The following is a 60,467-nucleotide window of genomic DNA, read 5'->3' as shown; positions in this document are numbered from 1 at the left end:
TGGGTTCCGTTTCTCAGCTGCACGCTGCCTCAAAACCTCCCTTTTTAAAAATGATGGATAATAATATTTCTGTACCTGCCAGGTGGAAGTTGGCTAGTAGGTGGTTTGAAATCCTTGGCTGAAAGCTGTTATGGAAATGGAAATAAGAATTCTTCCAGGATGATCTGAATGCACAAATTTAGAGGCTGCCACCTCACACCTCCAACTTCAGAAAGTTGTGAACTCACAAAAGGCTCTGTAGTAACTCCAATCAAATTTCCCCCAAAATATTCCCATCCAGAACAATGAAACTCTAAGAAAATGGTGAACTTTACCACAGGGAAAACTGTAGCTGAAATGAGTACCAGTAGTAACCACTTAATGGAAAAAACATTCTATTTTTGGATGAATAAAGATGCGGCTTGATGTTTATCATGTCTTTTCTTCTCTCCCTGAGGTCATGCATATCTGATTAAACTACATTTTCCCCAGAAATGTTGGACAGCAGCAGCTGCTGGGCTCAGGACGGTTGTGGAATTTAGAACTTGATGTTGTGATATATTGCAAAACCCTATCAAACCAACAGCTTGTGCTGTTCTTAGGATTCAGCTATTTTCTACCAATATTACTTTTCTGAACAACTAATGAACACCTAATATCCAATTAGCTGCCTGTTCCTTCAGGTACAGCTCAGGAGTCTGATAAAATCACAGGCACAATCCTAAATCTAACGCATCTGAAATCCTTACTCTTGCTGCTTCTGGACAGTGAGAATTCTGACAGGTTTTTTTAATGACTTCCCAAATGAACTTTTCTGTGTCTCCAGCCATATGAGCTTCTGACTTATTTTTTAGGATTAACAGTGAAATTGTTGATGAATGTAAGCCTTCAGAGATTCCCCTGCTTTGCTAAGGGAGGTAAATCTATCTAATCATGGGTTAATTACCAGCTATTTTCACACTACCAGAACATCCTTAAAAAACAAATCAATGTCTAATAAATGATTTGCGTGTGTCCAATAATTAAAACCTTAATGCTCAGCACTTACTAACTTTTACCATGCTGAAACTGTCAGAAGATGCTATTTCATTCTAGTGGTATCAGCAGTGCAATCCTTTTGCATACCCCCGGATTCTTGCGTAATGAAATAAAATTATTGAATATGTGATGATTTAAAGCCTCTCCGTGCTAAGGAGTTATAACAGTTGTTGGCATAATAAATGAATACCGAGTTATTTTGCTTCCTAGTGCTATCAGCTACATTCCTGTTTCTCCAAGCAAGGAACACAAAGAGATTTGGCTATGCTGAATAAAAAAAAGCGAACTGCAGGTTGGATAGAGGTCATTCTGAGGCCAGACAAATTTTAAGTTTTTCTTTCTGTGTAATTTTAGCCTTCTTTTGATATGGTTCTTAATTAACTAGTAAACTTGTCTTTTCATTTCCAATTAAACGTATTGATGGCACATTCTGGCTTGGCTTGTAAGCTGCTATTTTCCCTTTGGTGTAATCAATGCAGAGATGCCACAAAGCTACAGGTGACATTAAAAAGAACTTTTCTTTATCCCACATAATTAATTGCCTCTCTATCTCCATTCCATTATATAAGCAGTGTAACACAATAGCCCAGAAGGCTGCCTTAGAGGGAAGGTGGGCCTAATTTTTCAGGAGTACTGGGCATTCTTAGTTGAAGCAGAGCTTGAAGACAAGTTCTGCACTTTGAAAAACCAAAGCTTATTGCTTTGTGTTTGAGATGGGCTTTTAAGAGGCACACACAAAAACTTGGGAAGTCTTCATCTCTCCTCATCCTACAGCTTTTGTGCTAGCAAAATGTCCCTTCACTGCTTCAAAATAAATGCAAAGCATGTGGCCAGTGACTAGTAGTCCAGGCAGTTTCAAAGCCAAAACACACAGCAAAGGAGAAAGCAGTAGGGCAAGTAGTAATGACAGCTCCGGCCCAAAGAAAGAACCCGAAGATGGTGAACCCAAACCCAGGTTTGCACGCTAAGCATGCAGCAGGTAGATGTAAATTAAACTCACTGCCCTCAGAGCTTTACCACTGCCCCATTTCTGTGTGCTCCGCAAAGCCTCACCACCCAAGAGGAAGGGCTGCCTTGCTGTGTCAGAGCCCCTTGTGAGGGGACGCCTGCTGCAGTCCGTGTAAATCGTTTCTGAGCTTCCATTACTCGGGGGAGATCTGCACTTGCAGGAAGAGGGGCTCTGCAGGTGTGCACGCGTGGTTTTGGGAACACAGGGTCCGCTCTGCTCAATCCAGCATCGAGCCGGGGGTCCTGCATTTGTTTCAGAAGCCGAAACTCATTGTAGAGTTTATGGCAGCTTCACGGGGGTGAGATAGGGCTGGGGTGAGCAGGAAGAGGTGTGAAGCCTAAGGTAGTTCTTCAAGATGAAAGATTTAGCTTTGTTTTCAATTTATTTTACTAGACCTAGCAGATGTGGTCGTAACCTAGAGACTGAAATCCAGAGGAGGTTCTGGATGATGTTGCCGGAGCTGAAGACCAGGTTAGTTAGAATTGAAAAGCTGTTGGAAAAAATTCAAATTCAGACACATCCTTTATGTTTAGGGGATGACTGGGTCATGCTCGCTGCAGGTACAGCCACACACACAGCCCTTGAGAAAATTCATACACATGAGATGGGGCTGAATCAAGTTGTTTAACAGGTTGACTTCATACTGCTTCTCTTGTCAACTCTGAAAGTACTTGCTGATAAATAATAGATAATACTGGAGGATAATGTTGCTCTGCTGTTGTGAATTGCACAGAGCTTTTATCATCTCTTAATGCAGGCTATGTAGTGGGGCTATTGGGTAAAAGCTCTGGGATTTGGCATAACAGAAGGAAAGAAAAGATGACAGAAAAGGCAAATGGAGGTTATAGTTTTTGTTAATTAACTTCCTTCTCGGCCTTTACTTTCACTACTGCCAGCAATCCAATTCCCTGCTTTGTCCATAAAGCCCTGTAGTCACAGGTGACTAAGCCTGGGGGGAGTTTATGTTACACTGAAGATAAACATAAGGCTGCAGGTAAGCCAGCGGTAATGAGTTTGGAACCACTCCCTGAGCAGCTGGGCAAGGGGAGCTCCACCACTGAGACTGGGGGGGTCAAATTATCCACCGGTACTGGAGGCAGCACAGAAAATGGGGCTTGTGGAGAGCGGAGGGACAGCAGCGCAGGAGGCAGAGAGCGCTCGGGAGGGCTTGGGCGCCGATGGGGAGGGTGGATCACAGAGTCACCTCGGTTGGAAAGGGCAGAATCATCTCACAGGATCATCTCGGTCGGGAGAGACCTTGAAGCTCCTCCAGTCCAAGCATTAACCTCGCACTGGCGGTTCTCAACTCCACCCGATCCCTCAGCGCTGGGTCAGCCCGAGGCGGGATGTGTCCAGGAGCTTTCTCTGCCCCTCGCCGGGGCGGGCCTGGGAGCGAGGCACGGCCCCGCCATGGCCACTGCAGGGGCGGGCCCGACCCCGGCGGCCTCCGGGGTGGCGGCGGCGGCGCGACACGGGGGAGCGGGCAGCTCCGTCCCCTCAGCCCCCACACAGCCCCCCGAGGCAAGAGAAAGAGGAGGGGGTTGTGTAGGGATAAAATGGCGAGAGGAGCGAGCGGCGGGGCCGGGGCGGGGACGCGCCGTCCCGCGGGCTCTGCTGCCCCCTGTGGGCCCGCGGGGCCCGGCCCGGCCTCGCCTCATCGATCCGGCCGTACATTACCCCGGCGTGCTCGCTGCCGGGGCCAAACCTCGGGGTTTTAGAACAGGTTCACCAAATTGTCAATTAAGTGCAAATCAATCCTTAGCCATTTATCACGGTGTTAATCCGTCCACGCCGTCCGAGGCGAAAAATCGATCGGTTCCTGTCACCGGGGACCAATCGAGGAGAGCTGGAAGACCAACATCTGCTGTATCAGGGCAACAGCTGAAATTTATAATCTCGGAGAAAAATTGCTGCTTGCCAAGAGGCCCATTAGGAAGTTGGGGAAGTTGAGCGTGTGCAGGGGGAAGGGGCTGTGACAAAGAGCCTGCGCGGGGAGGCATGGCACAGGAGGGCTCCTGTCAGGCCCGCGAGGAGATTTCGGCCTGAGGAGCTGCTGATTTATTGAGGAGAGAGAAATAAGGATTACTGTTAACTCAGGTCAATGTGTTAATACGTGTGGCTTTGAGGTTTCTGGGGGCGTTGTCAGGGCTGCTGCAGGTATCCTGTGGGTGCGGTGCAGTGAGGGGCTCCTCGGGGACCCCCATTCGGCTCCAGGCTGGAGAGAGGGGCAACAAAAGACCTGTGGATCTGCTGCTGCACGCTGGCAGGCATTTCCCTCCCTGGCATGAATCCTCGATGACATCCCCCGTTGTCAAACATACTGAAAGGACATTGTAGAAAGGTTGGTGCTGGGCTCTTCTCACAGGGGATTAGTGACAGAACAAGAGGGAACGGCTTGAAACTGCAACAGGGGAGGGTCAGACTGGGCAAGAGGAAAAAATTTTTCACAGAAACAGTGGTCAGAGAGTGGAATAGGCTGCCCAGGGAGGGGGGGGGGAGTCGCCATCCCTGGGTGTGTTTAAGGGTCGTTTAGATGAGCTGTTGGGGGATGTGGTGTAGGGGAGAACTTTGTAGAGTCGGGCTGAGGGTTGGACTCGATGATCCCAAGGGTCTTTTCCAACCTGAATGATTTTCTGATATTTCTAATGGCCGAGGTGGTATTTGCATAAAGCACGTAGGGAATCTTTCTCAAACCGCAGTGATTTTGGGCAGGGTCATTCAGCAACACAACATTTTATGGACAGTGCTCAAAAGCACAGGATGGGGTGATTGCTCCTCTAGTAGGGCTTTGGCCACCCGCTCTTCCACATGTGAAGATGCAGCATATGGGGAAACTTTCCCAGTCTGCTGTGGACTGTGACACAAAAGAGGGGAACACCCACAGAAGAAGGGCTGGAGGAGGAGGGTAACTATAGTGGCACAGAGCAGCATCGGGTCTGGACTGCTGCTGATCTACCAGGGGTTTATCCAGGCTCTTCTAGACTCTCTTCCTTGTGGAATGATTTCTGTCCGATCAGACCAACTCATCTCTGTCACAAGTTTTGCTGGAAAAGCCTATGTGGTAACTTTCCACTGATGGGTAAGAGACCCGGCCATGCCTGCAGCAGCCAAGTGTGCATTTGCTGTGTGCCACTTGAGTGTACTGCAGAAACTCGTCACCGTTAGATTTAATAGGAACATCTCAGGGGCTCTCTGGAGCCAGCTGCTTTTACAAAGGGCAGTGTTAGGAGCATCATCGTGGTTATTTTTTAAAAAGCCCACAAAACACAGTTTTTGTGAGGGGAAATAAAATGTCTCAATTATTCTCTATGTGGGGCTACCAGGTTTGCTAGAAAGGGTGTCAAAATGCCATCCCTGGGGGCTTGCCAAAGGTGAACATAGGCAGAGCTTCTTCTGGAGGAGTTCATGAAGAGGAGTGACTATCAGGGAGCTCATTTCCTGAGCTTCCTTTAAGGGTCTTGCTGAATGCAAAGCTTGAAATCGTAAGCGCAAGCCAAGAGCTGGGGAATTAAAATGGTGAAGTGATTATTAGCTTAAGGAAGTGAACACAGTTATTTCCTCTGAAGGGAGTGGCTGTGTGCTGGACAATGGGCTGTGACTCCAGAGGTGCGGGGCCCTGGGCTGACTCTGCCACAGGACTTTGGGGTTGCGGTTTCTCATTTGACAACTGAGGTTGAAACAACTTCCTCTGGCCGCTTTTGAGGGCTGGCATCACTCCTCACTAGGGGTGTAGAGCAGCAGCCTAACTGTGCTCTCATACCAGCTGGGGTTCCCTTGGTACAACACTAAAAATAAGAGAGAGAAACTCAGCTCGTAAAGAGAAATCAAACCAGACAAGAATAAGTGTAGTCAAAACCCTTGTGGTTTTTATTCCCTTAGTCTGAATGAAAAATGTACCATTTTTTGCTTATAGTTGCATGAAGGTCAGGAGGTTTGGTTTGAGACACAGATGAACAATTGCAAACCAAAATTTTGTTCTAAAATTTTATGTCCGCAATTTTCACAGCTGTAATCACGCCGTGTTTCAATATGAACCTAACTGAAAACTGCCATTCTGTGTCTTGTTCCTTGCCAGAATCATAGTTATTTAGGTGCAGTTTTCTTGCAGAAAGGAAATCTATGTATTTTTGGTGATGCCAGCAATCTGGCTACAGATAAAAAATCCAGCTGCTGAATATATTATTGAACCGTTTAGAAACTATTATATTTCAACTAAAGAAAAAGGTATTTGCTAGCTTATTCTGCCACTCAGATGCTCTTTATCCATAATGCTGTGTAGTTATTGGGGTTAATGAGAGGAAGAGAGACACGTGTGGATCTTCTCACCTCCAGCATCTTTCACTGGAATGAAAAAAAAGTATTGAAAAGAAATCAACCCCTGATGGGGGGGGTGTGTGTTACATTTTTCTTGTAAAAATCTGGTAAAATGTCACTTGGAATCAGGTTGGTTGGTCTTGGTTCCCAGATTAAGGAATTAAAGATCGACTAAACTCTCCTCAAGTATTTAAGAAATGAACCATCTGTATAAGAATCTAGGACAGATTACACTTAACCTTATTCTGAAGCAAGAGATTAAGATGAGAACAGCTACTGTAATTAAGATGCTGCAGATGCTGTTCACTAAATATTCAGCAAAGGAGATCCTAGCCTCTTGTGCTGCAATAGAGTGAGAAATAACACAGGATCTTTTCTAAAAGAGCCTCAATATTTTGTCTGTGAAAACCTCTCACTCCAATAACTCTTGACTGAACCTGTTACAATTCCTCAGGCAGTGCTGTGCTAGTGATTCACTGCTGGGCTCCCTTCCCGTGGGCAATGTTTGCCACTGAAGTCTTTAAAACAAAGCCAGGTACCTGCCAGAAGGTTGTTCTCCTGCTCAACCACTGCAAAAGCTTCTGGAAAAGGTCATCCTCTTGTAGGAGGTCAGAGGAGATGGGCAGGCTGTGACAGCCCAGCTTTCCATCTTAGTTTGGGATTCCGAGCTACAACAGAGCCTCTCTCACCCTTTTTTAAGGCAAAATTTACAATGAGGGCTATGACTCAGACAGGAGTAAGGAGCCCTTGAAATTAAGATGGGAAGAGGATTGGGTTTTTTTTTTTAGTTTTCAGTTTTTAAAGGTTAATGCAATAAAAGGGTTGTCCTGAAACCTTTCCTCAAAGTAACTAATCAAGTGACAGTATGAAATATCGTATACCCTGTGTAGAATCTGTCGACCTTGTGTTTTGCTGGTCAAAAGGACTCCTTGCTGATGCCTGCAAGAAGGCCAGGCTCCTCCTAACTGCAGTGAGCTCCCTGAAACAATCTCAGGCTGGGTCCATGGATATTGCTGATTCAAAGATTTTTCATGGATGCTCATGAAAGTCATTTTCTATGTGACCTTTGTATCTGGTAGCTAAGGAAAGATTTTTGGCCGCTATGACTCTTGGGCATAAGGTGAAATACCAAAGCATCAATCTAACTGGCCTCGAGAAAACGGCAAGAGGTAATCTGGCTCCTGTTGGGAAGCCCAGGCCTGGAAGTGAGCAGAGTGTTTCCAAGCGCTCATCTGCAAATCGTGTCATAATGCATCTGTCTGATGCTTAATGAAGTGCTTATTATACAGTAAGCTTCCAAATTGTCCTAGTAAGAGAGAGCTATGTCCCTAGCAGTCTTCCAGCAACTTGGGCTCCCAAATGAGGCAGGAAGTAGAAATAAAACCAAGATTTTTTTTTTTTAAAACTTGTTTCCCAGCACTGGTACAGAGATCTAACTATTAGTAGTAAGAATTTTCTTTCACTTCTCGAGTAGGATGTTTTCATTAAAAAAGAGAAAAGACACTGGAGTGTTCCCTGAAGGAACAGAAGTTATTTATCATCATGTGAGTGAAATTCAGAGACGTTCATTGCGTGCCAGTGAAATCAGCCTGGGAGAATGACCGTGGGCTCACGTCCAGGTGAAATTGTCTGGGATGCTCACATTTATCAAGTGAAGTTATCTAGTTAAGCATCACTTTTCCTGCTAGCGGGAGAGCCTTTCCTCATTGATAGACTTGGTCTACTTGAATATTGTCAGGGAGCAAATATTTTCCTAATCCTTTCCCAGGTGAAGAGCAACTATTGCCCTTTAGGCCAAACCTCCTTCCTGGAGGAGAGATGGTCCGTTCCCTCAGCTGCCGTTAGAAGTGCCCGCTGTGATATGTTGTGTTTGTGCAGTGCTTTTCATGCATTGCGAGTTCTAAAAATGCTAGTCACGGGTAAAAACACAGGTGCCTCTCACATGCGGTGGAGTAGCTGCTATAACAGCTCACAGCACCGGGGAATAATTCTCCCCGTTGCCTTTGTGCCAAACGCAGAGCTTTGGCAGTCCAGCCTGTGCTTCGTGGACGTTTGCCCAGCCAGGCCTCAGTCCATGCTGTGTCCTGATGCTTTGTTATTCCAAAAGCCTCACCTGAAAGGAGGGGGGAACATCTTCAGAATATTATCTGTGCTTAATAGAAAGCAACACATTTGAAAGTGCTCCAGAAATGAGTTGTGCATTATTTAAAAAGGGAAGACTATTGCTACCTTCCTTAGATCTCACTCTTCTTGCCTATCAGATTTTATTTTTTTTTATCCCTGGGATGGCAGGGAGTTGCTTAAAATGAAAAATTGATCACAGCGAACAGCTGAAAACTGGTTTGCATAAGTCACAGTTATTATTCAGATATTACAATGCAAGGCAGTGAGACCCATGAATACTCGCATGGAAACATTTAAATATAAAAGCTTAGTATTTCCAACCCCAAACAATCCCTGCAGCCTGCCAACAAACGAGAATCTTACTGGAATACACATAAATCATCTTGTTTCTGACAAATCCTGAAGAAGCAGGGGGAGGGGGAGCAGAATCCCTTGCTAATTCTCCCAAGCTGCTGTTTATTGAAATTAGGCAGCAAGGATAAACTATAGCTGGATCAATAATTATCTGTCTAATATAATCAAGTGCCTCCTATGAGAGTCTGCCGTTAAGCACAACTTCCTGCCAAACCCTTGGACAATGTTTCATGCAATGAACTATCAGGCGACTCAGATGATGGGAATGCAAAGTAAGATGTGTCTTGCTGGATCGCTGTGTTTCTGGAGAAGGGAGCTCCTGCTTTGTGCCGCTGCTCCCGCAGCTATCGCTCGTCGTTTGCGGGCCGGCAGCACGGTGCAAGGTGCAGCACAAACCTATAGAAAGGGACAGGCAAAGTCTGATGAACTCACAGGCTACAAATCACCTTGATCCTGCAACAGGCTTGCAGTTGGAACAAGGAAAGGAGCGGACAATCCATTCACGTAACACAGAAGGTTCATTTTTCAGCATGTTTTTGACATTGCAGCCCTTCTGTCCATTCCTGCTCAAAGTCTGTGATTCTCCTGCCACCAGCTAACTCGCATGCTTGCTCGGAGGGATAGAGTTGGGGGCCTGCATCTGCACCCGAGTGGCTGGGCGCTCTGATGGCGAGCGACTTTATCTGTAGAGATAAGGACAGAAACAGGGAGTGCAGCTGCGAACCCTGGAGCACAGCGCAGTTGACCAGCACTCCCGTCAGAACAAATGAACCGGGAAACAGAAATAAGCAAGAAACACTTCCTATCGTGAGAAAATGAAGGGCAGAATCCCTTTTGCCATATTCTGCCCACAGAGCCCTGTCGCCTGAAACTACTATATTTACTATTCAGATGATGGAGTTGCTAAGCCTGCAGGAAAGCCTGTGATTAGATAGCTGTACAGACAGAGCTAATTGAAACTCTCGGTGATGAGGACGAAAGCAGAAAAGTATTCCATTAGTTTTCCCCTTCTCTAAAATGCTTTTAACATTCATCAAGAAGTTCCTTGCGTTTTTCTGGTTTTTAGGCTTCCTACTTGAAGTTTCACATCTGAGAGTTATTTTGACAGACAACCCAGTTAAACCGTGAATTAGGCATTTACAAGCAACTTTCTTCTGTTTCCACAGTTCAGCTGCAGAATATTAAAGGCTTGTAGGTGTTACTGATAGTCATATATTGCAGCAATAATGTGTCCTACTGCTATGAACGTCACTGCAGAAATCATCAATTCCATGAAAAATAGTTCCACGTGCACGAGTGTGTAAGTTCACCGCAGTGCTTGTGCCTGGACTGTGCCGATGCTGCTGACGGCAATAGACATAGATCACGTCGTGACACTGCTGAATGCTCCTCCACATACATATGAAAATGTCTCTTTGAAATGGAATTCACAATTTTGGACCCTCCCCAACACCCCATAGGTACATATGTTCTTAGAGCCACTTAATGTATGTTCTTCTGATAGGCACAGCCTTATCTTTAATATCTTCATTTAAGATAATCCTGTTCTCAGCTTGGATCAGAGTGTGGTGCAGGGATGGGTGTGAAATCTCCACAAGTTTTGGGATAGAATAGGGATTCTTATTGCTTTTGGAAATTGGGGTTTCTTCTAAATGAAAAATTATTAAGTAATGAACATGAAATCAAAATAAATACACAGGCAAGCACACGCTTGGTCAGTGCTCTGCTTGGTGTCATCAGCACACATAGCTGCTCGCTAGATCCAGCCAGAATGAGGACTATGTAATTAAAAGCTTTTATGACTAATATCACAAGCTACGAACGATCTCTTCTGAGGAAGAAGGACACGTCTGATGCAGACGTCCCTTCTTGAGAGAGCTTGCGATGAGCATTTAGACTTTACTCAAAGCAATAAGCTAATGTATCTCTGTAACACGTCCTGTTTGGTATTTGTGTTTCAGCTGGCAGCACAGATCAGAGCAGGCACAACAGCATTCAGACACAAAGTAATTTCCTCGCCAGCTAGCAAAAGTCCTAATTAATTCTGTACAAAGTGCTTTATTAGACCTGCTTACTAAACCTCTTCCTACCAAGCAGAACATTGACTCGGGGCTCTCTTCACAGCCCGCAACTGTGCCAGTGCCTCCAGGCTTCCCTTTGAGACCAGCAGGCAGCAGTAGCCTTTTCTTTCCTTTCTCAGCAGATACTGAATAAACCAAATATCCTCTTAGTAAAGCTTCAGGGGCTGGTTCTACTCGAAGGTACAATCTTAGAAGGATTTCAGGAACGGTGTTTATTTTAAAGGAGTACAAATGGGTACCCTGGATATTGCTGGCAGGTATAAGTTATGTTAGTTTATAGAAATATCCTATAGAAGCTCTGAGCTATAAGGAACTGAGTAGATTGAGCTCAGGTTTGCTCTAAAGGAAGAATTACTACTAAATAAAACCTTGTATTCAGAAAAAGGCTCCTTAAAATCTGTCAAGAATAGGCGACTTTAATATCTGAGAAGATAAAATCAACTACCAGCTTGTGAAATCTGGCTCCTCAGAAATTGCCTACCAAATGAGCGAGAGAAACATTTTAAATTCTGATGCTCTAGGGCTACTTTCTGATCTAATTTTACACTTAGATGAATAAGTTGAGCTGCTTTGGATTTAGCCAAGTGTAATTTAAATCATCATTTGTGACCCCCTCCCCTTCTGTAAAGGTGTTGGGCAAAAGGTAAGACTGCTGCTGAGACACGGATCTGTGAGGGGCAAGACAGCCCAAATGTGGCCCAGATGAATTCATTTGCTGTGTGTGGATGTCACCTCTGCTTTTGCAAGCTTTTCTTTATCATTGAGCTTTAGTTCGTAGAAGCTCTAGCAATAAAGAGCTAACCAACTTTTGATAGGTATCTACAATTAAAAAGAAATGAAATTGTTCTTTATTCTAGGGGAAGAAAAATAAATTTAGATGTCTCCAATGAAAGAGCAATGTAGCACTACAGGTACCATGGAAGTAGCCTCAAAACTGTTCGTAGTACTTAGACCCGGTGATTTGTGGCTCTGCTGTTCCGTGAGCTCTTACACTCAAAGTGCTTTATACAGCTAGAGGTCAACTCTGCCTGACTTCTAAGAATATAAGTCAGCAGCAGTAATATGTAAACTGAGAAAGATTTGACCTCTGGTCTGTATTTACTGATAGTCAGAGAGCATCTTTGGCTGTACCTCAAAGCAGGAATGTGCAAATAGTAAGACACATTAAATTTAAGCCTGACAGTCTTTTGCTCCTGGACCTCTATACTGGCTTATACTGAAAAACCTCTGCAAACAGAAATCCTGTTATCAATAAAATAACTGAGCTCAGTAGGAATATGTGTAAAGTCAAACACGCACTTGTTATATTTAGAGGGTTGAAGCCCTCCACAAACATTCTGCTCAGTGAAGGCAGTAGTTGAAGGCATGAATAAAAGATCTGCATTTGCCTCAGTGGTCTCTCCAGGCTAGGTTCATTTCTACTTAGATTATTACTCACCAAATGTATAGTCTATGGAAATCTAACTAATTTGTTGTTGTTTTCTGGTAGCTGCATCCTGCTGAGTTATTGATTGTCTGGGCTCCAGGTATGCATGTTATTGTAATAGCCTCCTGAGCTGTTAGCACACCATTGATTCAATATTTCTCTGGAGCAAAAGCCTGCTGCCAAGGAATTTCCAGGCACTGGGAGGCTGTAACTGTTCCTCTATAAATTTTATTCTTAGCACTTTGAACTCAGAGAAAACTCTTCTAGGTTTTGCCAGAACGACATTTCTCATTATTAGCAGCAGAAGCGGGAAGCTGATTAAAAAATGAGAGCAGGAGAACTCCTCTTCTGACGGGAAGATTCTAAATGTGTTTTACTGACCGATCCTGTGTTCCCTCTCTCACCAGCCCCCAAGACAGGGAGAGGGGACACCCTTGAGACTAGCGTGTAGAAGCAGTAAATAAAATCAGTTTTGACCCCAGCTCTGGGCTGGTTCTGTGACCCCAGAGTTGGTCCCACTCAAGCTCTTTGAGATCTGAGGTTATTCATTATTTTTCCAAGCCTCAGTTTCCCGATTTCCTGATCAGAATCCCGATTCGATGATTCCCTGTCCACAAAGGGAAGCTGAGGAGCTCTGCACCGTGACTGCGTAACAGTTGTGAAGCTCATTGAGTTGGAGGGGATTAGAAAAAGTCTGTTTGTTCTTTGTTTTGCCCTGCACTTCTGTAATCCTGGGAAGGAGCCAGCGCTCAGCAGGTGAAGCGCTGACCCCAGCACCCCTCCTTGCTGATGGGATCCTCTCCCTGCGTGGCTGTTGCTCCGCAGAAGCAGTCCTTCCATTTCCCAGGATCACGTGTAGAGGTTTTCTCACTGAGCAAGGAGACTGAGCAATCCTTGTGCACTGTCTTCTTCATTGTTAGTGAGGCACACAGGCAATCGGGAAACACTGAGAAAACGAGCATGTGTGTGTAACATTTACATGCATCAGTTGATGTGCAGGGTTCTGCGGGGTCATGGCTGGGGATTCTCTAGCATCTCACATATACACCCGTGTTCAAGGATGTGCTCAACTTTTCTTTTTTTGGTTGGCAGAGTACTTCTTGCAGGGGATGCAACGTCTCCCGTGGAATAAGTGACAATGGGTGGGGTGAGGGCTTTAAGTAAGGATCAGCTCGTATTTGTCGGCACGGCTAATCCCTTGCCTGTTTCATCACTGATTCTCCCATCTGAGCAACAAAGCCTGCAAGGAACCAACTTTAAAAAAAAAAAAAAACCTGCATGAAACTAAAGGAAATCAAAAGCAAATTATTTTCCAGATTATAGCCCTCCAGAGCTGCTGAGATATTGCCCATTTTTCACAGCAGACAAAAACATTTTCCTGGGGATCAATTTAGCTTCCAGAAGTCGGCTCCTTTCAACCCATAATCCATCATATTTCCCCATTTGCAATCTCTCTGTGTCTGAGTGTTTTAAGTTTCCTATGAATTATTTTATAAAGAGTATAAAGAGGCCTTTCTTCCTGCTGAAATGAGGGAGTTGCCTTTCTGCCCTATCAGGTCAGATACCATTAGACTGTTGTACAAGGGGGCCCTGCCATCCATACCTCCATATTGGCAACTACCTTAGTAGGCTCATCTGTCAAAGAGATCTAGTAATCAATCACTGCAGTGATCAATATGCAGCTTATGCATTCATCATTCCTTTGAAGAGACTATTAGGATGAAGTTGTCAGTGAAACAGGAACAAAGGGAGAAATATACTGAGATGGCTGAGGGGTGTGAATGTGTGTTGGGGCGAGAAAGAGGAGCTTAAAAAGAGGAGATACAGCTCTACTGAAAAAGGGAAAGAATTTTGCACGCTGAGGGAAGGAGAAGTTTGTGACAGATTTATCTGGATGCCCAGGAATGTGGTGCAGAAGGTGACTCATCTTTCAAGAGGCAGAGTGGTGTAAAAAATTTCCGGATCTCTTGATTGGTGTGTCACTATGATTTGTAGGCTGCTCTGCCAAGGTAAAATGGGTACCACGAAAAGCTGGGCACAAGCAAGCCAAGGAGGAAGATGGAGGAAAGTTTGCGAATGAATCCATGAGAAGCACGTTGAGGCAGGGAGAGGACTATTTATTTATTGCTCTGAACTCGTGCCTTTATTCCATTTAATCTGAGCTCAGGAATTATTGCAAACATTGATGATCACTTCTGCCTTGAAAAACACACCAGGGTCCCTCCAGGTCTCAGCAGCGCAAGCACTTGGAGGCATTTTTGATGAGCAGAAGCTCCCTGCCTGGGACACTGACCGCAGGCCCCCAGAAGCATGCATTAAATCTGCCTGGGAGACAGGACTACATTTCCATGTCTGCCTTGCCAGGACTCTGCGCCCACCCGCAGCTCCCAGCTGCAGGGGCAGGGCACGTTTTGCACCCTGGGGACAGGCGTGTGTGGTGGTGCCGGGCTCCACCCCTGCTGGCTGTGCTTCCCTGGGAGGTGGGTGGCCAACTCAGACTGGTTCTGTGCTTTGGAGAGTGGGAAATAAATCCCCGTGCTCCCGAGCACAGCCCCCCTCAGCCAGGTGGAATACTGGCCTCTCTGGGCAGGTACCCCAGCACAGCGTATTTCTCTTCCACATTCTTCCCCGATGTAATGAATATCTAGTCACCCTTCTGACCTTGCTGTTGAGTTAAGCTTCAGCAGTTTGGGTTTTTGCCTTCCTCTCAAAGCGTCTCCCATTGAGGCAGCAGAGCCCAGCAAGTGGTGAGAGAAGGGTGTCTCTGACCTGGTGCCTGGAAGGACAGATGCTGCGTTTGTCGTCAGGCAGCTGCAGTCACTGGGGTTGCTCTGGTGTTGCCCAGACCTTCATAGATGGTGATAAAAGCATTGGATCGGGCAGCAAAGGTGTAGGGCAGGGACCCAGCTCTCACACCAGGTCCCGTGGAGTCAGGGGAAAGGGTTAATTCAGTTGGACCTTGAGACACTGCAGGCTCACTTATGAATACTCCCTTATCCCATGGCAGAGCGGTTATTTAGTCATTGTAATAATTTACATTAATTGGATGTAATGCATAATAAATTTATGAGACTGGGGCTAGGCTCAGCTTTTGCATGAAACTCATCATTGTGATGTGCTGACCAAGCACAACGGGCTCAGATCTGCCAGCCGGGGGAGAAGTGGTGCTGGCCCACATTGCCCGGGGACAGGAGGGAGACACACTCAGCCCTGGGCCTGGTGTGCGAACGTCTCCATGTAACAAGGCCACAGCCTCTGCAGGGCCAGCCCAGGGAAAACAGGCAAGGAACCCAGCCTTTGCATACATTACATGGTGCTAAAAACCCTTCAGCTGTGGTCGCTGGGGGCTCTTACCACCACTACCAGTCATGAGTGTGTCTCTCCAGCAAACAGGAGAGAGCCCATCATAAAACAATAACAAACCAAGCACAACAGATACCTGAGAGATTATTCCCATTGTCTTCCAGCCACCTCCTTCAAGCCCGTGGAATCCCCTTGCTGGTCCCTGAGGCTCTGCTGTCCTGGATGGGTGACCAGTATCAGCCCCATCAGGCAGCAGTGTGGGGCTGCCTGGCCCATCTGGTCTCCTCACAAGGGAGTGAGCACAGCCAGAAAAACCCAAGGCAATGTGCTATATATAACACGGAGGCCCTAGTTTCTTGATCTCTAAACATTCAACACGACCCGTTAATGTCAACTCCATACAGAGAATGTTTGGGTGTGTTTATGAGGATTGTCATGAAGAAATGGTGTGCCACACTGAAACTCTGATTTGGGGGGATCTTATTTCCTTCCCAGCTCTCCACATCCCTTTCTCCTCCGGTTGTGCTGAGCTGCAGGCACAGCTCACACCGTTTGGACAGTGGGATACTGTTGTGTTTGACAGAGGTTGTCTCCTGTCTGGTTGCAAATTGAATGGAAAAAGGAAGAAACCTGGAGGTTTCTCCAGCTGAGTGTCTGAGTTAAGCCAGGGGTCTGTCGGCCGGGTAACTGCAGACGGGTGGTGACTGGGAGGCTCTGATCCGGGGTCAGAGAGGACTCGGAAACAAAGAGAAAAGGGAAGAGAAAAAGGAAGAGCCTGCGGTGTGATCCCTGGTGCTAATTACCTTGACCCCAGTGATTGTGTCTTAAAGTAACACTGATGACCTCTGACCGTGAGGTTCTTCAACTGTGATCCAATAAAAGTTGCAGGAATTAATTTTGCTTTGCATGTGGCCCCAGGGTATTTGTCTCTTAACTAATTTGTAAGAAACCTGGGAGAACATAGGATCCTTCCATTAACCTTCCTATCCTTACTTTACAAGACATAGTTTCCTTCTCAGACCTAATGACCGTTCATAAAAACATCAGTCACCTCTAACCTCGCAGCCTGGCAGCAAGACACGTGCACAGGCACGGGCTGTTCTGCAGTGTGAGGGCCACGTGGACGTGACAGACGCTCCAGCATGCCCAGAGAAATCTCCTCCAGAGGCTCTGAACTGACATTTTATGGGGACAGTTGCTGGCAGATAACCCTCTGCCCTGAAGTCCAGCATGCCCCAAGGGCCAAGTCCTGCTGCACTGGGTGCTGGCTCCACTTTTGGGTGCTTTCTTTCCCTGGTAACCCCACTCTTTTCCTTCCTGGGGTCTCCCTACATTGACTGTTTCCCCCAGGCTTGAGTCACCGGGTCTGGCGGGAGCAGAACTGACTCTGTAGTCAGCTCTTTCGGGAGGTGCTGTAGCTGTCAGCGTTGCTGTACCTGCACACACTCGTCCCAGGCACGTTAAGGAGTTAAGTGATTATTTTGCGTTAAACTTCGTGCTAACTGCAAAATTAACATGCATCCCTCTCTGACCTTGGTGCACTGATCTCACGGGCTTGTTTTTGTACCTTGCATTGCTCCTCTGAAGCAGACCTTGAATGAGGAACACCCTGTTTAGCAGCAACAGTCCAGCTCTTAAAAACCAGTGCAGGCAAAATCCCCATGCAAGGGTTGGTCCGATTAGGATGCCAGCCAGGAAACAACAAGCAAAGCCTCCGGCTCAAGTGGTGCACAGCACCCAGCTTTTAAGGACACTTCTCTTTTGTGCTGAGATAAAGAAATGTCACCCCGGCATTTCTCTAGGCAGGATCCCTGGAAAGAAATGGAGAGGCTGTCTTGGCTTTCTCTGAGGTCTGGAGCAGAATCGCCCTTTGCAAAGGCACCAAAGTCCCCAGGAGGGACAGACACTGTCCTGACTGCAGAGCACCACAGAAAACGAGGAAAGGATCTGGCTCCGTGATGGTCCAACTGGTGACCAAGAGTCTGAAGTCCTTCTCTCCTGACAGTCCCTTCCAGGGTGCAATGTATCTTAGTCATTTGTACTAATAATTTATTACAGAATTAAGTGTATTGCATAGGAAGCATGCCAGTAATGCTTTGCCAGTATATGTACAACACTTTGTTAATTAAAAGTATTAGGCAATATAGACTCCATTGTTGTGAATTAATCAGTTTAATTATGAAGAGGATTTAGTATCATGGTTAAAATAATAGCTTTTGTCATACACCAAGGTGAACGCCTTGCATTTGATACATATTTTTTTCCACTCTAAATAGTAAATCATTGCCTGTGTTCATGTTTTCCTTCCCCAGCACTGTGTGGTCACCGAGCTGCCGCCGAGGCAGAGCACAGGGGCAGCAAAAGGGCACTTTCCCCTGCCTTAAGCCTACCCAAACCCTCCTTGGAGTTGCTTTTTGAAGGATGAAATCCGCTCTGCCTGTTTTCTGAGCACAGGCTGAAGGCTCAAAGGTTTTTGAGTGTGTTGCCCATTGCAGTGAGGTGGCTGTAAGTCTGGGCCCAGGGGAGAAGAGTTTCATGAGCAAAACCCCTGACCTGTGCTGTGCTGTGGAGGGCTGCTCTTTGGCTGGCCCCTTCTCTTTTGTCCACCCTCCTTCTAACCCAATAATCAAACCCATAGACATTTTTTTTATTGGGAATAATGGGATCTTCTTCACTCTAAAAGATCAATTTGCTCTCTTCATTTAGAAAAATATTTATTCTCCTTTTATTTCCCTCTTATGAATCAACCCTAGCCCAAACTCTAGGAGGACAGGCTCTGGAAAGAATAAAATGCTGAAGCTTGGGGATGTAAGTAAAAACTGAATCCCAAACAGATTGCAAGCATCTTTTGGAGCCACAGATTCATATCAAAGAAAAATAACAGGTTGGCACAGGTTCAGGGCAGTGACAAGCTCCCGAGCCGTAATGTTGCATTGCTGGCATGATCAGTCACTGGAGTGACCCTGCTGTCCCCAGCCAGCAGGTATGAGACAGAAAACAACTCTTGGTGCAAGAGAGCAGGACCGGGGACCCCGCTGCACCCCAGACCGTGCCACCGCAGCCAGCAGCGAGCCCTGCTTTACCCAGAGGGATCCGTTCGCTTGAGCGGATGCACACACGGAGTTGCCCAGACACGAGCTGTGCAACAGCTGTCTCGGGACTTGCTGGTTTGGTAGGAGCTGCGTGTGCCCGAGATGCAGGGAGGTGTGGGAACAGGGAGCGATCCTGGGGCTGGTACAAAACCAGAGGCTGCTGCAGGCACGAAGGGCAAATGCCACACGCAGCTCTCGCTCCTCCTGCGCTCTCTTCGGACCTGCTGGTATTCAGGCGGAGGGCTGGGAGCCCGTGCGACAATCTCACGGGGCTGCTGGAGCTATCGAAATCTATTTCCCTTATTTATTTGGGGGATTACTCTTTTCTCTCGGGTAGGAGTGGAGCACAGCGGGGTTGGAGGAGGTTTAATCCCCGAGACAAGAGGAAACCTTCGAAAAGGTTAATTGCTGGGCTTTGCATTTTGTGTAGTGCGGCTGCTCACGTTACAGCAGCGATGCCATCTGCTCGGCACAGCCCGCTGCCCTCTGCATAATTCACCAGCTTCGCATGTCGGAGTTCGGATGAGCGCTCGTGGGCTATTCATGAGGAAGTTACCTTTAGGCAGAGCTCAGGTAACCGGTTACTTGACACCCCAGACTGACTTCTGCTCTTCTGTCCTTTTGCCCTTATTGTTTCTGCCCCCAGGTTGTGGGAGTTAACAGCCAGGGAGGAGGCGGTGGAGAGGAGCTGGCTGGGTGGTCTCTGAAGGCGCAGGGCACTGTCCTGTCCCCAGCCCCTGCTGCTGCCCACCCTGCCCTGCCCGAGCATCGTCTCCTCGCCGCAGCAGCGCTTGAGTTGCTCTTTTGGAGCTGAATAGCAGGTTTGATGCTCTTCCCTACCCAACCCGTCTCCTTGCCCTGTGCACATGGGCATGGACACACGTACACATTTTTCTTCCCCCATCAAAATCTCAACGCGTTTGGAAATTCCTTCTTCCTTCTTTAACAGCTACAAACTCCTGCAGGACTTCACCTGCTGCCAGCAGCGTGCTTTCGGCCTCCAGGCTGCCCAATACACTGAGGGAACTAATGCACTTCAGCAGCACAAAGTGATCAGGATTTTTTCCTACCTCTCCATGCCCAGGCCTTATGTAGGGTAAGTCATTTCCAGGAGGGTTTTGAACTTGATATTGAGTTGGTCTCCTCTGCCAGGGCACCCTTCTCATCTCTGCTGTGTAACCTGAGTTCTCGCCCCTAGTTTAATAGCTACCTCTCCATGAATATTTAACCAAGGATCTTAGCAGATGAGCTCCAGCTAACATGTGGCAAACAGATTTCCAGTACAATAGAGCCTACTAAAATGATGATGCATAAAAGAAACCCTGAAGGAAAGGGAAGGTTCATGTTCTGGAAAGGGAAAACACAGTTTGTACACAGCGAGCTCCAACTGGCTGAGCAAGGGCAGAGAGAGGAGCACTGGGGGCTCTGGCAGAGCTTGCAAGGAGGGTGCTGGTGAGAGGCAGATACAGCTCGGGCAAATAAACTGGAGCTGGTTGGCCTAAGGCATTATCTACATGAGTTTGGAGTGGTTTAATTGATATCCTCACAAGATATTGCAACCTGCCCTGTGGGGCAGACCCGCACGAGCATCCACAGGCCCAGGAGCCCTCTCTAACAAGGCAGCAGCAAATGCATAGGGACATATAGTGCACAAATCTGCACAGTCTGTTCCTGGCTCCTTCATAGTGATAACTTATGCAACATCCACCAGCAGTGAGTTCCACAGTTCACTAATGCTCGGAGGAAAAAAAAATTCAGCTTACTGCCTGATAATTCTACTGTGTGCCACTTAATTCTTGTCTAGAGAAGAATCGAGAATTATTATTTGTTATTCCTTTTCTTGCATAAAATCTTGATTATTTGCAGACATCTACTGGATACAGTTTCTCAATATACTCTACCCAGGTAAATCTGTGGTTCTTAGGTTCATTAATCATGAAATTGAGGGTTAATTTCAGATCTAATAAGAGATTAATTTGGCTATTTCTATTTGCCAATGAGGTGAAAACCAGCAGTGCTGTCAATAGCAGAAGGTCTTTCTGCTCTATTGAACAGCCTGAATATTAGCAATAATCTCTGCTGCTCTCTTCAGCCAAAAAAGAGATGCTCTGACCCCCACCCCCCAAGGACTCGTTAATGATAAAGAGCCCAGATTACCAAATTAAACAGAATTACTTTGACCCAAGTAAGGGCAACAGGTTAATTTTTGCATAAACCATGGCCGTGTTCCTGCCTGAATTGCTCTCCAGTCCCATGCCAGGGTGCAGGGCTCAGAGGACACTGAGAGGTGAAGGTCTCCAGAAGTCTGTGCTGCTGAAATATTGGTTATTTCACCGGGTTTCCCTTGTGAGAAGGATGAGCAGGATTTACAAGGCAGGGCTGATTTGAACCGAGGCAGTCATTTGCACAGAATAATTTCCTTTTCAAGCCCTAAATTCAGATTTTATGGCTTCCCTTGGCCCTTTCGGTCTGCTGTGCGTTCTCCCCTCTGTTCCCACTTGCCATTCACACAGCTCGGAGCCACGTCACGGCCCAGGAGAGGTGGCAATAGCCTGCACTCACAGTCTGGCAAACGTAAATTGGGACACTCATTCCAGGTTGTAACCCCTGTATGTGTTTGTCTTTCAAGACAAAATACACCACCAAAGGCAGGCAGTGTGCTGCATCAGGCTGGGGAGGCTCGAAGCTTTTAACAGAGCTGGGCTTTGGCTCTGTGAATAGAGACACAGCTTCTTGGGAGAAAAATCCAACAACTGATGAGATGAAGGCTTGGCCACCTCTTCTCAAGTCCAGCCAGGAAAAGTGGCACAAAGCTTGGGTTAACATCCACACTTCAGGGACCAACAAGACTCTCCCTCCTAATACACACTTGGGCTTTAAACCAGATCTGTTAGGAGAAGGGGTCAAGAAATCCCTCAGGAAAACACATGAGGCTTTGAAAAAAGAGCCTCAGCAGTTAGGGCTCTTAGTCCGAAATAAGGAGCAGGGTCTGCCTAGTCCTGCCAGCTCCTGCCCACCTCCTCTCCCAGGCCCTCCTTGGTCCTTCCCAGCTCTTGGTTTCCCCAGGGCAAGGGCCCCTCCAGGGCAAACCAGGGTTCCTCTGCACTGCAGAGCCTGGGGTGCTGCCAGAGGCAGGGTGGGGTGCAGGCTGCTCCGTGAGCAACTTCTCACTTTGTGCTAAGCTCTGCAATTTATTGGTGTTAGTCAGGTTAATGTACTATTACTTTGCATATTAATAATATCTTATTACAAGTGTTCTTAAGAGTGGTATCATGTTGAGGCAACAAGGATTAATGGCACCTCAGTAATATTTACATATTTACATTATTAAAAAGCAATACATCTTTTGGACAGCCCCGTGCATGGTCTAGAATTGCAGATGCTGCTCCTAAGCCCACGGCAGCCTTCAGCCCTGAATCTCGTCCTGCTCGCAGCCGTCCATCCCGGGAGTTCAGCAGGTTTAGCTACAGCGAGCAGATGTGGGCACCCGCCGGGCAGAGCCTGTGGGTCCCAACACCCACCTCCTCCTGCGCCCACCCGTGTGCCTGGCCTTACCCCTCACGTCTGCCTCCTCCTCCATGGGCCCAGGTGAAGACCTCAGCTCTCACAAGTGTCTGAGCCAAGGGTGCCCAAACCACCCACCCCCTCAGCAGCGGGGAGGTGGTGGGGGGACGCAGTGGGGTGGCGATTCCCTCCCTGGCATGGCTAAGGGTGAAGGACAAGGGAGCAAAGGTTTCTCCCTCACCAGCAGCCCCCATTGCTCCCCCAGGGAAAGGTTCTGCGACTCATCTGGAGCCTCCCAGTCACCTCTACAGTCCTAAACTTAATTAAAGCTGCCAGCTTCTAATTAAACCACTTAATTAAGTGCCACATTGTCAGTAGGTAAAGATGGAACAGACTTAATTATTTAACATAATGACATAGAAGAAAAAACCCACTTTGAAAGCGTGACACCTCCTAGGTGGGCAGGAGCCCACCCAGCCCTGCCGGGTGCCACCCCCCGGTGCCCGCAGCCCAGCCAGCGTTCCCAGCAGCAAGGTCTTGTGGATCTATTTTGAGTTTCTCCAGAAAGGAGACATCTAAAATTTCAATAACCACACCGGAACACTCCCAGCAGGGTTGGGATCCATCTTCTCGCCAGCTCTTCACCTTCCCAAATCGCCCCAGATGTGGATCATTAACCCCAAAGCAGGAGGGTGTCGTCCTGACCCCGCCGAGTCAACGAGCAGAACCCAGCTGCCTCCCCAAGGTCAGCTCTTTGCCTTCATAAACTTGCCAAGGCTTCCCAGTGAATGCTTTCCCTGCCCCAGGGCCTTGCTGGGAGGCGCCCCACTTCACCCACCAGCTACTTTGTCTTATTTCAATCTTCCTTTTTGAAACTTCTCTGGTTAAATGCTCCTGTCTGAAGGGGTGATGTAACCTAAGTGACTCCCAGGCTGGCGTTCTGCAGGTAAGATTAATGGCAATGTCTCGTCAATAAAGCCATAAAAACCCCAAACCCGGTGATGAACGTGCAGAAGGTAAAGGCAATGGTTAATATCTTCAAAATAGGCCCCAGAGCTTTTGAGTGCAGGGAAAGAGGAAAGCACCAGTGACCCTTGTTAATCTTTTTATTGGTTCCAGCAGCTATTGGCACCTTTCTCTGGCCAGAAATTTGCAAGTCTTTGGGGAGCAATGATTTCACAGTCCAGGGTCTCTTTGAGAGAGAAAAAAAATCCCTTTGCTCCTAAAATGGGACCATTCCTCCAAATGAAAATTGACATTTTGGTTTGAACTTCACGACCTCCAGTAATCACACTAATGGCCTTAGCTGCCTGGCTGGGCGGGAGCTGGCTGTGGCCAGGACTGATGGGACCTGTATGGATCGCTGGAAATGGGCCGGGAGAGTCTGCTGATGGTGGGCTCTAACTGGCCCGGGCACTGCAGGTTATCTCTGACCTGCTCTAGAGACATTCAGCTGCATCAGGCTTGATCACGGGTATTGGCAAAGACATTGGGAGAGCAGTCCCTGAGTGCTCTCAGCCATCCATCCATCCCCGCACCCGTGTCCATCCATCCCCGCTGAGCTGTTAACGCTAACGAGCGCCCGGCCAGCTGCCTCATTAGCAGCAACGGTGTCAGGAGCAGGGCTAGCGGGGGGCAGTCCCTGATGGGCGAGCAGCCCACGGCTCCCAGCCTCTCCTGGACAACGCTGCTGTGCCTCAAGGCCTGGCAACGCAGGGCGAGGCTGGAGAGGGGCTCGCTGCCAGCCCCCTCGGCCCCGGGGGCTGAGCCCAGGGGTGGTGGGAGCAGCACGAGGATGCTGGTTCCCACTGACAGGGGCAGCCCCTGCCAGGGCAAAGCTGGAGGCAGGTTTCCCTTTGGCCCCTCTGCAGACACGCTGTGGGTGAAGGTGCCCCTGCCTCTCCTCCTCGCTGACTTCTGTGAGCAAATGCACTTTTCATCAGTTCTTTTCTTAACGGAAGGACAAATTGTTTAGTCAAAAGAGCTGCTCCCTGCAGTAATCTTTAAAAATGAAGGGGGAAGAAACACAATACACCAGAACTGAGACCATAAACCTGACTGACCAAGCCCTGAGCAGCCCCAGCCAGGTCACGTTAACTTCCAGGCTGAACAATTTGAATTAACATTGCTCAGCACTTAGCACTTCCCTCCCTGCAAGGTGCTGCAGACATTTTTTTCTAGGTTATTTTCAGACCTTCAGTGTATTTTCACTGAGACCTTGCCTTCTCCCTGCTATTTTTTTTTTTCTTCGCTGCTGATTTTAGAAAATTCCTGTAAACATCCGCCTCTCTCTCGAGCACACAGAAAACTCCAGTTCAACCCCCTGCAGCAGGCAGCGGCTGCCAAGGTCCTGCCTGCAGACCTGCCAGCCTTCCCACGGCTTGGCCCTGACTCAGAAGATTTCAGGGTGAGGAGGGGGCACTGGGGCTGAGACACTTCCACAGGAAAAGCCTCATCCCTCTGCACCCACTCCATTATAAAATGTAAAATTGGAAAACTTTAACACATAGGATTCTTCAGTCGGAATCCCACCCCAGGAGCTGGGCGCTGGTGTTTATTGAGGGCTGTGCAGCAGTGCCACGTTTCGGGGAGGGGATGGGGAGGTGGAGCAGAGCAGCTTTGCCCAGCTGAGGTGTTTTACATGCTCCGGGGTGAGCGCTGCGCACAGGCAGATCTGGAGGTGACAAATGCGGCCTTGGGTTAACCTCCCCACGCTCCTGACCTTCCTGGCTGCAAACAGAGGACCTGCGAGTCCTCCCTGAGTGAGGTGTCACCGCTCTGGGCAGGAAAAGTGATGCTATTCTCACTAAAAAGAAGGGAAAAGGTTTGGGAGTCAGTCAGAAGGGAGGATCTCACCTGACCAGCCAGCACAGCTCCTCTGGCAAGGGCGACCTGGGGACCAGGGCACCGCGTTTCCACAGTGATGCAGCCAAGAGAAGAGTTTCCTCTTCCTCCTGTTCGCACAAACCTCGCCCCCATCTGAAGTGTCTGTCCATCCGTCTGATTAATACAAAGGGCTGATTTTTAAGTAGTATTGAATAAATTTAAATGAAGTTGCTGCTGTCTGGAGGCGTTACGCAGAGTGCCTTGAGCCGGCTGCTCTGGCTCTCCTGACGGATGGATACAGCCCCATGGCAGCTCGGGAGGACCCGACACACCTCACCGGGGCACCTCTGCTCCTCTGGCACAGCTGAGACTCCTGGCGAAGCTGAGTTCTGGCACCAGATAAAAATTCTTGGACCATTCAGATAGAAATACCCGTGGATGGCACACTGTTGTTATCCACCTTCACCATGGTAGCCAGGGTCAGGAACTGGCTGTAACGAAGAACTGCAAGAGGGTCCTTTTATATTATTTTTTAAATAACTCATTTAGTGGGTTAATATTCCATGTTATTTTAGGCTGCTTTCTCTATACATCTGCCACCCAAGCCCGTACAGATGTTTTAGGATTCTTTAATCCTGACAAAGGACTTAGTGTTAAGGAAAAATGGGTTACATAAAGATCCTTATCTCCTTAAGAAATAAAGCATGTTTTGGGCATATTGTGTACAAAACAAGACTAAAATAGAGGCAGAACATTCTGGGGCCACTTACCAGATGTCCAGGTTGGAGGATGTGGGTCTGGTTTCCCTGCAGTTTCCCTGCCTGTCTCCTGGACCCCACGGCAGAGCCTGGGACATGCGCTGCTGGGGCAAGAGTGGGGCGTGTTTTTGTAGGAGGCAAAAGTACCGGCTCTGACATGGCACAGGGGAATTATTGAGCTCTTAAAACTTCCTGCTAACAGCAGCCTCCTGGATTAGATGGCAGGAGTTTTGCTTGGGAGAGGACTTTTCCCGGGACAGCACCAGCTCGGGAGGATGCTCGTTCCTCTCTGCCGAGGGCAGGAAAGGTCACCCCAAGCTATACACCTCTCCCAGCCCTGAGCTGCTGGAGTTTCCAGGCTGACGTACAGTATTTCACCCTGTAAAACTGACAAAGTTCTCACATTTTTGTGACTCCAGTGATTGATCCAGCCCATGTAAATTACAAAAAGGAGTTGCAATCCTCTGGGGTCTGAGGCAGAATATCAAAAGAGCATGGGCTCATGCTGCTTTAATTAAAACTTAGTTTAATTAAAAACCTTGAGAGCTTTATTAGACTCGGTAATTGATTTAATTTTCTTGTGGAATTCTATTACAAAACACTTCCAGCACGCTAGCTTTGGGATCCTGGCTCCAGGACCATCCTCCTCCCCGAATGGCACCTTTTGCCCTCTCCAAGGGACAAACCACAAGCTCCCTCTTGACCAGCCAAATCCCTGAGCCTCCTGGGGCATCCCCACTCCGTGGGGGTCTGGCCCTGTTCCTGGCTCTAACAGGCAGGAGCCTCAAAGCTCTCACCCTTGTAAAATTTAGTCACTTCCCTGTCTCAGCTAACAGGGGAGCCAAACTGATCTCCTCCTTCAAAAAGGAGCTGGGGAAGAGACTGGCGTGCTCAAACACGCCCTGATCTCTCTGAGGTGACATGAGAAACCCTCTGGGTTCTCTCTAGGGCTGTGCCTACTTTTGCACTCTTGGATAACCATGGGTTTTTGCAAACAGAATATTTACAGAGTGAAGGTAGGAAGATCTAACCCACATCAGGAAAGATTGCGTGGCAGTTCCCAAAGGCGAGGGTGCCCGATGCCTCGTTGTGCGACGCAGATAGGCTGGCACACTAATACTTGGCCTTGCTAAATTCCCTTTTCGCTTCCAGCTCTGCTCTCCACTTGCTGCCTTAAACTAAGTGGTAGGAACCAGCTGACACATTTCGCCCCAGCTCAGGGTGTATTTCTGTGGCAGAAAGGACTGGCAGGGGGAAGAGCTCTGTGAATTGCCCCAGCATCACCTCCCCAGCCATCTGGCAGTGGATACTCCAGAGAGATGCCTGGTGTTAAAGTCTTTCTGGCCAGGACACAGGGAATCAAACTGTAAAATAAGAATAATAAAGAACCCCCCACCACACAACGATTGTCTGATCTATATTTATTTCATAACATCCAGAATTAATAGGATACAGGAGTTAAAGCAACCATGGCAACTGAATGCAGAAAGGGCTGTCCTTGTAAATAAATGAATTCATAAATAACTCACAAGTGCTGATATAAAAAGTCATGGGAATCTAATGCAATGCTAATGCAATTCAAGCCTTCCTTTTTTTACGTGCAGTATTATAATATTAGGTGCGCCTTGCTTTGCTCTGTGCTACAAGTGTCATTCGTAAGATAATAGAACTTGCTAATTGTACCAGGAGCCAGGCTATGATTGATGAGGGCTTTGGGTTTTTGTCTCCTCCACGTTCTTGCTTGCAAAATGTGGCACCGTTAAGTTACAGGCTGATCCGCTGGCAACAAATTCAGAAAGTTCGGGAGGAAGGAGCACGATTCACCCTGCCGTGCTCCCTGAGCAGGGTGCTGCAGGGGCACCCGCCACCCAGGCACAGGGTCTTTGAGAAGACACAGCTATTAATTGTGGATATATTTGAAGATAGTTTTGTCTTATCAACCCTTTGTTGCTTTTTTCTTGATAATTTTTACTGATACGGATGTTGCTGCTGTTACAATGCTGGAAAGTAATTTTCTCCTTTGCACTACACAGTTTAAACATAAGCAACGTCAGAAAGATTCCTGAAAGGTATTAAGCACCAGAAGTTTCTCTCAAACTGTCAGCAAAGGATTTTTCTAAATTGGGGCCAAACGTTCCCTCAGACACCTTGGGCAGCCAGTGCCGACTCCCCTGTGAACACAGGGACAAAATTCAGGTTAGCTAAAGGGACAAAGGGTGCAGTTTGCCCAACACAGGTGAGAGAGTTTGTTTTATCCCTCAGGAACTAGAGGTGGAGACGGCTCGGGGGTCTGCAGTTCCCACTGGGGGTCCTTCCCGCATGCACCCCGCTTCCCTCTCGCCTCTTTGGTTCCTCGGAGGGACGGGACAGGACCCCCACCCCCCTGGCACCGAGGAGAGGGGGCGCGGGCCTGGTGAACACCTCTTCTTTGCAGAGAGGCTTTGCAAAGCCTTGGAGAAGAAGCTTTGCACTGCGTAACGCGCTGAATTCAAAGCTTTGCGGGTTTTGGAGTTGCTTTTTTCCCCCCTTCCCAGCTTCTCCCTCGCTGACGCTGGCGCCGGCGCAGCAGCAGCATCCCTGGGGCAGGAGCACCGCCAGGCGGGACGCGGCCGCAGGCACAGCCCGCGCTCGGCCACGCCGTGGGGACCCCCCCCAGGGTCTGCCCAGGCCGCGGGGACCCCCCCCTGGGGCCTGCCCACACCCCAGGGCCCTGCCCCTGCCCCGAGACCCACGGGCGACAGGTCGCGGGGACTCAGGGCTGATCCTCACAACGTGTTTCCCAAGATGCGGTCTCGGTGGGGGAGTTCCCTGCTCTTCCCATCTGGCTTCAAAATAAAAAAAACTAAAGGAGTCATAAAACAAAGAAGCCTTACAGTAATTTATCTTAAAATCTTATGGACGTAATTTGTGCACCCTAACGGAAAGCACGGGAGGATTCCTGGCCCAGTGAACCCTCTAGTGCTGACAATGATGCCATCACAGCTAATCCCGGCGAGCGGGGGCTCGGGTGCTGACTGATGCTCTGTAATGATGCTTAACAAATATAGGCAAACTCTGCTTTCCATTGATCTCAGAAAAATGAATGCTGTCTCTAAATTTGACATTTAGCCAATGCCCAGAGTAGATGGCTTCATTGATTCACACCAGAGGGACAGGGGCGGGGGGAGCTCAGGGAAATACACCTTTGCGGAGCGAAGGTTTGTCTCCGCTCTCTCCTGTCACTCTCCATCTTCCCCAAATTCCTGCCCTTTCCTCGCACGCAGGTGTTGGATAATTGAGGCTTAAGCATCGGAAAAGGGGTGAAAGGAGAACTGGCTGGGGTAAAAGTTCAAATCTGCCTGGCTATCTTGGGGGTGTTTGTGTTTGTTGTTTTTTTTTTCCCCTCATCATCTGATTTTTCTCCAGGAAATTCTTGGGGAACGATGGAGTGAGATCGGGTCTGTGTTTCCTCACTGAAGGGCTCAGAGTCCCCACGTTTTGTGCAGCGCAGGGCTCCCAGGGCGGTTATTAGCGTTTAGCTGGTGGTGGTGCTGCGATTTATCTGCAGAGCCCATGGTGTGCTCCTACTGCAAACTCCCTGCCCCAAAGCCCTTCTGCTCTAAGGGCTGCTGTGGTGCTGAGCACCCTCCCGGGGTGTTAAAGTACCTCTAGAAATAAAGACGGGGGCACTGGAAATGCTAGAGATGAGACGTGCCCCAGCTCTGCTGCTGACCCAGAGGGCAGATTGCTGTTCTAAAATGACCCTAGAGCAGATGAATCTCTGCACAGACCCGATGGATCCACACAATGAGTTTAAGAGGACCCGTCTGCTACTACCACGGTACGACCTCAGATACATTATTAATGAATGGCAAAACAGGGAACGGAGTTTCCCAGAGAAAAGGTGTTACTTTGCCCTGAAATATCACCCTCTGAGAAGTGCTTGGCAGAGCCAGAGGAGCTGGGAGGCTTCCCGAGCCTGCCCACCAAACCGCAGCTTCGCAAGGCAGGTATGGATTGGGTCTGTTCTAACGCCTCGTGCTTACATTAGACCTAGCCTACAAACGAACAGAAGGCAATAACGACACTTCTCCATGAGAGTTTTCTGCATAATAGGCAGTTTCTGACATCAGCCAGATCAGGGCTAGCCAACATGATGCAGCAACAAGCTTTGGCAGGAGTCCTGTCCCTGGCAAAGGGATCGATTCTATTTTCATTTGTTTTAGAGACAGTTTCTCACCCACCATATGTGTGCAGCTGGCTCCTGCTCCAGCTCCCGGAGGTCAGGAGGAATCTTTCCATGACTCCAGCACCTCTAAAAAAACGACCTCCCCGTTCTCCTGAGGCGGGGGAATAGCTGGGCTAGCGAGGCTCTGTCTTTCACTATGTTTAGTGTCCCCGCTGCAGGATGACACACATCTTTAATGTATACCGACCTTTCATGGCTTCACTGGGATGCCACCCACACTGGCACTGGTCTTGCTCTTTCTGTCCGGTTTCATGTGGTGGGGAGGGAGCAGTTTGAAGGGGCAGAAGGGCGGCAGGTTGCCCCCAGCTCCCCCCTCTGGCCTTGTCTGCTTTTTAGTGCAGCGAAGGCTGGCGGCAGCACCGGGCCGATTATTATGCCAGAAAGCATGCCGATATGTCACGGATATTGAATACATCAAACATTACTGTCTCACCATGCCTCACACGAATCATTTATTTCTTTAGAAACTGCAGACTGGTCTACTTTTATATTTCACGAGTCACCTGTAATATATATATCCATAAAAAGTATTACAGGAGCTCGGATTCCTGCAGGGACACGGCAGCCTGCCCTCATTGTGCTCTGCAACCTTACCATCTGCGCTGGGATTTCCATTTGTACCTGGCACTGACGCTTTCCAGCCTTCAGTGGGTATTTTAGTCAGGGGTTTGGTTTCTAATCCTGCCAAAACCCCAGATAACACAAGCCGAGGCTGTCACTTTGCAGCCCCGCTGACTTCCCGGGGCTCTGAGTGCTGCTCGGGGGCTGCACGCAGATATTGTAGCTCTGCAGAAGTGGGAATTGGTTCCACTTTCTGCTACACATATTTTTATTTGATTAGTCTAATATACTGCATTGTTATTTACCGCATGCAAATCTCTCCAAACTGATTAAAGCTGACATTTCAGCTAAGAGATGAGATCTGGAAAGAAGTAATAAGGAAAAATTATTTCACAAGCTTTTGCACTTTAGATTTGCAGGGAGGATCGATTACGTTTAAAATTTAAGGCCCAGACTTGACCCTAAATCTCCTTTAAGGAAAAGGAAAGAATTAATTCCTTAATTTGTTATATTTCAGCTTTACAGGCTGGCTCAGCAAAACCCAAGGGAGTTTGCACAAGACGCCGTTGGTCTTGAATGGTGTTTTTGGATACGACTGGAAGGCAGCAGTGAATGCTGGTTTGAAAAATACCATGTTAACACGTTTATTATCTTTAAGACCTTAAGAATTATGGCTATCTATGTGGCTACAGAATTACTGTGGAAGTAGTTGTTTCTCAGTCATCAAAGGAAACCTGTTACCTATCTTTCTGGATATACTTTTGAGGACAGAGATTTTTATTTACTTATTTCTACTGGGGACCAAATAGTGCTGGTGTTACACACTTACAAAGGACAATCCTTGTTTCAAATAAAAGGTGACCAAAAAATGCTCAGCCTCTGGAAAGTATATTTTGCAAAGAGAGAGGGAAAAAAAAGAAGAAAGGGAGAGTTTTGCAACAAGTTAATTCCTACAGCAGCGATATGGACACTGTTATTTTTTTGTAAAACAGACCAACTAAGGGTCTGATTTTCAGAGGTCCAGGTATTTTATAGGGTCAAATACCTTACAGCCTCCTTCACATGAACCTGTAAATGAGAACCTCTCCATAAAACCTTGCTTACGCTTGCAAAAATGAGATGTTTAGCTCTCCACAAGTAATACTATTGAAAGCTTTTTCTAGACAGGGGTCAGACCCATTTTATTCTAAGTGCAGATCCATTCAAAGTGCAAAAGGACTGAGGTAAAGGACATCTCAGTATGACAGGGTTGTTCCTCCAGCTCCAGCCTAAGTGACTTGACCGAGGCTAAAGTACGAATCGGTGCCAGAAAGCAGGGCTGGAAGTCACAGTTCCTGGCCTTGCGTTCAGAGCAAAAGATCACATTCACAAAATTTGTAAAAAAGTGTGGAGGGAATGCCAACCTAGGTTTGACTTCTTCACTCATCTCAGGCTGAAATGAGATTGACTCTGTGGGCTAACACTGAAGTCATTCAACCAGACAAGGTCTATCCATGACGGGCATTTAAATTCTTCACTGGAAAAAATTTCCCCCCCAGATGGGAATAAGAAGAACTTTCCATTATAAACTGATTGTGACAACTCAGCTGTTACTTTTTTGCCCTCAGCCTAGAGAGCATTTCTTGCATTCTTGTCTCAGCACACTACCTTAGCGGCCCTTCATGTGCAGCACCATAGTAATTTATCATTACCCAGTCTCCAAATTATTCTAGTGTTGATTAAATTAGTAAATGCAATCACAATCTGAAGCAAGTTAATTGAGAGAATTTATTTGGCCCTGACAGTTTTATGCATGTTTGATTAAGTATTATAAGGTTTGTTTTTGATTTTGCATAATTTAACTTTAAATCCTGCACTGGGGGGGCCCATCAACTATTAATGACCGAAATAAACTCTTTTAAGATGCATATATTTATGATTTATTTCTAAACGCAATATCTTCCAGATTTTTTTTGTTCTGTTGCCAAAGTGACAAATATGTTTAAAGTAATATTTTGAACCATTCGGTTCACGCTATAAATCTTGTGAAATGTATACAATTCATTAAAAGTTTTGAAAGAAGTACAAGTTAGCATTTATATTGCAACAAGTGACATATAAATGTGTATGTTTGTCTTCGAAGCGTGCCATAAAATATATCAGCACTAGCCGGCTGCGGTGACTAGTACTAATGGCCCGCTCTCTGGGCTGATGATAAGTTTCACCACAAATCTTCAATGCTGTCAACACAAAACTGTTCAATCAACAGGAATATGAGTTGTGTCTTTAGTAAAATTAGCACAGGAAAGAAATACAACCCAGAGCGCTGCCCGAGTGCTGTGGGCGGGTTCCCTTCGGGCTGAACTACAAGTGCTCCTTCAGGACTGTAGCTCTTTGAATGTCAAAGCTTCAATTCACGCCTGACCTGAGGAGAGTGTATTTTTTTATGAAGATACACATTCATTTAAGCAGCAAAGGGGTCAAATATTTCAGGCAGAAAACTGAAGAGGGCCGTCTTGCTTTTTTTGTCATCCCTAAGAAATTAAAAGGGTCAGTCTCGGCAGTGATGCGGCTGCCTCGCAGCCTTGCACACACGTGTTTAGGTTGTGGGGTGGCACAGTGGAGTTTTAGGGAAGCCCCCCACACCTCCTTCCCCACGGTGAGGGGTTCTGCAGGATGGAAGAAGCCCCACCTTTGCAGCACTTGCATCCAGCAGCATTCCCCGTAATTCTCCAAGGCAAAGCTGGAAAGCCAAAGTACCTCCATAATTTTGCTGCTTGGGCTGGAATTCCCATCTCTGAGCTGTGGCTCCAGTCCCAGGCAATGGCGGAGGGAAATAAATGGAACGCGGCTCTCCTGCTTATCTTTGTCACTGAACAGATGTTCCCAGTTTCACGCTGTGGGGAAAACATATTGGCTTCGTGCCTCCCCTTCTCCCTCCCACCAGAAGGTATGTGCAAGCCACAGAAACAGCAATTTCCTAAGAGTTCACCACCACTTATTACCTTGCCTATAATTCCCCCTTGAGGTATGTCCTGCACCTCAGGCCACTCATATTTGTGGAATAAAACTGCTCCACAGGGCAGGTGCTGCCACAAGTGACCGGGGAGGGACCAAACCGGAGCGTGAGCACCAACGAGGCAGTCGGGACGCTGGGAGGAATTTGGCCTGGTGCCTCAACTGCCTGTGCAGCGTGGCAGGTCTTAGTATTGACAGATGGCTTGAGTTATTATTATTTCATGTTTTTCCACCGTGATGGTGCCTAAATGGCAAGCGGGGCAAGGAGCCAATGAAAAAAAGTTCTGTATTTCCATTACGGAAAGTAATTCCTAATTAAATCAAAGGAAAAACAGCAGGGAGGAAGCTTCTTTTCCGTCTCTTTATATTGCTTTTGAATTTTCCTCCATCTGTTTGGTTTTTAGGAATTTTTTTGATCTTTCTGGCCTCCTCAAAAGTCTGGGTCTCCTCCACATGTGATTTTACCACCTTGCTTTTTGAAAAGTGCTTGAGTTCCTTTAGCGGGACGGGGCCCTGGTCTCCCGGGAGCGCAGGCGGGAGTACCGTGGGCTCTCCCGGTTCATGAACTCTGAACAGGGGCCTGCCCACACCACCTCACGCACTCAGCAGGCCGGGGTCTGACCCTCGAGCCCACAGGCGGGATCCACCTGGCCACAAAACTGCGCTCGGAGTCAGAAACGGTCCAACCGAGGAGCGACTTGGGGAAATCTTTGCCCTGCTCTTGCATCAGGCAACGGCGTACACTCTGCAGCTTTTACCGGGGATGTCCCCGCACCCTCGGGACCAGGTCCAACCCCAGGCCACGGGCAGCTGAAACCCCTCCGTGCGGTGCCGAACCGAGCTGGCCCCACCATCCCCTCAGCCGTGTTTGCTACCGGCCCCGTTTACGTCGGGAATCACCTTCCAGGCCGCAGCTGCCTCGGCAAGGCCTGTCCGCCGGCCCTGCCTGGCCCCACACGCCGGAGGCGCGATCCGCCCGCCCTCCTGGCAGAGCTGGGCCCGCTGGGGCGCCCGCATAAGCCGGTAGCCGCGGGCACAAGCCGGTAGGCCCAGGCACAAGCCGGTAGCCCCGGGCACAAGCCGGTAGCCCCGGGCACAGGCCGCTCTCTCCGCTCCCCGTTGCCCGGGCAACGCGGCGCCCTCCCGCTTCCGGCCCACGCGGGCGGCGCGGCGTGATGACGCCATCGTCACGCGCCTCCCCGGCCGCTCCCTGACCGCCGCCGCCGTCACCGCCACCGGCCGGAACCGGAGCGCCGCTGCCCCCTGCACATGCGCATTGCGGCGCTCGCCCGTAGGCCCGGGCCTTCCATCAGCCCGGGCCCGGGGCACCTGGCCTCGGCGGCCGCTGCCCGGCGGGGGGCCATGGGCAGGACGGTGAGTGCGGGGCGACGCCCCGGGGATGGGGATGGGGCCGGGGGGGAGGCGGCGGCCCGGGCCTCGCCCTGCTGCAGCGGCGGCCGCCTCCGCCCCAGGCCCCGTCTGCGCTGGCGCCCGCAGCGAGGGGCGGCGGGTGCGCTGGGCCCGGTGGGCGCGATAGCGGTCGGTCACCGTCCGCGGCGGGGTAGGGGGGGCGTGAGAGCGCGGCGTGCGGGCCCGGGCCCGGGGACCCCAGCGCCCGGCCGCCCTGGGCTCCCGCTTCCCGCTCCGCCTTCCCTGAGGTGAGTCGCAACCGCGGGCCGGTGGCTGTGCGGGGCTGTCCCTGCCCGCCCGGCCGGGCTGGGCTGGACTTTCGACCTCGCAGGCCCCGGGGAAGTCCTGTCTGGGCTTCCTGCCCTCAGTTCCTTTCCCAAGTCGATGCGGTTTAATTTAGGATCTGGTAGGATGTAGGAGGAGTTCGAATTTCCCCTCCTTCCGGTACTCCCTGCTTCCATTTATCAGCACTAACCTTTATTTGTCATTGTCCTTAACCTTGTTTGGCTCCTTCTGGAACACTTTGGTCCTGCTGGTCCTGACTGATGGCCCTGTCATCGGTGAACGTTGCGGTCTTTTCTGTCATCCCTCCTCCTCCACGAATTATGAGTACCCTGAGCTACAGCAGCCCTTGCCTGGAATGTGTGATAGATGAAGAGAAGTAGCACTGTATTTTGGTAGCTTTCTCATCATGCACTCCATTCTTAAAGGAGAGGGAGTGAAAACTCACCAAAGCGAATGGTTATTCAGATTTTTAACTTCCTGATGAGGCCATCGTTAATGTGGTGCTTGGGGTAACAGCAGTGTGGCTGACATCGTGTTGCCTGGGTCCTAGAGTTGACATCCTTTGAGCTGCAGGATGATATGCAGAAGAGACCAACTCGGCTTTCCAGCCTCACAGCAATGTACTTTAAAACAGAAAATACCCCAAAAATAATCTTGAGGAATGGGTGTCCAAATCTGTTTCTAGGCATCACGTGCCAACGCACAGGTTTGGGGGCCTGCTCTTCCATGTTCTGTTTGGGAAACCTTGGCTGTGCGTGTTCTCTGCGTCGTGTTTTGTATGTCCTGGGTGAACGGTGATGGCTCTGTGATAGGAGAAGGTGAAAACTGATTTTCCCTTTCCTGTCTTTGTGCATGCCACTGAATACAAGCTAGCTGATTCTTTCCAGCATGTCTCAGTCAGCTGTAACACACGTATTACTGAGTGCATGAATCTTTTTAGAATCTTTGTGGGATTAAAAATTCATGCTTGGGGAGGGGCCTTGTAATTCTGAACTTTTGAACGCACAAAATGAGCAAATTGAAACTCACTCTTTCGTTTTATCTTTTAGATCGAGTCATATGTAGAGTGTTGTGAGTCTGTGAAGCACCTTAGCAGTTTCTTTCACTCTTCCTAGAAGGCCAGGTGTCACAGGAAAACTTCACGTTTTTGTTGCAAGAATTAAGTGGCATCCAGAAACGGCAGCTGATTACCGACCTTCTGCTGAGTGGATGGCAGCACCATTAAAAATGTAATATTTCAGAAAGTTTATTTTATTCTCACAGTGTCCCTCTACTCGTGGCTGTTCCAGTGTTGATATTTGAGTTTATCTAAAGAGCGTGGACCTACCAAAGGCTGTTTATGTGGTGGGCACAGTAAAAGGGAACAAGCTGCTGCTGTTCACGAGGAGTAAGTCTCTGCAGAGGAGCTGTTTGAGTGGTGGTTCTCTTAGATTCATCTGTTGAAGGTTTTGTCAGAATCAAAGCTCCTCTTCTAAAACAGGGCTCAGGCAGTGTGTTGAGTTTGCCCCCACAAACTAAAGCTTAGGCAAGCAGGGTTTGTGTTTGTCACTGGGACATGCTCTTGCTGAGTGCTCTAACACTGTGTGTGCTGATTTCTCTGTGGCTCTTCAGGGACTCAGATTAAGTGGCTGCGTAAGAATTTGCTGGAAAATGATAAACTGTCTTTTGTGTGCTGGTGAAAGAGGTTGTAAGGAGAGACTGCATCATCAGAAATTGGATGCTCCGAATCCAGAGTATGTGAATTTTAACCAATCTTGCTAATTTAGTCCTTCAAAAATATCTCTGGAAGCAAACGCTGAGCAGTCTATACGCAGCATGTGGGAAGCATGTTCAGTTGCATGCTCCAGGCACAAAACTGTGTTGTTTTTAAGTAGCGTTGGTTTAGTATCTGACCACTTTGTCTTGCAAAATACATTCTTGTAACACACTTCCGAGCTACTTAGTATTTCCTTTCTACAGGCAAGAAATTATGGCAAAGAAACACCACCTAAAATTATGAGTGTCTTTGATAATTGAGACCTCGATTTCCTAAATTCCTTAATCATAAGTTAACCCATGCTCCTTTTTTATTAGTCCCTGATTCATATAGAGCCAACAGATTACCTGCAAGTTTCTGTAACGTGAAAAGGAATTAGAACCTGAGGCCAAGTAGAAGAGATCAGAACTGCAGTTTCCATTTACATGCAATTTGAGGTGGGAAGCAGTGAAAAGACTTACCCAGTAATGCACATGGTATCAGAGAAGGTTTTTAATATCAGAGTACAATTTCCTGCAGCCTTGTAACTTACTCTGTGATTAGTTTTGTTAGTAACAAAGTAAAAAGCTCTTGAAGTAACTTTTAAATTGCTTGTAATTTTAAGAGTAATAGGATTTCTGGTCCAACAAAGGAAAGATCTGCCCAGATCTGAATGCCTGGGCGTGCGAGGAGGCTGGGGAAGTCCCTGTTGTTTTCTAGCATTATCTGATGAGTGCATTGTCATTTCATAATTCCCGGAATTTGGCACATCACAAGCCTGGGGTGAAGCAGAGAGCAGCTAACAGGCTACTGCTCATCACTCACATAACAACAATGGGTGTGTGGAAGGATGTTAAGATTATAAATCCTAAACACTCCAGAAGATCAAGATATTTCACTTATCTCTGCAGGTCCCAAAGGGAGAAATAAACTGGTAGATGTCTTTGAAAGGCTGCCTTGCCTCTGGATGCAGTGACAGTGAGACTGCAAGGCTTGCCTGAGCAAGGGGAGGTGCATCCTGTAGAGTGTGAAAAACACGATTGCCTCATTGTTCTTGCAAGACCTTCCATTATTTTCAGTTTGTTTATTTGGTGAAGCTTTGCCGGGTTTTGAAATGAACAGAAATCTAGAATCGCCGCCATGTCTGGGCTGTAGAATTCACTTGCAAAAGTACTTGGAGAACTTTTTTTCTTTTTTTTTTTTTTTTCCCCTTTAAATGAAACAGGCTCCAATGCAACCACATACATTAGTATTACTGCTCGCATGGGTGGACTGTTGCGGGATGGCTGTTTGATTAAGAAGGATCTGTGAATTAGCCAGGGTAATTCCAGAACAAAGTTCTTCTCTTTCCTGCATTAACACTGTAAAGCTTTTAACAGGTTCTAACTAGTGCTGACATTGCATGCTACTAGGGAGCTCTTTGGAATCTGACTTGGTGATGATGGAAAGAGAATTATATTTGTCTGTGTGTTCCTGGTAAATAAATAAGCAAAGAAGCAAAGCAAAATTGTTTTGAGCGAAGAAGTTGAGTTTTGCAAAGCCAGTTGTAAGTAACCACCAAGCCAGAGCGTGTCTACCGAGCTGCCTCTCCTCCTGCTGGGGCTGCTTCAATGTGTTTTCCTTCTCTGCCTTCCTGCAGGTCTCTTCCTTCCTGGAAATTCAGCAAAGAGTTAGCGTTCCCAGGCTGCCGGATCTCTTCCGTGTTAATGGATAATATTTGATATGTGCCCTGTAAATCCTGCCCTGGGACTCTGTGACCGGTGGGGTGCCTGATGCCTGTAATCCCCATTCCCCGCCGGGTCCGTTCATTCCACGGCCCCCACACGACCTGCCTGCACTCGGCCTGTGGCCCGGTGAGGACCACTCACTTGGTGCGTACCAAGTACAACAATTTCGACATTTATCTCAAATCCCGATGGATGTATGGATTCATCCGTTTCCTGCTGTACTTCAGCTGCAGTCTGTTTACCTCCATCCTCTGGGTGGCACTCTCTATCTTGTTTTGCCTTCAGTACCTTGGCATCCGGATCTTTCTGCGTTTCCAGTACAAACTCTCCATCATCCTCCTCTTACTGGGGCGAAGGCGGGTAGACTTCAGCCTCATGAATGAACTGCTCATCTATGGAATTCATGTGACCATGCTGCTAGTGGGGGGGCTGGGATGGTGTTTCATGGTATTTGTGGATATGTAAATAAAACACGCGCATGTGGGCTGAGAAGGTGACTTTTCTTCTACCCCAGAATGTGTCAATATCTTATTTTCTTTTATTTTTTAATATAAATTAATTTATTTACCAGTGCTACTTTTTCTTGATAAATTAATGTACTTGTCTCTGGAATTTGTATTTTTTTGGAGGTGCCATTTTGATTATCGAAGTGCAACACTTCGGTGTTTTTTCTTTGCACAGTCCAAGTTAGTATAAGTTTCTTCTAGTCCGTAGGAGCCTACCTTGCTGCTGTTCCTGTATTCCTGTGGGCATGAAAAAGGCAGTGATTTATCTGGAGGACAGAAGCCAGATAACTTTGCACCCCGTGCTCTTAATCCATCCACCCTTTTTTCTAAAAATGTTCCATAATGTCTCAGGATGTACTGTGTATCTTACTGGACCAGTGTTATCCTTTCTCTATATATTTTGAATTTTGCATATTCCCTGCTAAGAACGGGGGGCCGAATTCAATTCAATTCTCCCCGCAGTGGAAGGCGGGTTGGTGTTTTTTTTTTTTTTTCCTGTTTTGTTTTTAGATTTTTGCAAGCCATGCTTTTGACCCACTATACTGTTCTGTTCACTTTAATGTAATTATATAGCTTTGAATGGCTTTGTGCTTTTCAGGCAGTTAGTGCTGAGTAATTGAGTCCTTCCCTAATAGAACAAATCCACTGGAGTGATGGGAGCAGAGTTTGGTGTCATGTGCTCTTGAAATTGCCACTCAAGGCAAGTATGTTATCATTTTGCAATGATTCGGGGGAGCCCATTGCAGTGGTCTGTAGTGTTTAGACCTCGGGATTTGGTTCTACTTTTCCCTGGATTGATTAGTTCCATTTCTTTCACAGAGGTACTTCTGTCTTCCAGAGTATGGTAAGATGAGGCTGTCTTACCTAGGAGAGACTGAAAGCAGAGTACAATCTGAAATGGCAATAATTGTTCTCTGCAATTACAGAAAACATTCTCTCTCCTGCCTCTGCAGCAGTGAGTGGGGTCACTGGAGAGCTTTACTAACAGCTCAAGAAGGGAGTTAAGCGTTAAGCTCCGTTTTAGTGGTCTTGATTGAAAATCTCAGACTGTTCCTCTGCAGTCAGTCAAGTAACTCTTTATTTATGGAGTCCGGAAGCTGACCTAAAGTTTATTTTTATTCTGGTTTTGATTGATTGTTTTTCCTTACAATGGAATACTTCTCTTTTCCCTGTGTTCTTCAAAGAACTGTTTAAAAACATGTTGAAAAAAATGATGGAGACCCTTTTTTTCTTTTTTTCCCTTGCCCTGTAAAATCAATGGAGTTGATCATAACAGAATAAGCAAGACTGGAAATATGTGACTGTTGTTTTATCATTTCTTTGGTCTGAGCTGTGAATGTGGTTGAGAAGAAAGCCTGTTTGCACACAGGGAAGGATGCTTCCCATTTCAGCTTGTGAGTATTGCAGTCCTTTGCTGACATCCTTTGATTTGTAGGCTTAGGGATGCAAAATAGAGAAGCTTCGGTCTGAAGCCCAAAGCTAAAGCAAACCCAGAAATTATCTCATTATCAAGTGTTACAGATAACGCAGACTGAACACGCAGAGCTGAATAAATAACGAGCCATGGTGGTGTGAACTTTAGATTAGCCCCGCGAGAGCCAGAGACTGTTTCTGCAGGAAAGATGTAGTGTCAGCATGTGTCACAAACCAGTGTCTGGAAGTTTCCTCCTAACTGTAGAGCTCCCCAGAGCCTTGTTCTGGGGTCGTTCTCTGGGCTGCAGGTCCTCGGTGTCCCGCAGGTTCGAGCTGCAGCTTTGCGCTGTAGGCAAAGGGAATTCCCAATAATTCCCAGCCCAGTGCTTTCCTCCCCAGTACAGCTGTCAGCCTGGGGCATTGCAGCTCTGGTGTGCAGACTGCGGGACTCCTGGGATAGCTGTGCTCAAGAATTTCTGCAGCAAACATGTTCCAGATGGCCAGCAAACAGCCCGGGCGTGAGCCGAGAGACCGGCCGGGCCGCCAGCGAGGCGCAGCCGTCCCCTGCCCTTGGCAGGAGGCACAGCTCGGAGCCTGCTTGGGTGGTAGCACCTTGTTTCTCCTTAGAGTGGCTATTTCAGTGCTCATAATAATGAATAAAAGGGTGATTTGGGGTACGTGTGGGCGCTGCTGCGCTCCCCACCCGTGCCTCCTTCAGCCGGTGGGTGCTCGTCGTGACAGATACCCTCGACTGCTCGACCAGCCCTGTGGGAGTTTGGTGAAGGCTCCGAAAGAAGGAAAGGTCTAGGCTGTGGCAGGGTTGTGAACTTCTCCAGTTCCAACCCGTTCTTTGAAAACCCACGCAGGAGCAGGGTGACACGGTGAGCTTTGATGTGTGTGAGCTTGGAAACAGGAACACCGATCATGCGATTAACACATGAATAGCAGGTGGTTCTTCCAAGGCTAATTCGGTCAAGGAACAAAGGAGGCTGTGGGTACAAGGAGTCTCATACTTACCTTTTCCATCGCACGTAATTTGACTATGAGCCAACCACTTTATTCCATAAATATGACAGCCTGAGGAGCTTTGTTTGAGCTCTCCCTGCTGAGCAGCTGCCTGTGTGGCAGTGATCTCCCCTTGAGCTGGGATGCCTCTCGAGGTGAGACGTTACCCACTGCAGATCTTCGGTAAGTGACTGATACTGTGCATAACCTTGCATGACAGGGCCTTAAAATCTTGTATTGGTAACTTTGGGTCATTATTATATCCTCTGTGCAGTAAGGAATAGATTGAACCTTGCCTTCGGACTTTGTTAAGCCTCGCTTTTACCACATCCTTCTTCAATAAACCACTTTTGCTGCTGGTGGGTTTTTAAGCAGTCGGGATCTGCTCCGTGACGCTCCTGCAGTGGCAGTTGAACAAAGAAGAGCTTCTGCACTGCGGTTCATTACTGCACAGGCTTCCCCTCAGCCCTCTGCTTCCAGATTCAGTGGTGCATACCAAGGAAAAAGTACACGTCCTTATCAAATCACAAAAAAGTAATGTTTGCCAAGTGCCCAAATGTTTCTCGAGAGGCGCGTTGGGGCAAAGTTGCTTAGAAGACAGTGGGAAGTGATTCCCCATTCCCCTTTTACAAAGTTTGCCAAGTCTCTGCTGTCAGAACACCCCGAATCTCAAGTTGGCAATTGCCCACAAAGATAGACAACCCCAAGATGAAATAATTGAGAAGGAGGCCTCGAAGGCGCCGTGAAGTTCAAAATATTCTCATTCTTGGTCATTCCCAGCACTTGGACACCCTGCAGTGCTCGGGTGGTGTGATCCTACCAGCGTAGTGGGGGAAGTGAGGTCCCTTTGAAGTCATGCTGGCAAGGAAGAGGAATTAATTTTCAGATGATTTGTTTTATGATGTAATAATTTGAACATTTTAGATCTACATGACTGGAGCAGTATTTGGCAACTTTATGGCACTTTTCCTCTTCAAAGCATTTTCCAACTAGAGCTAATTAAACCTCACAACATCCCCAGGAGATTGCTGAATAAGTAAGAACTTGGTAGTGGTTCAGAATTTAAATTCAGTGGTTTTAAATTTGAAAATTTTTTAAAAGCTTTTAGGATTACTCTGCCAAAATATTTTTTCTCAAGCAGCTGAAATTCTAAAAGTTTCTTAAAAGCTCAAGGAGAGCCAAGCCACAATTGGAGGAGGGAGAAAGAGGCAGAAGAAATGTTAGATTAAGTATATGCAAATAATAACTTGGGGTTTTTTTCATCTTTTAGTCTGATTGAAAAAAATGGCATTTTTAATAAAGGGGGGGAAAAACCAAGTTTTTTTGAATACAACAAATAAGGAAACAGTGGAAGCTGAACTTTTCAAGAGTCAAACATGGCATGTAATGGGATTTGCCGGAAATATTTCACTTTAAGCAGGTACTTGCAAACTGTGCCTCACTGGTGAAGTTCATGTTCTTTGGGATTTTTTTTACTCTTTCCAAATTCATTGGTGCTGGGAGGGATGGATCAGGCTCCAAAATGTGTTAAGTCTTCTCTTCTGCCTATATAGATGGCCATAACTCTCAATCTTTTGAAATTTTCATTTCAGCATTCCTTCATACCAATTCCATCCTGAATAACGAGAGGAGCTGGTTTGTTCCGTGTCATGGTTTGTTTTTTGTTTTTGTTTTTTTTTTTTTCTTTCCGTATTTGGGCTTTAAATATGACTATTTACTGGGTTAAAAATGGCCTCAAAAGTAATTAGAAAAATACTACAAATACTGCTCTGGGAGAGTGTGTCCATCCCAGACCCATGCCAACCCCTCTGGAGAACTTCCCCCGTGGGTCCTGCTCGCTCCAGAGCTTTCCAGGTGTTTGGGCGACAGAGGCTCCGGCTGCGTTGCAGACTGAAGACTGGGAATGATGGTACGTGCGGTGGCAAAGCTGCCTTGGCCTGTTTTTTTAGGCTGTGAATGTATGAACGAGACTGAAGTGTTGGAGTTTCACCTTGTTAACTCTTCAGAACATGACACCAGCTGGTGTTTTGGGTGCCTGTTAAATTCTGTATGAAACATGCCACCTACATTAAACTTTTTTTTTTTTTTTTTTAACATGTTGATGGATTGATTGCTCGGGAAGAAAAAAGGAAGAATTTTGTCTTATGATGCTGGTATCGTTCTGATGTGGGGATGTCCTAGATCCAGTTCCTCTTTGCACGGGTGCAAATAGTCAGAGCGAGCACGTGGTGGAGGAGAATCAGGCCCTCTGTGGTTATGCCTCGAAAGCGTCGCTGAGAGTTGGGTAAAACGCCTCTTTGTGGCTCCTTGAAGGATCATCCAGCAGTGATTTAGGGGAGCCAGGAGTGGAACGCAGCCTTCCAGCTCCCAGGCTGTGGCTTGCCCACCATGGGCGTTTGGGTGACTGGAAGGAACTTCTCGTTGAGATGCGCATCAATTAATCACGAGAAGGTGCCATCTTTCCTCTTTTCCTTGGGTGGAGCTGAGCTTGCAGGGCAGAGCTGTGTTGTTTCAGGACACAGATGTGGTAGTTCCTATGGGAATAAAGAGGACTGTTCCTACTATGATGGGCTTCGTAATTCTGATTCTTAGGTGGAAAGTATTACAGTGATGTGCAGCAGCGTAAGACCCTAAAATAGATGGTGGACAGGACGTGTTCTCCAGTGACTGGCAAGATTGGAGCCGGTGGAGGCAGAGGATTTGGAGAACCAGCACGGAGAGGACCGCTGCAGACCGAGCTGGAGGGGAACTGGAGAAATATTTGTGTGGATAGAGCAGCTCACATCGCCGTGCGAGTATGAAATGCTCCTTTCTATTATCCCGACTTAACAGCTGAAGAGTCACAGGGGAGGACTTGAAAGGAAGGGGAAGGAGGTTTCCAAAAGAGAGAATGATTTGGGCAAGTGTGGGTATATTTTCACTTTCAGTATCGCGTCTGAAACCGTGAGCAATGCTCCGAGATGTGGCTGGTGCTATTAGCGCGATGGCAGATGGCAAAGGTGCTTGAGTGCTCGGGAGTATCGGGCTCGATGACAGTAAAATGCTCAGGAATGTACTATATAAATGTGCATTTTCTGTTGTTAATATTATTTATAAATCCATCTCCTGAGCCTTTGCCATCTCCTAGGGAAGAACTTGTTTGCCCAGTTCCTAGAGTGAGGTTCTCCCCCGGGCACCTTGCCGTGCCAGCGTACCTGGCCCAGGCTGGGAAGCCGAATGACCCGGTGGCCCTGCCTGGGGAACGGCTTTGGGGTTCCTCAAAGGCAGGTGCCATGCCCAGCCACCAAACTCAGCTTACCCCCAGTGTGCTCCAAAAGCTGAGCCCTTTGCTTCAGCCTGCACAGCTTTGTATGGGGGCAGCATTGCCGTTTTCCATAAAAGCAAGCTGGGGGCAGGTTCTGACCCAATTTTTAGGTGTATGTCCCAAAAGGGCACTGGGACCAGCCCCTTCCCCTGCAGGGCCTTACCGGGCTGAAAGCTCATTGTCATTCTTCCCAGGGTTCTCATAAATCACTGATTTTGTTTCTTTCCCTCCTGGGGAGGTAGGAGACAGCATTTACCACCAGTTGTGGAAAATAACACAGCACATTTACTTTCAGGAGCGGCTTTGACTATTCTGGAGCCTCTAGCACACACAGATAGCATGCTGTTCCAGTGAAGACGTTGCTGGAAAATATGAAGCCTTGTTATCTTTCTGCATTTTTATTTAGCCAAACAAGGTTTCCATAGCTCCTGGACAGCTCTGCTTCTGGTGGGGGGGGGGAAAAAAAAACCCACAAACCTCTCATTTCTTCACCTGCCAACTCTCTGCACTAATTTTGTCTTCCTGCTTCAAAGCAGTCATCGTGCCCAGAAAATGTCAGTTCAAAGCGAAGTTTTGTCCAGTAATGAGCCAGTGAAAATTGTTTAATGTAAGATCTTCTTGTGCAGCTATCAAAACAGCGCTTAGGTGAGAGCGGAGCTGGGCTGTCGGGGTCTGCTCTGAGCTCTCTGCTCGGGTGGATTGAAATCAAGACTGTGTGTGTGCCGTGCTCCAGGGCATGTCTGCGTGCTGATTTACCATAGGAGTAGCTTTAAGTTAACATAGATGAAAGGAGCATCCCTACATCTCCCACATCTTTCTCAAGCAAAAAAATCATCTACTGGGGGGAAAAAAAAAAAAGGCAAAAAAAAAAAGCTCATGTAATTTGCACAAGGGCTGTATAAACATGACAATTCTCTGAGCTGATGCATGTCGGGTTTTGGAGAGCCTCTTTCCCTGCTGACCTCCACCCCGCTCTCTGCAGAGCGTGTGCTCCAAAAATGTGAGATGTTCCCCGGCTGGGTAAGTGTGTGAAAGGGAGCTGCTCGCCACCACGCTCGGCTCCTGCCAGCGCTCGGCCTTGTGACAGAGCCTGGGAGGGCCACATCCTGACCTTGGATGCACAAGCCTGTAGTAAATCAGAGTTGCTAATACATCCAAAAGCCAACTTTCCCCTGCATGGAAAATACTGTATGTAACACCAAGAGACAAATACCAAAGTCCTTAGCTGGTTCTTTTTTTTTTTAAAAAAAAAAAAATTAAAATCTCCCATTGGCCCCGGTGAGAGTTTTGCCTGAGTAAGGACATCAAGATTATGCATGCTAATTAAATGAACCACCCATCCCTTCAGAGTCTGCTCTCTGCTGGGAATTCCCCTCTGAGTAACTTGCTCCCAGTGAGGAAAGGAGTTGCATGAAAAATTTCCCAGATGGTGAATCTGTTAGAGAAAATCACAATCTGTTTGTGGCTTTTTCAAACAAAAAAGAGCACAGGAGACGCTGCGGAATAAATTTGTTGTTGCAAACCATTTGCTCAGTAATGGGGAGAATTTAGATGGGCAAAGAGCTGGGTTTTTTTCGGAGGAGTCTTATCTCCCTGCCTCTAAAAATGAGCAACGATTTTAAAAAAAAAATAAAAATTAGAGCGATGTATATTTTAAAAGCCTAATACATTTACTTTAATGATGCCTGTTCATTGATTCTGACATCAAGGGTGTCTGAAGCCGCCGGGGGACAGTGGCCTCGTCCATGCAGACCTCCGAAGGAACAATTGCTGCTGTGTGCTACGCCCGGCTTTGTGCGCCCGCCCGGCACAAAGGAGCCGTTTCATACCGAGCCGCCGTGTCCTGGCCCGTGTCCTGACACCATCCCTGGGCGCGGGGACACGCGGGGACCCACGCAACCCCCGGTGCCCGTCCAGCCCAGCTGGGTGAGCGCAGCGCTGACCCTAAGGCCGCCCGTGGTTTGGGGCCAAAGCCAAGTGCAGGCAGGGGAGGGGGTTTGGGGGGGCGATGGGGCAGCTTTGGCCGGGGAAGGGCATTTGGGCTGGCGCTGGCAGAGCCCGGCAGCGCTCCCAGGCAGGAGCTGCCTGCACGTCCCCGGGATGGACGGTGCCGCCTCGCCGCGGGCTCAGCAGAAGGGAACACGTGTGCCCACGTGCCCGCCAGCCCCTTCGCCATTGCCGGGAGCGTGGGGGGTGCCAGGCTGTGCCCGGGGGGCTGCTGCTCCTCCTGCCAGCCCCACTGGAAGGGGACGATGTCCATGGAGGGGGGCACCGGGTGGGTGTCTGGCACTGGGGAGGGCTTGGATCCCTGCTCCATCTCTCAGAGCCCGAGACACCGCATCGCTGTGCGCAGCCTGGCTTTGCTGCGTCACTGATGTTGCCTGGACACATTTCACTTAAAATCTGAATTTCATAAAAAGCTCCAAGCCAAGAAAAATTCTTCCAAGTAATTTTTTTTTTTTTTCTCCATTTAAACTTCAAATGAACACTGCTTAATAGTTTCTTGGAAATGCGTTTGCTTGCAGTGATGTGCAATGTAGGCACTGTTACTTCCTTCTTTTCCATGTGAGGCTGACTGCAAACTGTCTGGTGGCAAACATGAAACCTGGCGTTGTGCAATGCAGCGGGGCTGGGGGCGAGGCAGGCGAAGGGGGAGCGGTGTGCGTGGCTGAAACGGACTGAATTTTAAACGTGACTTTTTTTTTTTTTTTTTTTTTAGCAAAAAGGATGGTGAATTCTTCTCGTGCATACATTGAGTTAATCAGCCCACATCCTTTTAATAACCCAGCCCTTATTGCTAAGAATTACACAGGCACACGCTGTCTCGGTTTTGCCAGGTTTGGTTTAGGAGGGATTTATGTGCGTTCAGGATTTGTACAACTTGCTGAGCTTCAAGGGCTGACGGTCCAGCACGAGTCACAACAGGGACTTGCACGCAGTTCTCTTGTACTCCAGCCTTTCCTAATGAACCAAGCTGGTAGTGCTGATTTGCCAGCAAATTTCCTATTTACTGTTCACCAGAGCATCAGTTGTGACAAATAAACAGAAGAAGGCAGCATTTCACTGAAAGCATTTTATGTACTGATTAAGACACTATACAGAGAGCTCCTCTGGGTACATGGAAAGGTTGGTTTGGTTTTTTTTTTTTGCAAAGTAGCTATTGCTGAGCTTACGGGGGCTGCTGTTAGGGTTTTGCAGTGCTAGCCAGGTCAGAATCACAGAAGCACATGTATTTCTGAAATCTGGCAGGCCAAAGCCAGGGGAGTGCACTTCTCTTTGCAATAGCAGGGGGGTGGTTTCCACAGAGATTGTTTGTTTAAATTATGCCTATATTCACACGTTGTGAACGCCTTCGGAAAGGGATGAGCGCGGTGCCTGGTTTTGAGAAAACACGGGATAATTTTTATGATCAGTAACGACATGATAGCAATGTGCTACACTAAGGGCAAGCAAATTTCACGCTTCAAGGACTGTAACTGCTTACCAGAGAGGGCAGGAGGGGACTGATGCTGCTTTTTCTGTTCTTTGGGAATGTTGGGCATGCATAAAAAGGCTTTAGGATTTTTGGTCTCTTCCTTTAAAGCATCAAGCACCAACAAAGAACTGAAGCAAGAACCTAGACCTGAAACCTGGTTATAACTCTGGCTAAACGTCTAGTTCTGCTGGAGTCAGTGGCAAACTCTCTGTGCTTTCAGCGAGGTCAGGATTTCACCTTGTGTTCTTCTCAGAAACTGCCTGTTCTTGGGGAAATAAATAAAACATTTGAAAGCGATGCTCATAAGGTCAAGTTGCAATGTGCATACGTACAGAAGATCTACGTTGCTTTGTGGCGGTGTGTAGCACAAGAAATATGAGGCCAAATCCCCAAGCCCCTGATTTCAAGCCAGGGCTGTGGGTTTTTTCCCGGCCTGACTTTGCTGCCATTGTAGCTCTCACGTTGGTGCCCTTGTAGCTCTCACGTTGGTGCCGTGCTTCCCGGCTCGCACAGCAACACCCCGCTGCCTTTGGGAGCAGCACGGGGATGGGACCATCGGGAGGAAGATGGTTTTGCTTTCCCTATGGGAACGGGAAGCCTAAGGGGTTGAATTCACCCCAGGTGTCCCAACTGCATCTCCCTGGGGCGGTGTCTGAAAGCCCCCAGCATAATAAAAAGCGAGCGGGGCCAACCCCTGTGGCTCAGCACCCTTCGGAGGAACCACCCCACTGCTGTGGGTCCCGCTGGGCAAACGCACCCATCGCCCTCGGCTTATGCTCCGTGTTGGTTGACACGGTGCAGTGAAACCACAGAGGACAGAGATGGGCAGCGGCCAGGTCTGTTCACGGCCCGCCTGTGACCTTGAACATCTTTTTACATCCTTCCAGCACATGATTTGGGGGAGAACGCAGGGGCGGGGGCGGTGGCACAGTATCGAAACGTTTGTTCAGCAATTGCTGCAAAAAGAAAACTTGCTTCAATCTGCAGAGATGCCAACTGAATTTTGTTTTGTTTTGGTATTTTGGAGGCAAGCCAAAAGCAGGATGTTGGGAAGTCTTCAGCAGCTACTGCCTGCTTGTTCCATACCAAGCATAACTTTGTATATATTTTTATCGGCAAACTCGGTCCCACGCATCTTGATGCGCAAACAAGAGCCCTGGCTGCAGGGCTGCTCTTCCAGGGCGCTGGAGAGAACAGAGCCTTTTCCTCAGCTCTTTAAGTCAGAGTTGCAGGAGCTGGCCTGCAAAGGTATCTTTTTCCTCTGCCAGCTGCTAAGAGGAATAGCAAGTGGTTGATTTGATCGGAGAGGAAAAGAAAAACAAGTCCCGCACCCGCTGGGGTCCCTGCCCCTTGGTCTCGATACAGGGGAGATTTCAGTGTGGTCCTGGCTGCAATTCTGCAAAGGTTGCAGTGAATTTAGGGTATTACTTTTTGCATTCCGTGTGGGGATGAGGCACGTTTCTGCTTTGTCAGCAGAAGGGCCTGTTCTCTCCCTTGCACAATAGAAAGCCGCTGGGTATAAATAGCCTTTCATGCCTGTCACCTCGGTGACTTTAATGGCGATGCCCTGATTTAAGCTCCGCTTGCAGAAGATGCTTCAGGTGTGTGCTTCCCCCACGGGACTGAGCAGGCATTTAAATTAAACGCCTGTTTAAGAGGCTCCAAGCAGCCAAGCACTAAGCCCATGTTTTAACACTTTCCAGAGCTGGGACTGGCACAAGGCGGGGAGAACTGAGCCCGTTGTCACTGTTTAAGTGCTACAACTGTTGCCTTCACAAAGGATCAGTGCTCAGAACAGGGAGACATCTTAAGAGTGTCTGACAAATATATGTACATTCGGGGACCGCGAGCCTTGAATTCATAATACGGTGAAGGGTATTGAACATGACAGAGCTCCACGGAGGATAGAGCTGAGCGCTACCTGCCTGCCTCAGCACACAGCTCGAACAACCCCTGGGATCTCCGGGGTGGGACAGCAGCCGCTGGCGAGGGGGCAGGATGGGTGCCCAGCACCCAGCGGGCATGGAGGGGATGGGTGCTCTCTCCTGTCTTCCTTGTTCATCTCCTGGCCCTTTGTGAGAGCTCCACAGCTCGCTCGCATCAGCGTTTTCCAGTGCTTACCACATCGCAGGGATAGCGGGGTCAGTAAGCGTTATCAATTTAATAGTAATAATTAAATGATTTATCTCAGGGCATTTAAGGTGCGGGCTGGGCCGGGTGTAGAGTCCCCACCCGAGCCACAGGAGCTCTGGGTCGTGACAAGCTGGGCAGAAGCACCCTGACAGGGTGGCCCAGTCCCACCCCTTCCCTCGCCCCGTTTGCCCTGCCTGCATCCCGGTTGTCCCTTTGTTCCCAAGAAAAGCATCCGAGGTGCCTATGGATGCCTTTTTAAATGTTCGTCGTCGCATTATCCGTCAGATACATATTTACAATCATTCATTAAATTAGGATGTACGTTTCATTCTTCTTTCTTAGAATATTAATGCCTACTCCTGGCTGAAATGCCATATGAATATTCATTAAAAAATCAATCAATTCCCGTGCCAGGAATGATGTCATTTGAGCAATAACTGAAGCAGTAATCGAGCATGCTATGAAAAAACGATGAATGCCATCAGATCTAATGTTTATTGAACTCCGTGTGGGTAAATCACAGTAGGGTTTTTTTCCCTGCTTTTGTGTGCATTAACTGGTGCTCCAGTTCCTCCTTCTGCCTGGCGCCAGTGAGCCCAGCCCAGCCCGGCCAGGAGCTGGGAGCACCTCGGAGCAGGTACGAGACATCCCGCAAGGATGGATGAGCCTGGGGGCCGGGCGGGACGTCGCATCCCCTAATGAGGAGTGGATTAGAAATTTGTCTGACAACAATGGGAAACAAAAGCTCTCAAAACTGTTGTGGGAAACCTGGAAAATTAATAGGCTGAAGTCCTCTTTCCAATAGATCTTTGGCTGGCGAAGCTCTTTCTCATCACTTAGAGCATTGTCCTGAGGGAGTTGAAGTGATGGCTTTTCTTGGGCTGTCCTCTCCAGTTTTAATGTCAGAGCTACCAGAGCAAATACAGAATAAAGAGTAACAATACACTTTGGGAGGGATCATTATTACTCTAAATCTTCTTGAATCGAGACTTTCTCAACAATAGCAAAGAAGCTGTGCCAATGCACGGGCTTTGACTGCGGCTCCCATGATAAGATCACACTCGGGTTGTGTGGGAAATATTAAAAGTTTTGGCTTGACTTCAGCAGCAAGAGTCGCTTTGGAAACCTTTTGTGTGCAATGCACCAACCTTATAAGAGAGGTCATCTTCAGGATCTGCTTTTTGCCGTAGCTGCCACATTACAATCCTCCATCAGGTCTGCAGAACAAATTACACGGAGCATTTGTCCTGGGGAGAAGTTGGTTTGATTGTAACAAAACTTATTATCAAAGGTAACTTTAACAGGCGAGATTGTCACCCAAAGAAATTTACATTTTCCCTTTGTATTTCGCTGAGGTAGGAGAGGGAGGCATCGAAGTGCAATAAATTTTTTTTTTCCTTTACTTTTTTTCCCCTTCTGATTTCTGCCAAAAGAGATACTAAAATAGCCCGAGTTTAAAAAAAGGAGCAAAACCTTGCCTGGCACTGACAGTCAGTCACCAGTTTTGTTCTGCCGGGAGCAGCACGAGCTCCTGGCCGCATCCACGGTGCTTCAGGGGCTGCTGCATCTAGTCCGTTGATCTCCTTGCAGGAGTTCAGTAACCAGAGCAGTAAGAGGCTCTTCCAGAGTAGAAAGGAGACTTAAAAATGTGTTTTCTGATGGGACTCAGAGGTGCTGGAGCCATTCGTGCTGGGTGAGGGGATGCCACTTTTCCAAACAGCAGAAAATCTGGACAGAATTCTCTCCTCAAAATCTCTTCTGAGTTACGTTGGATGCTCCTGATTTGATGGTGCAGCTGCCCAGGAGGAACGACAGCGCGGCTGCGGTGCCACCGGCGGCTCTGGAGCCTGGCAGCAGGCTGGGGAATGGCCACGGGATGAGCCCAGCAGGCAAATACCTGGTTCCTCTCATTTTCCTGAGTATCCGGGAGATTGCGCCACATTTTATTGTTATTTCCACCCAGCCAGCCCCTGCAGAGCATCCTCTACCTGTATCAATATACAAGTGTGAAAGGCACCCCGGGATGCAGGGTGGTTTTCCCCACTCGTCGTTTCCCTGCCCTGTGTGTCTGGCTGCTGAAGGGCAGATGTTTGATCCTGTAATTTGCTGAGCGCTTCCCAATTCCCATCCTCTCCTCTCCCGGGAGAGGCTGGGCTGAGCGGGCAGAGGAGGTGGAAGAGGTGCTGACAGTCAGGCGTTGTTTTCTCAGGACATTCTCACAGTATGGTGGAGATAGATATTTAGGAAGTTTCACAGTCATAAGACATTAAAATTCTTAATGTGAACTAAGGTATTTCTTAATCATTCAGAAGATCACCTCAATCACTTAAACAAAAAGGGTCTGGAGCACAGGTCTGCTGGGGAGCGGCTGGGAGAACTGGGGGGGTTCAGTCTGGAGAAGAGGAGGCTGAGGGGAGACCTCCTGGCCCTCTGCAACTCCCTGCCAGGAGGGTGCAGAGAGGGGGGATGAGTCTCTGGAGCCAAGGCCCCAGCGCCAGGCCCCGAGGGAATGGCCTCAAGCTGCCCAGGGCAGGGTCAGGCTGGCTCTGAGGAAGGATTTCTGTGCAGAAGGGGCTGTTGGGCGTTGGAATGGGCTGCCCAGGGCAGGGGGGAGTCCCCGGGATCCCTGGAGGGGTTGAAGAGTCGGGCTGAGCCAGCGCTGAGGGATCTGGGGGAGTTGGGAACGGTCAGGGGGAGGGTCATGGTTGGGCTGGAGGAGCTTCAAGGGCTTTTCGAACCTACATGATTCTGTGAAAATAAAACCCCAGACTATCTCATGTCCTGGAGCAGTATTTCAGGAGACATCTGGGCCAAGCCCAGAGCTGCAGGGAGGCAGAGCTGCTCCATCCCCTCTGCCCGGCCTGTTATCTCTGCAGAAGACAGGAGCCCAGGTCAGCTGGTTCAGCTGCCCACAAGCTAAAGTTAACAAAAAAAGCCTCAGTGGGTGTCAGTACTAGTATTAGCCCATTTCCAGAGGTGAAAGAGCTACTACCAGCAGATCCTGGGCTCCCAGGAGAGGAGGAGTGGGGTTCCCCCGGGCAGAGCAGGGAGCCGAGGTCACCCTCTTCCACCTCCAGCACTGCAGCACCAAGTCATGAATCGTGGCTCTGCCAACAGTGACTTGCTGTATCAGTCACAGCACAGACACTTCAACCCGACATGTTCTTCTACAGAAAGAAAGGGGAAACACAAACCTATTACACCAGTCTCGTTTACACGCTTTAGCTTAGAAAAATTAAACACCTGACTTCATCTCAGGCAGTTTCGTGCTCTCATTGAGGGCGTCATTGTCTCCTGCAGAGCAGACACGTGGCCACCTGGGCCCCTTTCCACCTGGCCAGAGTTATTTACCCCTCCAAGGGTGACCTCAAGGTTGATTCAAGGCACCTTGCTCGTGGGTTTGTGCATCTAAACCAGAAAACGGTGAGGGATGGAAGGGAATCTGTAGGGAGAGGCTGGACACCATTTATTTGCTCAGCGGTCAACTTTAAATTAATTAAAATTATTATCCAAGAAAGACTTTGAAAAAGTGATGGTTGTATCAAAAAAAAAAAAAAAAGACATACTATGGGATCAGTCTGCAGCAAGTTCTGGTTTGAGAGACGTCACAGGGTGTTGTTCAGTGTCTGCAAAACCTCCAGGCTGGCCGCAGACACCCCTCCGCTTTACCGGGGGCACACAGAGCCCAGCTTCACCCTCTCTGCTCACTCAGAAAGGAATGCTCCGGGTTTCAAAACTCTTCAAAGCAAACAGGTGACCTCTGAATGCAACGCGCTGCAGCAGGAGCGGGTTCTAACGAGAGCTGTCGCAGTCACCCGAGTTGCTCGGTACAGTAGTTCCTGCGCTAACGAGTCGTGTTCTCACACAGCCAAGTGAAAGATGATGCATCTGGGAGCAGAAATCATGGTCAGACCTTAAAGAAAAAGCAGTCAGGCTTGTAAAATCCTGTGAATTGTGCCAGTTCAAGTTAAATAGCGTTTCTGAGTGGTAAAGGCAATTAAATATCAGCCTCATTTACAAGAAGAGGTATCTAGCCCCCAACACGTGGAGTCTTTAAGTTGAAAGCACATATGTTTTCTGAAATTTTTATTTTAACGATATTCCTGGGAAAACAACCTGCAGCCTGTGCCTAGGGATGTCCAGGACCTTCCAGCATCAGAGCCCAGCAACTTCAGCTAAGCCAAGGCATTTAGTCTCTGCACGTGAAATAACAGCCGGAGGGAAAACGCCCCCCGGGACTGGGTTTTCCCTTCTCCTGTTTGCACAGTCACTCATACCGTTATGTAATAAATAACTGTTTAAACAGGCCAAGGATACATTATTTTTGTTATTGTCCTATTCTCACCTCGTGGGAGGCCCAGCTGGACACGAGCAGTGCCTTGTGCTTCTGGAGCATTCTCACAGCAGGATCTGAAGGATTTCTTTGTTTACAAACAAGTAAAACCTTTTCATACAAGCTTGTACAGGTCCAGTTAGGACAATGTGGCCATCTTGGAGATGCTCTCATTTCTGTGCGTTTTTTTTTTTAAACTCATTCCTAATCATTTTCATGTAAACCAAATAAGCCTGGCTGCAGCTGAAACACCATTTTCACCACATCAGCTGCATGGCGTAGGGTGATGCCCAAGCTTTGTGTAGATGCTTAATGTAAAGAACTCAGAATTTAATTTACTTTATTTATAAAAAATAACTCTAACATCCGATTCCATCCCGTGGGCTCTCTCTGAGCAGTGTCTCATGCCATGAGCGACTCCATCGTGTTACTGGGGGTGCTGATGTGGGCAAGCCCAGAGGAGTGGGGTGGCAGAGCCTGCCAGTGGTGTTTCCCATTTTCTGGTTGTTACGTGAGCAGGAGCAGCTGGGGGGGGTTGGGATAGCTGGGACCATCGCACCACAGTCAGAGCTGGAAAGGAGAATACGCAGGGGAGAAAAAATAACTGAGCTGAACAGCCACCAAAGACAACAAACGAAAGGCTTTCTGGGGTAAGAAACTGTGTCCATGGGTGCTGCAGCTTTGGCTGAGCACAGATTTCGAGGGTTGGTCCCAAAATGCCGTGTTCCTGCCCCCTCCCTCCTCGAGAGCGATGGGTAAGAACGAGGTTGTGGGGAACACACTGTCCATCGTCCCAGCACGGCTGAGCGGGCCCGGCAGTCGCAATTACTAATGTTACAAGTGGGCTGTGATGGCAGTTATCTCCCAGGGTCATGGTCTGGTTCAGAGAGCTCAGACACCGTCAAAATGCCAATTCTGAGCCCTGGGCCTCCCGGGAGATCTCTGCGGGGCTGACATGAAAACATTGCTGGGCTGGAATGAGACCCCCTGTGACCCAGGAGAGATTTACTGCAGCAGGGTTAAAGCTTTCCCAGTGAAATACATGCCAGCAAGGCTCCCTAATGGGAGCAGAGTGTAATTCCGGAGTGGGAAGTGAAATGAAGACACCACAAAGCGGTCAAGGAGCAGAGGAGCAGGAGACTAACGAGGCAGAGCCAGCAGATAAATTCCCGGGATGGTCACAGGTTGTCATTTAACCACTTTATCTCCATTTTCCAACGGCAAAGGCAGGCGTGATACCTACCTTCAGACCAGCTTCAAGCTTTGTGGCTGAGAGGCGTGTACCTAGTGACTGCTCTGTAGGGCCACAACACGTGTATCCTCTCACACCACTCAGCTCTGCTGCACCAACTGCAACAACCAACCCCCAAGGAACCAACTCTTCCCTCATTACGCTGTTTTAATTTTGCACAAGGACATTAAAGAGTGTCTCCGTTCTTGCAGACTGAAGCACAACAAGCAAAGATCATCATCTGGCAACTTGGCTGGTATGATGGGGAGAGAAAAGGCAAATCTCTCTGCCATAAATAAATAAAGTATGGAAATGAGGGTTTCTGATACATTTTGTTTTGTCATTTGCTGCTATTCATGATGGTATGTTAATCCCAATGAACTTTATGCGGCTGTAATGTAACTGCTGTGTCCTCTCCTCTCTCCTATGAATACCAATTACTCTGAAGTGTAGCTAAATGTACCATCAAAGTAGAGGTTTCTGGTAGCAGGTAATTTTCTCTTCCCTACCAGATTGCCGCGTAGTTCACAGCGCAATGCAAGTATTTGTTGCACGTGTTGGACTGGGGAGAGAATACTGCTCCTATCTACAAAGAAAACTTCTGTCCCAGTTACAAAAATTCATCCTAATATGACAATTGATCCGCTTCGCAAAGGCCTCTGAAGGATTGCTTCAGAAAAAGGAGTCTCTCAGGCAGACTTCTTAATTTTTGCATTTCTTGCAGCATCCTCTTCCAGGCCTCAGCTGCTCCTCTGGGATAACGTGGTGACTCCCACAGCCTCGGCCACGCCGACACCATCCCTGCGGCAGTGGGGCAGGAGCCAGGAAGATTAGAAAGATCTTGCAGGTCTTGCTCGTTACCAAGTTTGCTGGAAAGTCACGTCTCCACACAAATTTGTCCTCTGCTCAGGAGTTTCATCAGAGATTGGTGCAGCAGTGCTCTGCCGTGGGCTCCCTGAGAGCCGTGAGGCTGGTACCCAGCCAGGCCTGCTCCCTCACACAGCTGTTCAGAAATACAACTGGAAAGCAAGATGAAAAGTGCATTTTAACCATCTTCAGTGTCCTCAGAGCCCAGAATTGGGAGAAGGAACAAAATCTCTACAACTTTGCAGTGAACAGCTAATGTTTAACCTAAGAGCTGCAGCCAGGAAGGGTTAAACGGACGTGGCATACTGCAGGATTGTTTCTTCTGCTTCACTAAACTACTGTTCAGATGGGGGAGAGAAAAAAAAAAAAAAAGTTAGCTTTTCTCCTACAAGAATGTAAATGCTGGGTATTTTATCAAGTGATTTCTTAAGCCCTCAAGCCATTCTTCAATTTGAAATGCTAGATTAAAAAAAAAAAACACCACAACACAGGGAAGAGAGAGGAAGAAAGAAAATATTTTCGTCAGCCCAAGAACACTTTGCAGACATTATGGAAAATGTTGCCTATTTTGTTTCCTCCGGTCGCTGAACCAATCTTTTGCATTAAAATCAGCATAGTAGTAAATAAACATGTTTTCTCTAGCCCTGGAGCCATTCTGAGACATCAAATGGTACTTAAGAAATGTTTCTTTCTCCATCACAGAACATTTTTATAATGTCCATGGCTGAAGGGAGGGAAGATGCTCTCTTGGCTGAAGCATTAACAGGCTTTCTGCTCTCGCAAGGCTGGGGGAGGCCCTGGGCAAGTCACGGCACTTGGATTTTCTGTCTCGTTTAAGCACTTGGGGTAAGAACAGGAGTTTTCCAACTCCTGCAGCACCTCGCAGCCCCCGTGGACGTGGCTGGATTTCCCATCAAGCTCAGAGAGGTGCTGGGGGCTTCCGAAATCCGCACCACCCACTCCCATCTCTGCACTGAGCCTGAGCTCTGCTGGAGAACGCAGCCAGGAAATGCAGCATCTCGGGGCAACGTGAATTCCTCGAGGCGCATCCCCGCATCCTCCGCGGTCACGGGGATGCTCTGACGTGAGCTGTGGTCCCTCAAGGAGGGACACAGGGTGGTGCTGGCCGCCCCCCCGGGGATGTTTGCCCCAGCGGAGCAGTGCCACAACCCCAGGGGAGCTCTTAGAGGAGGTGTTTAATGTATTTTTACTGGAATGAAACTCGACGGCTCCACTCTGTCCAGAAAGTGGCCAAATGGGCCACTATTGCCCAATTCCTGTCTCCGTGAAATGGCCAGTGGGTGTCCATGCAGGTGCTGAAGCATCAGGTTGAGATGCTTCAATGAAAAATAAGGGAGGGGAGCAGGGAACGTCACCCTTTAAGGGTAGTACAATTGCTCTATCTCAGAATGCAGTTTTGGGACATATTTCTCATGCATCATTTCTAAAAAAAACCCCTATTTTATCTTGTGCAGCAAAGAAAATGTGTTTGTCCTGACCTGACACTGTTTTTTAAAGTGTCAAGTGCTAATGAAATTCCTCAGCCTTGAGCAGTTCTAGGCATCCGATGCTGATTTTTAAAATATGGGGATATTTTGCTGCAGATTTTTAAGGCAGCCTCGAAATGATAAATGTTTGAGAGTGTGGGAGAAAAGAAACTTCCAGATTCAAAGAAGTTCTGACACAAATCTTGCATGCAAAACAGACAGAAAGAGGCTCATGCTTTAAAGAGTTTTTTGTTATTCCTTTGAAATTTATTTAGAAGACGTAGGGCTAACACTGCACACTTTAATCATGCAAATAGGTTTTCTGGTTTTAATATTTTGGGCTTAGAGAAGCAACAAAGCAAACTGACTTCTTTTTTTTTTTTTTTTTTTTTTTTTTTTTGGTAGGCTAGAGGATGAAATTTGGAATGGAAATTTGCTCGCAAGTCTCAAGCAGTCCCACCTCAGATAACTCTGCTTTTGTGTGTAAGGTTTAAAAGGCTTTTTACCGCAGGAGAAGGGTAGGGGAGAGGAGAGCAGGGCTGGAGGCAGCGCAGGAGCCTGGCAGGTCCCGCGCGCGGTGCCTGGGCTCAGCTGTCTGGTCACAGGTCTGTGGGTCAGCACAGGGCTCGGTTTGTTGGGGACATCTCCCTCTGATGTTAAAATCTGGGCTGTGAGGCCACCAAAACCCAAACCTGCCCTGGGTTTTACTGGGGGTGGGAGCTCTGTGCCCCCGAGGGCATCCCTCAGGGCTTCCCCTGGGTTGCAGAGAAGGGCTACTGGAGGCACCACCACGGCCACGCCACAACCATCTTCTGATCCGCTTCGAGGGGGTTTAAACCTCCTAAATGCTATCTGTCACCCCGGGTCACCCTGCGGCTTCCCCGAGCGGAGCAGCTCCCGCGCACAGTGACCCCAGGCACGTCCCTCGGGATGCAGAATCCTCCGGGATGCAGCCAGTGGGGCTCGGTGATGCCCCGAGCCCACGGAGCCGTTCCCTTGCTTGTGCCAAGTTCGACACGTGCGCCAATATTTATAAAATCAGGGTCCAAATGAGTAAACGTTTGCAGGACCTGCTGCTGGGATGGCACAGGCGGCAGCAAATGGAAGCAAGAAGGTATAATTGGCAAGATCTCATTAATTACAGAAATAAAACAGGTAAGGGGCTGAAAAACCACTCGGTTGGCTTTAATGAACCGGGGGAGCGGGAGGCAGCTCAGCGGGGTGGGCTGGGAACACGGACGGGGACACACGGACACGGCCCCGGTGTGACTGTCCGGCGAATCCTGCAGGATTTCCTCTCCCAGTGGAAGCGCCGGAGCTCGGAGCCGGTGGCGTTGCCCATGGGCCGGCCCTGGCCCCCAGCGGCACCCCCTGGGCGGCGTTTGGGCCGGCTCAGGGTGAGATCCTTCCCGATCCCAAGATCCATCCTGAGCCCAACATCGAGATGCCACGGCCCGAGGCTCCGATGCAGGGTGGAAGGCGGCAAGGGAGTGGGAGCAACGGGTGAGGGGAGCCCAGGAGGGGCCTGGGGCCCGCCGCAGCCCCCCGGGACACACCGCAGCCCCCCGGGACACACCGCAGCCCCCCAGGCCATGCCGCAGCCCCCCAGGACACGCCACAGCCCCCCGGGACATGCCGCAGCCCCCCAGGACACGCTGCAGCCCCCCGGGACATGCCGCTCGCCCAACCCGAGCGTTCGCACCGTCGCAGCAGGATCTGTAACCAAGGGAGGTCGGTTTGGGATGTGAACATTTCCATCTCCCTTCCATTTTCCTTCTATTTCTTCCTTTAAATTAACACCCTGAACGAAGGGTAAAAATGTCTTTTACTGAAGTGGGTGATGGAGCATTTGAAAAGCGCCGTGACACAGCTGCCGGTAACGCCATTCACCATTTCAGGCAAGATTCGGAAATGATTTAAATGTAGAGCTTGGGCTGGGACCTTCTGAGAACGCGCAGGCAC

At 48.3% G+C, this 60,467-nt stretch overlaps 1 protein-coding gene across 3 annotated transcripts; it reads left to right on the top strand.

The window, feature by feature from the left end:
- The first annotated feature begins 34,804 nt into the window (after positions 1-34,804).
- TMEM250 (transmembrane protein 250) lies at positions 34,805-40,502 on the top strand. 3 transcript variants are annotated; one of them, XM_074923628.1, is made up of 3 exons: positions 34,805-34,968; positions 36,405-36,518; positions 38,664-40,502. In XM_074923628.1, the coding sequence occupies exon 3, from the start codon at positions 38,797-38,799 to the stop codon at positions 39,214-39,216; it is 420 nt and encodes a 139-aa protein (XP_074779729.1). In that variant the 5' UTR covers positions 34,805-34,968; positions 36,405-36,518; positions 38,664-38,796; the 3' UTR covers positions 39,217-40,502. The 3 variants fall into 3 exon arrangements, with proteins under 3 accessions (XP_074779729.1, XP_074779728.1, XP_074779730.1); XM_074923627.1 differs by having other exon boundaries at positions 36,339-36,518; XM_074923629.1 differs by lacking the exon at positions 36,405-36,518.
- Positions 40,503-60,467: the final 19,965 nt, after the last annotated feature.

Source organism: Athene noctua, chromosome 20 (genome assembly GCF_965140245.1).
Source record: "Athene noctua chromosome 20, bAthNoc1.hap1.1, whole genome shotgun sequence".
Classification (NCBI taxonomy): domain Eukaryota; kingdom Metazoa; phylum Chordata; class Aves; order Strigiformes; family Strigidae; genus Athene; species Athene noctua.
Note: the sequence above shows the minus strand (reverse complement) of the source record. Positions and strands in the feature narration are given on the sequence as shown.

What these genes read in the sequence shown, in the direction of transcription:
- TMEM250 (XM_074923629.1), top strand. Translation starts at nt 38,797, where the DNA reads ATGCCTGTAATCCCCATTCCCCGCCGGGTCCGTTCATTCCACGGCCCC.